Below are 71,193 nucleotides of genomic sequence, written 5' to 3' on the forward strand. Positions count from 1 at the left end.
GTCTCTTCTCGCAATGAGGGCAGGGGCCCCTGTAATGCGGCAGCTTTCCCCGCGGGGCCAGAGGCCAGGCTGGGCCGCCAGCCTGGGGTTTATTTCCTTGCTGAAGTTCCCAGAACTAACCCTGGTTCATGAGTACGAATATACCTGAGGGCTAGGGGGATGGAGGGGGGAAAAAAAAAAGGATCCTTCACTGCAAAGACCTGGCTATGATTTTTCCCAGAGCAGTTTGCAGAGGAAGAGCCAGGACTGTCTCGGCAGCTGGTTCCCCACTGCCCGTGCCACGGTTGTCCCCCCGTGGCCGGCATCCATGTCTGGAGAGCGTATTTTCTCCTAATCGGTTTTACAGCTCTTTTAAAGTAATATGTCAGATCATTTTCCCCATATACATAGTTAATGAAAGTAACCCTACAAATTCATTTTAAATAGATGGAAGTTGTTATAACCCTGATCCAGAATTTATTACATTCATTACAATCTTGCTGAAGTAGGTAATGTAATGGACTATTACTTTTATTATCTTTTTAATCCCTCAAAATTATTAGGAACTGACTAATATTTGGCATCACCCTGTTAATGTTTAAACAGAAATTGATACTTTAATTCGTTGAATAAATGATGGGGGCACTTTGAAGAAACAAAAGCCCAATGAGATTTCTCTTGATCGGGTTCTAAAGACTTTAAAAGTGGGACTTCGGGGTCTGAATGCAATGAGTTCCAGGCAGGGCGTCTTCATCAAGCACTAGGGAAGGACAGAGGAGGGCAGGTGGAGTTAATGACAGACCCAGACGGAGGGCCACAGACAGAGAAATGCCACACATCCAGGTTCTGACTTGGATTCACAACAAGCTCGGATGTGTTAAGCACCATGCATCTTTCCTTTCCTGCCCTTCATCTCCCCGCTCCCCCTCTTTCCAGATTAAAAAGATTTTTCTTTATAACTAGTCCTGTGTTAGCAATCAACAGTAAGGCGACGCCGGCTCAACTACTCTGGAATCTGTGCCTGGCTGAGACAAATGATTGGGCCACATTCAGGGAAGTGCGGACCCTGCTTGCTCCTGGGAAAATAATGGTGACTGCTCAATTTGCAAACGATCAGATCTCCCGGTGAAGCAGGAAGGGGCAGGAGGGGCATCTCCAAGTCTGTACCTGCTGCCAGGTGGGTGACAGGTGCGATTCAGGAGACATCGATCTCTTGCACTTTCTAGTTTTCACAAGGCAAAAAGCAGCCAGTGCTAGTGGCTTGAAGAAAAGAAACATGAAAATAAAAATCTAACGGGGTGAGAGGAACAAAGTGCCTCTTTTTTGTTTTGTTTTTTTGTTTTTGTTGTTGTTGTTTGTTTGTTTGTTTTCAGGTTTGTGAGAAAAGATGCAAGGAGGTACATTTAGGCCAGGAAAAGCTAGCGTTCTGCGTCAAGCTGAGGCTACGGTGTGTTTTCTAACAAAGAAGGCTCCCAGTTAGCAAAGTCGCTGATTAGCACAGAGCGGCTCATTAGAATTCATAGCGAGTGTGGCTTTACTCCCTTTAAATGCCACCAGTTTCCAAAGCAAGCAAAGTCCTGACGAAATGACTCAGCGTGGAATGTGCCTCAATTGGTGTTGGCTAGTCAAGAGAGGGGTCCTTTGTGGCTTTCCAAGGCGGGGGAGCCCCACTGGCTGCCCTGTGAGTAGGCTGTGGCTTAGCTGGTTGGGGCAGGGGCAGCATCCGGCCTCCTGTTTACCTTAGTGGAATCCAGGGACGGTCTGCCTGCCCATCACTGGACTGAAATGCATTTTGATCAATGGAGAGGAAGCCCGCCTTTAATGAAGTTTGTTCCCAATGCCTTACAAATCGTGCCAGATGCTTTCGTCAACGATGATTTGACAAGGGCTACACGTCATTTGGGCTTGATAAAGAGACTAAAAGACAGCTTCTCAGCATGTTTATTTTTAATAGACATAACAAATGAAAACAAAGGCAGAGGCTTCCTCACTGCTCCCTACTCTCATGGGCAGAAAGACCCCGAAGTGACCACAGATGCAGATCCCAGGCAGGCAGGTGTCCTCTTGGCTTTTCTCTTATAGCCAAAAGAGCCTCACCAACAGGGAGACAGCTGCAGCAATAAGGAGGAGGCTTCCCTAGCTCTTGCTACCCAAACAGGAGTGGCCAGGTGCCTGCTGTCAGAGCTGCCACAGTGTCCTCTGAGCCTGAACCCTTGGGTTTCATGATGTGGGCCCAGCACTCTGCATCTCCTTCTGCCTCCTCTTTGGAAAATGCAGTACTGCAAGGTGAACCCGCATATTCCGAGGGGCATCATTAAACAGAAAACCCCTTCTTCTTTCTGAATTTTTACTTCATTGACATAGTTCTTGCCCATGGCTCTGCTGCATGTGGGTGGCTGTCCATCAAAGCCAAAAGAATGCAGCTTGAAAAGCCAGCTTAAAAAATATTCCCAACCGATGTGATCAAGGACTGAATGTCCTTTGTATTAAGGTGTTCCTTTAAATGGTTAAGAAAGCTATTAAGACTCCACCAGAACAATGAGAAATGTGTATGAAAAAACATTAAAAGCAGAAATTCAAGCAGCTTTGGTTTGCTGAACACCTACTATATGCTTTGTCATACATGTGCTTTGTATGACATGTCACAATCATTCCTTACAAAGAGTCTGTGAGGAAGGAACTATTATTGTTAACTCTACTGAAACATGAGGAAAAGTAAAGCCTTGAGAAGTTAAATATGCTTTCCAAGATCACGTATATTGTTAAGTGGAGAGCCAGGATTCAAAACCAAGCAATTTGATGTAGCAGGGACTCTTTGCTGCTGTCACCCACACATTTACTGACAAAACCATGGAACGAGGTAGAAAATCAGTGTGTTCACCAGCACAGAAAGATCTGTGAATTTAAAATAAGAAAAACATCACTTATGAAATTAACAAAGACTTAGATCAAATATTGATAGTAAGTGTTGCCAAGGATGGGTCCAATTTGGCTTTCTTAAATAGAAGCTGAAATTTGACAGTGTCTTTCGAGAGTCTTAAAATGTGCAAGTCATTTGACTCAGTAATGCCGCTTTAAATAATTTATTTCAAAGAAATAAAAATACAAGCAAAGCTGTAGGCACAGACATCTCCACCAGGGCACTGGGCATGGGCTAAATGTGCCTGTTGGGGGAGTGGTGAAGTACTTTATGATCTGTTGTCCAAGAACTCTGGTTGCTATCACAATGATGTCGTCAGAGTTTCTGATAACAGGGGGATAACTACTTAGTCTAAGTAAGGGGGGGTGAACCTGGATATAAAACTGTACAAAAAGTGTAATGTGTGAAGTCAGCTATATAAAATATGGATTAAAAAAATGGAAGGAAACAAAACACGCGACCCAGACAGCATTCTCTGTGCAGTGGGTGATGGGCGGCTGTATCTTTTTGCTATAAATATTTTCCAAATTGTTCAGAGTGAGTGTGTTTTATTTAAAATTAGGTGGCAGAGAAAAGACATTCTTGATGACTTTAAAATTCAACTTGTTAACATAAATTTCAGCCCTGATGGGGGGTAATGAATCACTGTTTCCTAGAGCATCAGATTAACATAAAAGGCTGGGTGTATTTGTTCTCTGAGTGGGTGCAGGGTATCTAAAGGCAACCTCATGTGTCCTTCTACTCTCTGGGTCTCCTCTGGAACATTGTACCCACACGTGGGGCTGTCATGAGAATGAGACAGTCATATGGGCCTTTGGACAGGGTGGACCTGCCATGAGCACTCAGCAGCTGCCAGTAACAGCAGGTTGTTAGCCATGGTCACTGTGTTTTGTTAGCAAGAAGGAAGGCTGGGTGTCCCGCAGGGCCCGGAAATGTATGGGGACCAGCTGGTGCCGGGATGGAACTAGCAGCATCTTTCTTACATGCTCATATTCCCGGTCCTGGCTCTAGGCTCCTGATGCCACCCGAGACTTTTGCCAGCCACAGAGCAGGGATGCTATCTGGGTGTGCCAGCACACCTGGGGCACCTTCCTGGAGCCAGGCTCCTTGTACTGACCCTGTCTGTGGATACATTTGCTCACTCCCCCTAACTCTGAGAAGCAGTTGTATTTGGAGCTCAGAACTTAGAATTCCCTCTCTCAGGTTGCAAAGTCAGGAGGTAGCCAAGGCTGGAACCGGAACCCAGGTTGGGAGGACTGCAGGGGTGTCGGAAGGGAATGACAGCACACTGTGAGTATGATCTCTCGGATCAGAAAGACCTGGGTGACAGGCTTTTCCTTAGCAGCTCCAAGCCGTTCACCAAGGGACTTGCCACACTTGTATGTTACAGCACTGTTTCATAATCATTGCGAAGGAAACTCTGATAGAACATCTCCATATCACGTAGACTTTTAATTTTTTGAAGGAAAGAACTCTCGGTTTTATTTAAACCCAAATTTTTGTCATGATGTGTTTGTACTTACAAAGAAAATAAAATACAATAGTGATCATTTATTTCTAAAGCTCCTCTGTAGTCGGCGGCTGTCTGGGAGAGGTCCGTGTCCATGGTTTTCAACACCCCAGTGCCTGTCCACTGCCAGCATGATGCCATAGTTTCTTTATAAAAACCGGATTCTAAGTTGGAGAGTCCCCATTCTGCAGGCTTTGGTGTGTGGGCCCAGATGCGATAGTGATGTGGAGACTGCTGCTAACTGGCAGCGAGAGTAAAATGCAACTCAATTTCAGAGACTCTCCAATAGGAAAATGTCTTAGACTTGAGGAGACATAGGAGTGAGACTGTGCTTATAAGGGAAAGGCAGCCAGGCCTCAGTGTCATGAGCCTCACTGTAAGATGTCCTGCACCTGTATAAGTGGATGTGCCTCTGTGTCCTGGGACAGACCCTCACCTGTTTCCTGTCCTGCTTTGCTCTCTCTCTCTCTCTCTCTTGCTTTTACAAGCTTCTCTTTCTCCCCTGCCTCTTCCGCCTTTACCTATCTACCACCACCTCCTCCTCCTGCTTCTCTCTGTCTCCTTTCCCACCTCCTTTCCAACTCTTCTGCAAATAAATGGCCCTGTCACCCAGCTCTCTTGTAGGCTTAGAGTGAATGGAAGTGTCTTTTTGAAAAGCTTGTTCCGTCTGACATTCCTGAATGGTGACTGGGAGCAGGGTCCTTTGCGGTCCCCTCTCTTCTGCTCCAAGATCTGCTCGTTTGGTTAATGATTTACAGGACTGCCACTGGGTCAGGAGCCTGCAGCCCACAGCAGAGGCAGTGGGCCTGGGCCCTCTGTGGGAGGCCTGTGACAGGCTTGAAATGAAGCCTGGGTCTTGTCTCCGGTGGCTGATGGGCAGATTGGCTTAGGACCTGCCTAAAAAGAAATCATTTATTCCCACATCTGATTCTTTAAGAACTCTACTCACGGCTTTTATGATGAGCCTTATATATGCATTTAATGACATGAATGTATTTGATTATGTGCATTAAGAAGAGGTCTGGGAGCTCCCTGGTGTCCTTAGTTTTAAGTGTATTTTAACTGCCTACAATGAAAGGAACAAGACAAAAAAATGAGCCGTGGCAGTGCCCTCATAAATTCCAAGCCATAATCTGCACACCTTTGTTGGCACTGGGAATGGTGCAGGCAAGTGGGCACAGGGAAAAAGAACAAGACAGTTTCCATTTTCCCATGGGCCTGGGCTCCAGAGACAAAGCGAGGTACCACCTTCTCTTCGGGTGGAGAACTGCTTTGTACTCAGTGCTGGGCTGTACTGTCCTCAAGAAGGTACCCTCAGCCCCATTTTCCTGGTGAGCAAACTGAATTTCAGCAAAGCCAACTGACCCCTTCCAGGATGGCTGGAGTCGAGAGGCACCCTCTACAAATGAGCCTTTCTGATTTGCAGTCATTTGCTGAGGTGCTGAGCACTGAGCGCAGAATGACACCCATTTGGGAACAGCTGCCTGCGGCCAGGGAACATAAGCCTCAGACAGAAGCTTCCTCTTCCCACCCTCTGGGCTGTGGCCTGTTGGAAGCATGTGGTGGAAACAGAATCAGGACAGAAAAAGCCACTTGAAATGAACTGCTCCCAGACAGGCCGCCATGGTGGCGTGATTGATACTGGAGCATGTAGGTGTAATGAAACTGATGCCGGCTTCTCTGCACCTGTGATTTATTGAGGACAAATTTAAGATGAGAAAGGGCCCCATACCAGGAGCTGCATCTTCCCCTCCAAAGGAGGGTGGTCATCCATCACCAGCCATTGCAAGGGCCCATTGCAAGCGGCTCATCAGACGAGCCAATAGTCTCTTTGTTGGGGTTCCTAACAAGTGTTGGATCAGCAAAAGTCTATTTATGCTGGTGGACCTTTCAGGACCAATTTGTAGTGGGTCACTGATTCTGCTGGGGTATTATCTTCTTTACTACTCGGGCCAGTTGGGGAACGCGGCAAAGATTAATGATTTTGGCTGCCGACTTGCCGCCGCAATCTACTGCTTCTGGACCACAGATTAAGTTTTTTTGTGTTTTACCAGAAAGGGCCCACCTTGTGTATGAGCTGTTCTTTGATTTACTGACTTGCTATGGAGAGAGGAGTCATGGAAATGTACTTGATTGTGGTGAGGATTTGGCAGGCAGCTGTTAGGCCTGGCATCAAGGCTCCTCACTCTAAGGCCCTGGGCAGGGAACAGGCAGCTCCTTGTGCCAGGGCATGGATCCTGCAGGTTGCATGGTCTCTGAGACTAGAGGAGCTCTATTTGAAACCCCCAGAGCATCACCTGGCAGCTGGCTCTGGGTTCCAAGGTTGGCCTCAACTTTACTGTTTAAAATGAAGCTATTAAGAAAATGACTATAACATTTTCTTATTATTTGGAAAATGGCACATGCTCTTGTAATGCATTTCAGGGGGAAAAGCTTCAAAGAACAAATAAAACCACGTAGAAGCCAAGTGCACCATGATACAACTACTAGCATGTGGATTTACACTTGCATACAGAATTTGTCCTCTGTACAAATAAATGTGTGTTATTTCACACAATTAAATTCGTACTGGATTTATATGCAGGCGGGTTGCTATGTGGTTTTGTAGTCTGCTTTCCGTTATAAACATTATCCCATAAACATATCCTCATCTCTTCACCATCTTTGCTGAAGCTGAGTTTGTCACAACGTTTCCAGCACCTAAGGTCTTCTCTGTCATTCAGCAAACATGTACAGTTGTATGCCCCCACCCCCTGATACCTGTCACGAGGGCATCCAACACTGCTCATAGTTTAGAGGCAGGGGTCAGTCCAGGATTGTAATTCCAGAGGCAGAAGTAGACGCTCGGTTCTGCAGTTGCAGTGACAGCAGTTGGCTTTGGGTAGACTAGCTTGGCTTTTTAGGGTGAATTGAAAACTGGGCAATGGCAGCTCAATCTCGGAAAAAAAAAAAAAAGCTGGAACATTCCTAAGGGACCAGCTACCCTAGGCAGCTGCAGGAGCTGCCAGAGAGGCAGCAGCATATGAAAAAAAAAAAAGTATGACCTTGGGATTCAAACAGAGCTGAGTTTAAATCTCTGAACTGGTGACCATGAGCAATCCTTCTTTCAAGGAGCTTCGTTTTCCTCATCTGCACACTGGGGCTTACACTCCCAGCTCCTAGTCTTTCATGGAAAGTCCCGAGTGGAAGGCTGGTCCTCAGCCCATGTCAGCTCCATCCCGGGCCCATTTTCCGGATGCTCTGCTAACTCAAGGAGATGGATGGGCTCTGATTGTTCCGACAGCTCATCCGAGGTCTGCAGGCCCTTTCCTTGGGAGCCTTTGTCTTAGAGCTATAAATCACTGAGCCCCCCCCGAGGCTGGCCAGAACTTCCTTCCCGTTGCTGGGCTGGCTGTGGGAGGGAGTGCCGGAGCAGTGCACTGGCTGCTTTCCTGTTGGTTTTCAGAGCTCTAATTGGGAGGATGACTTACTCAGCGATTCCACTGGATCTCTCTGTAATGGCCTTTTTGTTTCCCCAGCCAGCCTACTGCCCTTCCACCTTGTTCCTAAGTTAGAATTCTCTACACAGAGCACTTTCTCTTCATGCCCTGCTCTGCACACAAGCTTCCCCTTTACCTGTCTTGATCATGTGTAGCAATATTCTCCAACTAGCCAAAGACCTGTGTCCTGTGCATGGCACAAGTTTCTCTTGGTTCCAGGGCAGTCGTTTGCAGCCCTTAATGTCTCCCAATCTGGGAGGTCTCCTCATGACTCCCTCGTTTTGCTCTAGCTGCTCTTCTGATATGAATATTTCAGAAAAACCCCTGGCTGCTTCTTGTCCCAGGACATTTGTTCTGATTATTCTCTTTGTACCTATGCCCTGGCTTGGGAACAAAGAGAACAGAGCCTGGGCTCTACAGGGGGTCATCCCCTTATACAAGCCTCAGCTTAAATGTTCTAGAAAAACTCTCCCAGACCCCAAGCCAGTCCTGCCACATCAAATTCCTCCATGGCTCTCAGTCCATGTCCTTACTCAGACTTTGGTTTATAAGGATACTTCGTGTGATGACAGATTGAACCTGCACGCCAGGATCCAGGACCATGGGGACAGGATGGTTACCTTGAGATCTTCTGTGCCTTTTTCAGGTTCTAAGATTTCAACAAACAGGAGAGTTAACTGAACAAGCAATGGATGGATGGTTGGAAGGATGGGTTGGAGAGAGTGAATGAATGAATTCCAAGGTAGCATGTAAAGTCTTGCTTTCCTTCTGATGATCTGAGAATGGGTGAGGGACATGCCACCTCCTAGATGGCTCAGGAGCCCTCCCAGACCCTTCCGTCGCGTCAGCACACTGTTTCTCACACCTGCAATTGTAGCTCTTCCTCCCTGTTGATCTTCTGTCATCCTCTGCCTTGCTTTTTTTTTTTTTTTTTGCTTTAAGCTTTTCTTATTGTGAAACTTTTCAGACATTCAGAAGAAGAGAATGACAAAAACTCACAGATGCTGTTGACCTCCTCCCCTTGTCGGAGTATTTGAAACAAAAAACAAATCCAAGACCTCAACTCCTTTCATACACAAATACTGTGGGGGGTAGTATTGATCAAGAAGGGCTTAAGAGTTTGTTAGCTTAAGCAAAATATCATCTTTACTTCTCACAAAATTTTCGAAGCCAGTTCCTTGAAGAGAAAATATCACTATCTGAATATCTCCAATGGTCTCAAAGATACCTGTGTACATTTTGTGAGTTGAAGCAGGCTACAAACATTGCGTTTGATTAATAAGTTTCTTAAGCATTTCTCCTCTCATTTTGAAATGCCATTTATGTCTCTGTTCACAATGCTATCCATTTATCTTTTTTAAAATCCCATTTCTCTCTCCATGAGACCGGGTCATTTATCCTGCAGGTATCTCTTGTTCTGGATTCACTGGGTGCCTCCTTGTGGTGGTGTTTAACATATTCCTCCATCCCCCGTGCTTCCCAGAAACAGAATCACCTTCGATTTTTGGCCAGGATGGTGCCATGTACTCCTTGTAGTATGGCATCCTAACGTCTGGTCGTCTCTCTTCTAATGATGTTAGCACCGATCCGTGGCTCATCCTGCCCTTAATCAACTCCCTACTGCGATGTGTTTCCATTGCTGTATGAACTTGGTTTGCAAACCAAGTGAGTGAGGAACATTGATCACATCGAGTAGACATCAGAGTAACAAGACCTTGGACCAGATGCCCTGACTGAGAGTCCCGGGCCCAGGTGAGCGGCTTCGTGTCTGCGCATCTCAGATCCTGAGTGTAAGACACAACGGGCAGTAACACAAAAGGGCATACACGAAGTGATGACTGAGTCTTCACTCAATAGGCTGCTGTGAGTCCCGTTTTGCGTATGAGTACAAGGTGACACAGAAAAGCTGGAAAACTTACCCCAGGACACACAGCTAATAGGCAGCTGATTTGAGCCCAGACAGTCTGACCTTTAAACACATGAAGTCAGGGGAAGCTCCCTGCTGTCCGCCATGCTGGATGCCTCTTGAGTCCTTTCAGGCCATGGGCACCTGTTAACCCCTGCCCTAGAATATGCGCAGAGATTAGGGGAGGCAACTCCCAGGGGCCTGAGGTCAGGGGGAGGGGTGTCTGCATTCTACTCTGAGTGCAGAGTCCTGATCTTTCCACCTACCATGATTAGATGGGCCCATCTGTGAGAGACCCACATGTTGGAGAGGGGTTTGGGCAGGGTGGGGTTAGATCTCCCAGGAACACTCTCCTGAAGCCCAGAGAGGTTAAGTGACTTGCCCAAGATCCCACAGGATGTTTGCCATTGAGCTAGGACTAGAGTTCCAGACTCTTGTTGAGCCGTGAGAGTGTGCATCTGAAACTCTAGGTCTCACCATACCCATGTATGGAGGTCTGTCCCTCTACCTCCCACCTCAGGACCCCTTCATCACTGTCACTACAGCCAGAACTCCTCTGAGGCACAGATGGACTGATGTGCTGCCTGAAGTTGCTGCAGCCATGTAGAGCCATGCTAGCATCTCATGGACATTTCCTTCTCAGTTCCTACTCTGCCACTCCACCCCCTGCCACCCAACCTAACTTCCAAAGGCATCCTGGGAACTGACCTGTTTTGTCTCCTGCTCTCCATTTCGAAGCAAAATCAATGTGCAGAGTTAGGATGTGAGCGTGGGTTCTAAAGGGCCACAGGTGAAGGGGGGCATGACTGTTGGTGCTGTGGCAACAGCCCTGTCTCCCAGGTGTGGGAAGCGAGGCTCAGCAGTGAGCTCCCATCACACACCTGCTGCGTGGGTTGCAGAAGAGGGTCGGGCTGTGCCTCTATGACCAGGGAGGTTCTGAGAGCAAGCTCTTGTTCTCTTGTTGAGGGTACAACCTACGCTGCAACCTGGAGGTACTTGGGAAGCTTAGGGAACCAGCACTGGTTGGGATTGGGGGTGTTCTGATCTACTGAAGCAGCCACGCAGCTGTGTGTCTGATTGCAAAGCACTAGACGATAATTGAAGGTGGCTTAGGGTTCCCGAGCAGGAGCTGGCGCCGACGCCTAGGGGCTCCGTTGGCGCCTCAAACCCTGGGCATTCGCTAATGGACTGTGGCCGATCCCAGGACTGATTGGCAGTCCGCCCCAAGGTCCTCGGGGGAAACCTGGAATCCGTGGTCTCCGGTCTGCAGACGGTCCTTTCTGGGAGCCACAGGAGAGTCTCCAGTTGGCTCAAGGTAGGAGTGCTTCTTCTGGTGAACCCCTGGGGTGAGACATGGAGGGGGAACATTGACCCCCCTCCCATCCCCCAGCCACCTGGGGGGAATGGGGCCAGGTTTCTCCCACTCAGTGAAATCCAGAAAGCTGTGAACAGGCCAGATCTGCATTGCTACTGCTGCCTCCCAGCCTTGCTCTCCTGGGCTGGTCATGCCCTGAAACCCTGACAGATGGGGCAGTGGGACCAGCAGGAGTCTCATAGACATCCTCAAATAGCACCTGAGAGGGGGTGAGCTCTCCACAAGCCAGGCCCCTGGGGCTCGCAGGACAGCAGAGAGGAAGAACCCTCTGCAGCCATCCAAGGACTCTCCAGACAGGGCTTCCCAGGTCTAAGGCACAGCACAAGCAAAGACACAGTGACACGGGGGAGCATGGAACAGAACAGTGGACTGGGAGCTCCCCATGCCATTAGGGAGCTGGAACTAGAGGGACAAGCCTTGCAAGCAACGCGACCCTTGCCCGGCCAGCAGTAGGGATCTTCTGAAGGTTCCAAAGGGAGGGCCAAAAGGCAGAACCTGGGGTCTGCCCCAAGTCACAGCTCTTCCTTAAGCAACGGAGGCAGAGCAAAAGGCAAATGCCAAGTGGATGCATCTGCCCCTTCTCTAGGATATGTAGTATTTATGTGCCTTGTGCGGCACCCAAATTTTATTCATTTGCCCAAAGAGTGAGAAAAAGACACTTTAGGAAAACTGCTATAAATCCAGTGCAAGTCACCATGGTAACCTGATTAGCAGCTAAATTAAGTTCATGATTAAGAAGAAATAAATAAAAATAACTCTCTTCCTTGGCTGGGGCTACCCACCAGGCCACAACAGCGAAGCAGATGCTGAGTCCTGGAAAGCAATGGTACAAACCTGGGCTTGGTGGTCCGCAGGGATCTGGGGCAGGGTGGGAGGTCCTGATCTCTGGCAGAGAGACCCTGGGCTTTACAGTGGCCTGAGGGCTAATGAGGCCCCTGGTGGCCAGGATGGGGAGTGCAGGCTGCATTTTTACAGCCAACACAATGTTTTTTTTCCCCAAGAATCCTGGGGTCTCCCTAAGGGTATCTCCTTGACACCCGGACTGGCTTTTCTTTTTTAGGCACTCTCTTTACAGACTGCCATCCTTACAGTGCCAGTCCCATGGGCTGGGAGCTAGGGTGCCATCCTTACAGTGCCAGTCTCATGGGCTGGGAGCTAGGGACCCTAATATGACCCATTTGGTCCTAGGATGACTTCAGTTTGGTCTTGCACACTGTCCATTGCAGGGATTAGTAACAGGAGAAAAACAAGTCTCCCGCATTCCCTTTCCCAGCCTCCTCCTCACCAAAGCAGGTGAGAACAGTGGTTAGTGCCCAATAGGCTTCTCCCTTTATCTTCAGGCAAGTGGTTCTCTGTTTCTGAGCTGGCGGCCTGTAACATGGGAGATCACAATGCTGGCCTGAAGGTGATGGTGGAGGGCCAAGGTGAGGCAGGCTAAGTGTAGTGGGTCTCCCACTGCACAGTGCTGGAAGATATTTACTGGCACGAACCCCACACCATGAGCAAGTCTGCCTAGACTAGGGGCTGGCAGGAGAGTGGGGCAGTCCTGGAAATAGGCTGTTTCCCCTGGGAGGAGTCACTCTGGGAAGCTCAGGAGACTGCCAGCCCGTTTGAGTTGTGCTTGTCTCAGTTGTTTCCAGACAACGTGTGGGGTTCCCAGCAGGAGCTGTTGGCCAAGGGATGCCCCAGGAGCCTGGGTACCACTTTTCTAGGGAGGGCTGCAGACAAAGGCTTTTCCTTGCAAATCCTCCTGCTTGCTCTCTGCCTTCACAGGGTAGGCATGTGGAAGTCTCTCCTTCCTCTCCCTGCTCCTAACCCTTATCCTTCATGGGTGTCTCCTGGTAAACTTCTCATATCCCTGAGCCTGTTTGGGCTTCAGCCTCTCATAAGATCCACAATGAACAGGGAGGTTTCTGAGGAAGCACCTGCAGGTGACCACAGAAACAGAAATGAGGCAGCAGCAGGGGACATGGGTTTACAGAGGCAGAGCTCTGGTCTTTGAGGACTCTGGGGGGAAGAAATGTCAGTCTCTCTCTACAGCTGCCCCAAGAACCCCAAAGCTTCCAGTGCTGCAGGGACCTCCATGTAAGGAAAAGCTCTGTTTCCACCGGAAGCAGGTGAGCACTTCCTTCAGTGTCTGTTCCCAGCCCTGCAGAGGGCCACAGGCATAACATAACAAAACCAAAGTGCCCCAGGCCCTTTGGATCAGCCTTGTTTGCTGCTGCTTTGTGCCGTGGCAGGATGCAGTCCTCAGAGACATGCATGCACCAACACAAGGGGACAACCTGGCACCCACACAGAGAGTGGCAGCAGCATTGCCTCAGAGGCCTCCCGCCAGCTGCCCCTTGTCTTTGTTGAGCCCTGCATAGAAATCCATGCAGCTGCACTGGTGGGATCTTTGCAGGATCTTCTCCTCGCCTTCCACCTCAGGCTCCAGGCTCCTTCCCCCAGCCTCTCCCTCCCTGTTCACCAAGATCAGGGAAGCTGCAAACCCAACTCTTACATCAAAAAGGAGCTTGAAAAATACTTGGAGCAAAAACTGCTAACTGTGCATCCTTGCTCTGTGCTGGCTCTGATATTAAATCAGGAAATGGCACTGAACAGCCGCTCCAAACACAGAAACTGGTGTTGTCAACACAGAAACCAAAAGTAATCTCTAACGGGCAGAGGTGAAAGAGACCTGGCACAGGGCTGGGGTGAGGGCTGAAACCCAGGAAAGGATGCCTAGGCTAGGCTTGTCTGTACCATCTCTCCAGGGTCCAGAATGGAACCTGGCCTCTCGTCCCTGGCATCGAGTGTTCCTCGTCTCTGTGTGCGATGAAGCAGAATGAAGCAGATCATTTAAATGTCTTTGGGACCCTCCCTTTCATTTGTACAAGTGCTTGCTGAGCATCTACAGTGTGCCCACTGGTGAACCAGAGAAAGATTCTTGCCTATGTGGATGGGATCATCCAGCCCTCACTATAGAACTCTGGCTCATTGGCATTCAAGGCTGTTCAGTTGTTGGTTCCAGCACAAGCCACTAGCTCTATCTGCCGCCTCTTGGAAATGGTGCCCCAAGTGCTCAAGGCAGTGCCATCCTTGCATGCCTTTGCTTGAACTGGTTCTTCCACTAGGTCTTCTGGCATCTGTGTTTAACACATCTCTGTTCAGCCTTCAAAGCCGTAGTCACTGTTACCTTCTCATCTGCCATCTGCTGCCCAAGACCACACCTGCGGCTCATCACCATGCCTTCCCAGCTGGAATGGAATGGTGTGCAGTTTCCTAGCATGGAAGAAAGAGGCCGAATCCTCACTTCCCAGCACTAGGAATATAATTTCACCAAAAATGTGAAACTTTCCTGAAAATCCCTTGTTGGGTATGACTGTGGGGATACAGGTTACCCCTTGATCTCTGCGATGGGAAGGTCCTAAGGACCATCTTGTTAGAGGCTAATGATAACATTAACATGGAAAGTAAACAAACCCTTCAGTCCAGCAATTTTCTGCACATAAGCCGAAAGGAGCACATGAAAAGGTGCCAACTTGCAAGCTTGTTACACAGAGTGAAAGATGAGCAATAGTTTGCACGTCCATCACTATGGGACTTGAAGAAAACCTATCAGGGTGACCACTGAAGGCAATGTGATGTGTTGGTTAAAAATAAAGCAGTAGATCTCCATGGATTGATAACACAAGTTTCTGAGAAGGAATAAAGAGCTCTAGACATAGATCAAGACTACATTGTTACACATTTGTTTAGCAATGAGAAAGTGACCTTGTACATCTTGCATAATTCATTTATAAAGAAGAAAGGGAGAATGAGTGACCAGTAGTTCAGCTGCTGGCTGAACTGCACCTAGGCTTAGCATAGTCCAGTAGTACTCTTCCTCTCCATCAGCTCCTGGCAGCAGGTCCCTGAATCATGGGAGGGAATTGCCCTCTCCCCCTGTCTTACAGTGCTGAGCATGGGGATAAGGGAGGAGGGAAGTGGGGAGGCCACCAGGGATCTTCCAGATAGGAGTTTCTGGTCCTGGTGGGTCCTTGGTCTTGGGAATGAGGAATAAGGAGTTCTTTCGTTGTTAACTAAGGGGGCATGGTGGTGCTCCAGGGCCTGCAGGAAGCACCACACTAGGATGCTTGCCTAGTCATTAACTTCATTCCTCATTTATTTATGCCACACCTGTAACTGAGTTGCTCCTGGTGTGGGCACTGAACTGGCTCTGGGAACATGGAGGAAGCCCAGCAACGAGATGTCTCCCCCAGGGGCTCCTGGTCACAATCCATCTGCTTTCTCAGAGTGTCTCTCTTGGACCCTGGGCATCTGAACTACTGAGGAAACTTACTGAAATGGAAGTCCTGAGCTCTACTCAGACTTGCAAAATCAGACTGTGGCTCAATATTCTGCATTCATAACAGTTTCTCCAGTGGAAAATGTTGGGACTAGCTGAACAACCACTATCATGTGTCTCCCTGAGGGCTTTCCAAATCAATCAGCAGTTTACCTGATCCAGCGCGAGGAAGTGAGTGCTGGAGGACCAAGCCCTGCCATCAGGCCACTGTGCAGGACATTGTTCTGAAATGATAGGACTCTGTCTTTGCTCATAGGCTCTTCCCTCTACCACACATCCAGATGCATCCATGTCCCTTGAAGGCTGTCAAAAATAAGATTAGCTCATTTCAGTGTTGGGGGCTGGGATGGCAGGTACAAAGAACATAGCTCAGGCTGAGCCTGGAGCCTTGTGAGCTGGGGGAATGCAGGGACACAGGTGGGCAAGTCTCTAGGGAAGACCATTCAAGCTTGTCCTTGAAAGCTGTGTGAAGGGAGTTGGATTCTTTCCCAAGTGTCAAAGGAATTGAAGCCAGTGGGTAGGAGGGTGAGGTGAGGATGATTAGATGTGTAGAATATGGAAAACCTGGATCCACTGCTCTGTGGAGAATTAGGGAGTCCAGAGCTCTGGAGTCACTAAGAAAAAGAAAAGGGTGGAAGCATGGATAGAGAAGCAGAGATCTTGAGATGGGGAGATATGATGGGGATGGTTGCGCTGGTGATCACCTGAGCCCTTGGGAACAAAAATGAGGTCTCAGGATTTTAATACTGGTCTGAGTGGGCATCATAATGGGAAGGCAAGGTCTGGGTGAGCCCTCACTGTAGGGTGACTCCTGTTGGCACTGAACCCCACTCTTGAACCCTGGCTTGATATTTAAGAGCTGGATGATTTGGGGCTGAGGTTCTCCCCAGGCCAGTGGCTGGATCTAGGACCAGAGGCCAGGCTGAGGCTGAGGACAGGAGCAGAGGACTTCTCCCTGTCTCTTTTTTGCCTCATACCCCTGCCTTTCCTTCTCCTGCCTCACACAGCCAGGGAAGAAGAAAGGAAGGAGAATCCGAAGCATGCTGGATCAACGAAGGCACAGGGAATGTCCCCGTATCTGCAGGGCAGGGACATTCCTGGTAGCTCAACACTGAGCTGCAGGGAGTCACTGCTTCTGCCAGGAACTGGAACTGTGGGCATACCTGGTACCCCTGCGACTCACTCAAGACAGAGACGGCATGTTTCCTACTCAGAGCTCTGGACTTGGAAGCTCTAATCCATCACTCCTACCTGCGGGGCTTGGGAGAAGTCTCTTGGTTTCTCTGAGCTTCGTTCTTTGTGTTAAGTAGGGATAAGTCTATCTACATGAGCAGGAGGACTACATGAGCAGATCTGCTTAACACTCTTGGTCCACTGCTAGAGGTCTCTTTCAGCTCAGCAGCCTTCCCACCCTCTGCCTACCATCTCTGTGAAACAGTCCTAAGAAGAACTGCTATCTCATGGGGTTGGTGAGAATTCAATGTGAAAGAGAATGCTACATGGCTTTACGTGCCTCTGCATGGTGGGCATGACTCTTATCATCAGATACCCCTGTAGTATGAAGGCAGTGCTGCCCAGCGGTTATCTAATGAGTGCTGGTCAACAGAGCACGTAGGCTACATATGCACATTTTCCAGCTGTACAGCAAAATAAAGCAGAAAGAAGCACACGTGGTCATCTTAATAATACATCTCCACCTCAGCTGTGTGTGTTGGGGATGGGGAGCGGTCCCCAGCCTACAGCAAGGGACTCTGGCTCCCTGTTGGGGGACACCTGAATCCTAGATTGAATAAAGGCTACCAGGACCCAAAAGCACTGGCTTTTGAAAGCACTGGCTTGCAGTTTGAGGGCCTTTGTGTGGGGCAGGAGAATAAGGGAGGCTGTTTGGGGAAGACAGAACAACCTTCTGCCTCTTCTTGGAAGTCACAGACCTCAGGGTGGGAGCCCCCAAGACAGCGAGGGAGTTCCCAGCTCATGCATCCAGCATGCTGTGACTCCCAAAACACACACACACACACACACACACACACACACACACACACACACACACACTCAACAACACATTCATGCATGCGCAGAGGTCCCTCCTGGTTCGCTAAACACCAACAAACCTCTGAGACAATGCGGCTGGATGTGAATGCCAGAAGCACCACTCCCCGGGGCTAGGGCGTGCTGCCCGGTCTTGCCCAGTTACCCCATAGGCTGATGTTGGCAGGTGGGGGCAGGGCAGCCAGCCTTGCACTGCTGCCTCCTCCTCCACCCTCCGGCCGGGCACCTGAAAGCTGTGTGGTTCAGCTGGCAGTCCTCCTTCATCTTTAGCTAAAGAATCCTTCCTGAAGTCTCACACCTGGGAAGGTATCCCAGCTTCCCAGTGGGTAGGGTGGGGCTTTCACTTCCCAGTGAAAACTTTACAAAGGAGCTTGGACAGCTAAAGGCAGGGCTAGAGGCAGCCTGCTGTTCCATAGAGCCGGGCACTTTCCTTCTACAAGGCCTGATTTTCTTAACTCCCTCCCCACTCCTGCCCCCAGCTCTGCTCCTTCAAGACTGTCTCTACCTTTCTTGCCGCGTCCCCAATCTTGCCTGCTTCATAAGCATGGGGAGCAGCCTCCAGATGCTGCTATGTGGCCAAGGATAGGCACACAGACCAGGAGCCCAGAGAGGCAGTGGAAGGGAGGAATCGTGGTGCCTGGGACTCCGTGCCAGGCTGGGGGTGAGGATGGGGATTCAACTACCCCGTGGGGTTGGATGCTGCTGTCTTCACTGGGGCAGTATGCGTGCCTGTGCCATCGGCTCTTTCCAACTTCTTTCTGGAGGGGGTAATGGGGAAGTGGGAAGGGGAGGGAGTAGCAGGCTGGGAGAGCTGCGAAGGAGCAAATTTTGTCGGAGGAGAACTTAGGGATGGACAGAGATATCTCAGTGTAAAGTGTGCCAGGAGGGAGTGACTACAGTGGAGGCAAAGGCTCAGGGACAAAGAGGAGGCAGGCTGCCCAGACAAAGCCTTGGGCTGTGGAGCCCCTGGGACCGCAGCTGAAGGTGACTAGCAGAAAGCAAGTTTTGGAACTGCCCAAGGGCCTCGATGGACAGCACTCTAGAAACTTGTGTCTCAGTTTCAGGATGAGGGCTCAGCCGGCCTTAAGGGACACGCCTGGGGGAGATGAGAAGAGGGGCACACAGCCGGCCTGCTAACTTTTATCTGGGCGCAGAGGAGCGCTGGCATGCCAGGTACCGTGACCGGCAGAGAAGGGGCTGCCAGCTCAGTGATACCCAAAAGGGAACAGTGTGTTCGTCCAGCCGCACCCCTGAGGCCTGAGCCAAAGCTTGCACAGATCCAAGGGGACAAGGTCAAGGTGACTTGGAAATGGTCCCCTACAGAGCCGCGGTCCAAACGTGCGAACCCCACAGGGGACTCTTACAGGGCCAACGTGAATTCCTACGCCTCCAGCCTCAGGCAGGCGCTGGCGGTGCAGCTGTCCGCGCCGCGGGTCTCTCCACTCCCGACCCACACTTCCGCTGCGGGCGACGCGCTTCTCGAAGAGGGTTGAAGACGGATTTTCCCCACATTACAATAGTCTATCGAGTGGTTGGAGTTTTGGTTAGAGCGCATTCATTTCATTAAATTTTTGCTTGCCGGGAGCGATGCGAACCCAAGCGTCTCCGAGGGCGCGAGAGAACAGAGGGTGTTCAGATTAACAGGAGGCAAATATTTTATCTTTTAACAGGGGAAAAAAATCTGGCGACCTCCCTATCGTTGTGGGCCAACTTGACCTCTTTGCGCCCGCGTGGGTTGTGCTGATCCGGTGCAGCGAGCAGTCGGGACACACTCACCCAGCGCACGCTTCGCTGGTCTTTCTCTGCTCCCCATCCGGAAAAGCAAAAGGCGACGCGGGAGGCGGGTCAGGGCTCCGGGTCCAGCGAATTCGCCACGTAGGCGGTTTCGGTGTCCCCGCAAGTACCTGGGAAAGAATCCGATGTTTCTGGTCATTTTGGCCTCGGCGCAAGGTGGGTGTACATCACGAGAGAGCTCCGTCTGGACGCCTCGCGCTCTGCGCTCCTGTCGCCCAGTCTGCGCTCCAGTGAGGCTTCATACCAGACAGTCCTGAGCCCTCTTGCCCCGCGGCGTTTCTACTTTCCGCCACCCGTCTTTCCCAGTTCAGCACCTGCTCACACTGGGAGCAGCCGACGGGCACCCGGGAAGGCTCTGGCAAGGAATTTCAGTGGTAGCGACCCGGCGGGATTCGTGGCTGAGTCCGAAGACGGGACCACAGCACTTGTGTGTGCCTCGAAGAAGAACCTGTTTTAGGCTCTGGTGCACTTACAATCTGTATTCTGGACTGGCTGGATTAGGCCTGATTTGAAGACCTGTCCGGGTCGTGGCGCGGTCCGAACCTCGGGCATTGGGCAGGGCGCTTCGCGTCGCTTTTGCGCACAGTAGCCACTTGGGGTCGCACTTTATGTCTGTATGAGCTGTAGGTGGCGGGCCGACGCGGTGAACTGCTTAATGGTTACAAAACGTTCAAACAAAAACAGGGCTCCGCTCCCCCAGAATCCGAGAGCTTCTGGAGTCCCGTCCCGGGCTGGCCTCAGCCCCAGTCTTGGATCGCTCGGGCTTGCGTGCATCTGGCTGGGAGGAAGGGATTCAGGGCCTTTGAGCCGATTCTTCACTCGGTGCTTTCTTAGCATTTGAGGGTGGGGTGCGCGCGGAGAGCGGCGGGACCAATGGAGTCGGGGCTCGACCACCGTGCAAAAAATGGACGGCCCCCTCTTAGTCTCAGAAAGATCCCAAGAGGCGAAGAGTTGGGTCTACACGCAACTCTCAGATCCTCAACCCTGTTCCCCAGCAGGCAAAATCGCGCAGACCTCCTGAAACCCAGGCGCGCACGTCACACATTCGCTCGGCCCAGCAGCTGCGAGGACACGGAGCGTCGCCCACTGGGCGGGGGCCGTTGGGGAACAAAGGGCCCGGGAGGCGTCATCCCGGCGCTCTTTGAGAGCCTCCTCGGGGATGACATGGGCTGGGGGGTGGGGGTAGGGGCAAAGGATACTTATGGAGGAGATCGCGCGAGAGAGTGGAAGAGCTGCTTTGGCCAGGAGCTTGGGTGCACGCTCGGAAGACTACCGTACGGGGGTGGCCGGATCTGGAGGGTGAGGGGGGTTTGGACCGGGCGAGTAGTCCCCACTCGGATCCAGCCCTCCGCCAGGCCTCGCGGGCTCCAGGGCTGCTCTGGCCGCCAGTCAGCTGACGCGGGGGGCGGGGGAGCTGTCAGGCGCGCCCCGCCCAGCGCGGGCCGCGGGGGCCGTGCAGCCATTGGCCGACGCGCCGGGCCGCCCGGGCCGCAGCGCCCCAGTGACTCAGGAAGGCGATAAAAGGCGGCGACGGCGGCGGATTCGGCACAGCTGCACAGCCAGGCTGCCAGCGGCTGCAAGCGAGAGGACCCCAGAGCCAGAGAGCTAGGGAACGAGTGGCGGGCGCTCGCCCCGCGCCTCCCTTCCGCCCCACTCGCGCGCTCCGTTTGTCTCTTCACCCTGAGCGAGTGGCTCGGCTTGGTCCCAGCGCAGCCACAGCCTCGATCTCTGGGGGCAGCACAGGCAGCTTCGGGACTCTCCGGCGCGCCGCCGCGTCCCCAGACAAAGGCTTGGCCAGCGGCCCCAGCCCGCTGCGCCCTCGGCTCCCGGCCTCTCCGGCTCACGGCTCCTCGCCCCCGCGCTTGGCTCGGCGCGCCCCGGCCGGTGGCAAAGTTTCCCGGGCGGCAGCGGCGACTGCGCCTCGCGTCGGCGATGGCCGCGGAGCTGAGCATGGGGCCAGAGCTGCCCACCAGCCCGCTGGCCATGGAGTACGTCAATGACTTCGACCTACTCAAGTTCGACGTGAAGAAGGAGCCGCTGGGGCGCGCAGAGCGTCCTGGCCGGCCCTGCACGCGCCTGCAGCCCGCCGGCTCGGTGTCGTCCACGCCACTCAGTACGCCGTGCAGCTCGGTGCCCTCGTCACCCAGTTTCAGCCCCACCGAGCAGAAAACCCACCTCGAGGACCTGTACTGGATGGCGAGCAACTACCAGCAGATGAACCCCGAGGCGCTCAACCTGACACCCGAGGACGCGGTGGAGGCGCTCATCGGCTCGCACCCTGTGCCACAGCCGCTGCAGAGCTTCGAGGGATTCCGCGGCGCGCACCACCACCACCATCACCACCACCCTCACCCGCACCATGCGTACCCCGGCGCCGGCGTGGCCCACGACGACCTAGGTCCGCACCCGCACCCGCACCACCACCACCATCATCAAGCGTCGCCACCGCCGTCCAGCTCCGCCAGCCCCGCGCAACAGCTGCCCACCAGCCACCCCGGGCCCGGGCCACACGCGACGACCGCAGCGACGGCGGCGGGAGGCAACGGCAGTGTGGAGGACCGCTTCTCCGACGACCAGCTCGTGTCCATGTCCGTGCGCGAGCTGAACCGCCACCTGCGGGGCTTCACCAAGGACGAGGTGATCCGCCTGAAGCAGAAGCGGCGGACCCTGAAGAACCGGGGCTACGCCCAGTCGTGCAGGTATAAACGCGTCCAGCAGAAACACCACCTGGAGAATGAGAAGACGCAGCTCATTCAGCAGGTGGAGCAGCTTAAGCAGGAGGTGTCCCGGCTGGCCCGCGAGAGAGACGCCTACAAGGTCAAGTGCGAGAAACTCGCCAACTCCGGCTTCAGGGAGGCGGGCTCCACCAGCGACAGCCCCTCCTCTCCCGAGTTCTTTCTGTGAGTCGTGGCCAGTCCCGGCCCCCTGCCCTTGCCCTGGCCCGGACTCCCCGTACCGTGTCCCTAGCCCTGGACTCCCCCGGACCCTGTCCCTGCCACGGCCCCAGCCTTGACCTGATTGACTTGTGCGAGAGGGCGGAAGGGCGCGCGGGCCGCGGGCCAAGGGCGGGAGCGCGGGCGGGCGGGCAGGGTACCTTGGTGAAGGCGGGAGTAGCACACGCCAGTGCCGTCTACTAGACTCAAACAGATCCAGAGAGAGACAAGGGGGTGGGAGATCCTGGAGAAACTTTCCTCCAGTCTGGAGGACCGCAAGACTTGCCGGGAGGAGTCGTCAAGGCCGCTCAGAGACTCCAGGCATTCTGAACTTTGCGGGTAAAGCCGGGGCCTCCGCTTGGCTGGCTGTCCGGAGCGCAGTCTGCCCCTGGAGATGAACCAGGAGGAGAGGAAAGGGCCCCGGACGTCCCAGCAGGCGCGGGACGAGACTGAGCGAAGGCAAGGAGGACGGATGGACCTGTCTGTCCAGAGAACTCTAGCTCTCAGCCCTCAGACGCCGGCTACGGTTAGGACATTCGGCGCGCCGATCTCATCAGTTTTATTGCCTGCTTGATTCTATAGAAAAAAAATACGAAAATCTGCATTAAAAATATTAATCCTGCATGCTGGACATGTATGGTAATAATTTCTATTTTGTACCATTTTTCTTGTTTAACTTTAGCATGTTGTTGATCATGGATCATGACCCGCTTGTTTTTTTGGGGTGAGAAGGGATGGCAGTTGGGAAACTCTGGGGCTGCGAGTCGGGTTCCAGTCCGGGCTGCCTGCTTGTAAATACCCACCAAATGGGGCACGCAGAGAACGGTGGCAGCAAGCTGGGTGTCTTTGTTTGGGTTTATGATAATAGCGTTTTATTATCTGTAAGAAAAAACAGAGAGAAGAAAGTTTCTGGCGTTTTGCATCACAGCTTTGTTTTGGGGCACCCTTGGAAGTTGCATGCTGTCTTCCCTTCCCCAGCGCCCTTTTGCTCCTTTTCCTCTTTCTGCTTCCGTTTTCAATGTTTTTGGTGTTGAGAGAAAAAGAAGAGAGGTCTGAGCTCCAGAGTGCCAAGGCAGCTGCGCACTTCCGGGCGGCTTCCGCACGCTCACTCCTCACCTGTCTGAAGGTCAAGTGGACAAGGTCCCTGATGAGAAAGGAAAGGACTGGACCATGGGTCTTCTCCACCTGTCTTTATGATAAGCAGAAGCATCCCCCAAAGTCCCTATGGTAACCTCCAGGCCTGCACTGTTCACAGAGCGGCTCCCTCCACATGGACCAATAATACCCAAAGCTTGTGATGAACCAACCGCCCCACTGTACCAGAAACCCAAACATTGCAAGTAAGTTTGCAGCTTTCAAGTGCGATCTTCAGACCAACAACCTTCCGTGTTTTTTCTCTGCCTTTGTGAGAGCAGGGAGGATTACTGGTGGTGCCCCTCCCCCCTTCGGTTGTATAGTAGCTATAGAGAAGATCTGGGTGTTTTTCTTTATTATTCCTTTTTTTCCCCCCTGCAGGTCAGTAAAAAGAGTTAAATTGCACTGACAAAAAATACCAAAATGAAAGTGTATTTTTAAGTTCCCATTTGAAATTGCTGGCGCCGCCGGCCAGATGCATTTTTGAGTTTGTATTAGTTGATAAATTAACAGTAATAACAAGATTGTATGACCCGCATGGTGCTTGCAGTTTTAAATATTGTGGATATTTGTCCTGCATCAGAAATGAGCTTTGGTTTTTACAGATTCAACTGTGTTGAAATCAAATTTACTGCAACAGAAATTGTTTTTATTTCATGTAAAATAAGGGATCAGTTTCAAACCCTGCTTATGATATGACAAATATTAAAACCTAGCCTATTGTAGTTTTATTCAGACTGGTTTCTGTTTTTTGGTTATTAAAATGTTTTCCTATTTTGCTTATTAAAACCATGGAAATGGTGTTTATTTAGAACACTCTGCGTTCGCCTGAGATGTTTCTTCAAGAGCTATGCCGACCTGGGAGACTCTCACGTCCCTGGCCAATGGAAAAGCCAACCTAGCACAGACAGATCTTTCCTTGGAGTGTGAGTGTATGTGTGCAAGTGTACAGGTGCCTCAAATGTGTTCTCTGCTTCCACCCTAGGTGCAGGTCCCGATCGAGAGCCTCCTGGTGAGCTGAAAGGCTGCGCCATCTGAGGTTGACACCACTTAGTGGGAATTTTCAGGCGTGGCTGCTGGGACTGGCCTGCAGTTCTGCCGCCTTGAGGGAGAAGCAGGGTCCTTGTGGTGCTCAGTCCCAGCTAGGTCGTTGCCCTTCTGCCTGGGACTTTCACCAGTCCAGGAGCATCTGTCTGGGAGCAGCCAAGATCATGTCTCTGAATGGAGATCCATCATCCTTCCTCCAGGGCTGATGCCAGCAGGGGTAGCCCAGCACCAGCTCATGGATGCAGTGTTCCCCAGACAGGAAGCTCCTGGTGCAGACTCTTAGGAGACTCTTATAGAGACAAAGAGAGGTATTGAGAGGCCTTCTTTCCATCTGTTGATTCACTCCCCAAATGGCCACGATGGCTAGGGCTGGGAGCTAAAGCCAGGAGCTTCATCTGGGTGGCAGGAACCCAAACATTTGAGCTGTCTTCAACTGCTTTCCCAGGCGCACCAACAGGACACTGATCTGTGCTGGAAGTGAAGCAGCTGGGACTTGAAGTGGTACCCATATGGATGCAGGTGTTGCAGGCGGTGGCTTAACCCACTTGGCAAAAATGCCTCCCTCACCCTACCTTGGGTGTGCACTGGTGTCTCAGGCTCGGAGCGCTCAGCCACAGAAAGGGACCTTGCATAGTCGGGGCTGGATTTCAGAAGCTCCTCAAATTCAAGCAAGGTCTAGGTCATTGTTCTGTGAAGCTGTTTGACTGCAGCCCGGGACTGTCCCTGACGGGGAGGTAGCCCTAGAGCCTTTCCTTTTCCTTGCTCTTGAAAGTGCTTCTTTGAAACCCCATCTATAACTGGGGGTTAGCCTTGCACGCCTCTGAGAGGTGACATAGGAACCCAGGACCCCAGACCCCTGCTTCGAGGGGCTTCCCGTCTCCGACTCCTCATTGCAATCCTGCAGGCTCAGGCTTACATCCTTGTGGTTCCCTGGTTCAGAGTTCCTAAGAGGCGGCTCGGCTCCAGAGCCAGAAGCCAGTAGGGTGGGGGGTGGGACTGGAGCCTGGAGTCCTGCAGGCTTGAGGTGTTGATGGGGATTTGGGGAGGGAAGAAGAGGAGGGACCTACAGAGTAAAGAGACTGCAGAACAGTAGCAGGAATTGGCACTTTCATAGAGCTTTGATGTTGTTCACTAGGGGAGAAATTTAGGATTGTAGTTGGAATTTTGTTCCCAAGCTCCCGTTCACTTCACTGACTGAACGGTGGGGCTGGCAGGGACTGGCTTTGGCTGAGAGCCAGGAGGAGGTGGCTGAGCTCAGCTGAGGGTAACTTTGTCCATGCCTGTGTGTGCTGATGAAGGAGCAAGTGGGATGTGATTGGCAGGTAGGTGCAGAGTACAGAGCCACATGAACCAACACGGCCCCTTCGAGGTGAAAGAGTCCTTGGGCAAGTGGGATGCTGGAAGAACTCCTGCCTGTGATGCGGATCCAAGCAGACTAGTACCGGCCAAGGACCTTCACCCCCAGCTGGGCTGGCTCCTATTGGAATCCTCCCAGGGTGACTGCCACTCTCCACCTGAGGAGTAAAGCCTTCCGAGGGTTGCCCCCTCATTGGCTCATCTTCCTTCCTTAGTGCACAAGACACTCATACCAATCATGGCCAGCCCTGTCCCGTCTGTGGAGTGACAAGGTGGCTCAGGACGGTCCCTAGAGACCAACTGCATCTTGCAGAGGAATGCTGATCCCAGGATATGGCCCTAGTGATGCCGACTCACAGATACATCCTCGCGCGATGCCCTCGCAGTCCCTGTACCAACCTTCCCGTCGGGTACTAACCCGCTCCGGGCGCAAGGGTGAGCGCAAGGGCTAGAGCCAGAAGCTCCTCAGGGGCGCCTTCCAGGTGGGGACGAACAGCGCGTACAGCGGGCAAGCTCCGGCCGTGTCCCTGCCTGCAGCCTGCGATTCTGATCCACCGACGCCCAGACGCAGCGCCTACAGTCCAGGAAAAGTGAGCAAGACGCCGGGACTCTCCGGCTGGTCCCACTCTCTGCTTCTCGGTGTTCATCTCTCCCGCGACTCGCGGGCTCCACGGACTCATCCACGTCCCCAAGGGGAAAATGCTTTCAGCGCCAGGAGTCTTCTGCGCCAGCACGGTTCCCACGTAGACAGGCTGGCGCCTGCACCCGGAGACACACGCGGAGACTGACACGCACAGACAGCGGGACGCACGCAGGGGGCGCAGACCGGCCCTGGGCATGTGGCTCCATTGCCCACGTCTCAGACTGGGGCGGCGACGACTTGTCCCGTGTGAAGCTTTCTTCTTGAGACCCCCAATATCTGGGGTGTGCCGGAGCTGGTTCTGCAGCTGCCGGAGAGGCAGGTTCAGGAATGCGCTCAGCGCGCCTTCCCGGGAGCCTGGGTGCTTTGGAGCACTGGACCAATGAAGGTGGTCTAGCTTTTTCTTCTTTCCCCTTTCTCTTTTCTTCCTTATTTTTCCTATTCTTCCTTTCTTTCCCTTTCTTCTTTTCTCTCCTTTCCCTGTTTACTTTCTTTCTTTCTTTTTTACCCATCTCTTCTGCCCCTCGCTCTCGCCCAAACCCTCTTGCGATTTCTCCCTCCATCTCTCCTCTCCTCTCCTCGACATTTCCCATTCCTTTATTCCTTTCTTGGTACCCTCTATCATTTCAGAAACTTTTTCCTTCTGTTTCACGGTCTCTTCTGCCTTTTATCCCGGCGTTGCCCGGGGGAAGGTGGGAAGGGTAGGGCTCCTGGAGCCTGCGGGAGGTGAGAGGAGTGGAGAGGTTACGGTCTGGGTGACTCTAGGGTCCTGGGGGCTCTGCTGCCGGGGCCAGGAGCTTGCGGCGCTCACCCCTGCAGCTCTGCTTGGCTGGGGACTGCCAAGGAACGGAGTCCAGCTGGTGGATGGTGGACAGTGAGCAGCAAACGGGGCGGTAGAACTCTGGAAAGGAAGCGCTGAGCAAAAGGAAGCTGGAACAGTCCCATTCTGGTTTCCCTCGGTCCCTGTCTCTGACATTCTTGCGGCAGACCAACACCTTCACCCTATCCAGGACTGTTAGAGGACCCTCCGCTCCCACCTAGGTCCCCAACTCCCCTCCCCCGCTCGCGCCTGCCCGGGGTGCCTCTCCTAACTGCCCTCCTGATGGCAGCTGCCGGGAACCCTTCGGAGCGCCAGTGGGGTCACTCAGGCCCCTTCGGTGACCCCAGTCGCAGCTCCAGCCACATCAGGCGAATCTCCAGCCCCCTCACACTCCGTCCCCGCTCCCCAGGCTCTTCCTTTCTCTGGCCCAGAAGAGCGGCCGCCGGGAGTTTCTAAAAGACTTGCTTGCCGGCTTTCAGAAGCAAAAACCCCCATTCCAAGTACTTCAGCTTAGTGTTGGGAAGGAAAACTCAGAACCGGCTGGACTTGCGCAACCCTTCCCCGACAGCCTGGCCGTCTGGGGGGGGGGGTGCGTCCCAAAGACAGAGTTGTGTTTGGATTTATTATGCAAGGGGAGGGGGCGGGGATGGGATGTGCTTTGCACTCCCCCCTCCCCCGCCACCAAAATAAAAGTCCTGGAAGGGCTTTTGTATTCTGTAAGCGGTGTAGTTTTGAATTATTCTGTTTGGAAAAGCTGCTGCATACGGGTCCCCAGCCACGGTACCCTGGGCAGAGGGTCCAGCGAGGGTGAAGGGAGAGTGTAGTGACCCGGGGGTCCCTGGGAGGCAGAAAGCACCGCCCGCCGTGGGGACTTCCCAGGCTGGGGCTCTGCTGGCGCGGAAGCCTCGCGGTAGCAGCAGCTGCGGCTGCGATAGCCTTCTTTCTGCGGTCCTATCCAGGAAGCGGACTAGGCATCAAGGAGAGCGGCTCCTTTAGCTGGGAGCTCGCTGCTTCCAAGCCTGCCCGGGCTTTCCGCTCGCTGTACCAGGGAACTTCGGAAAGTTCATGGAGAATGGAATTAAGAGATCAGTGTATTTCCATGAAGAAAAACGTCAAAATGCACGTATACAAACGACAGAGTCTTAAAAAAGATCACGAAAATGAGTGTTAGAGAAACTGTTGCATGGATTTAGCATTTTCTTGGCACCAAAATATAAAGTTTTTAAAAAATAATTCTTCTGCCTTGCAATGACCAAAGTCATGAGCAAAAAAAAATTTTTTTTTAAATCTGTTTATTTTCATTTCACTTGAAAGGCAGAGAGACTATAGAGATAAAGAATTTTCCATCCATCGGATCACTGTCCAGATGCCTGCAACAACCAGAGCTGGTCCAGGCAAAGCCAGGATTTTCATTTGGATCTTGCCAGCCCCGTGGGCAACAGGGACCCAAGTACTTCCAACCTGTGCATTAGCAGGAAGCTGGAGTTGGAAATACAGTCAAAACAAATGGGATCTGAGTGTTCAGGCTAAGGTTTTAATCATTACATCCCATCCAATAAACTTATTTTGGTAAATCTATTGTCCATGCACTTTGTGAAGTCCCCTCTTTGTTCAAACCCCTTTAGCATGTCCTCCATAGATTTTCCAGGCCTTACCCATCTTAGTCTTCTGAATACCCTTCTCCTCATCTTGCATATAGTATCTTTCAAGAGGCATTGAGTAAAGAAAGTCAGAGCTAATTGCTGTCCCTTGGAAGTGGTTAGATATGTAAGTTGCTGCTCCAATGTGGAAAAGCAAAGCTCGGGTTCAGTTTCCCCTCTGTATCCTTGGCATCTGAGGTTAATGACCATCCACGGAAACAGCAGTTGATCAGGATCGTGACACATTCTTGTTTATCTACACTTAGGGCCAAAGGGAAAGCCGTAGAGACCTTGGGAGGAGGCCTGGAGCTTTCTGGAAGAAGCTGATTTTAGCACAAGGGGAGAAATGAAGACCACAAGGCCCCTGCTTCCACAGTGCTCTTTGTTTAGCAGCTCCATGCACCTTAGCGGGTTTGGACATCTCCCAGTCAACAAGCAGGGGTGTTGGGCTGAGTGCTCTGGAACGAGAGGCCAGGGGCAATCATCCCATCAGATCACATGCTGAGGTTTCACTCTTCCTCTTTTCTGTGTGCTGGTTTCTTCAGCCCTATCAGGTTTACTACCGTGCACTCCACCTGCATTACAGGTCCCAGAGCCCTTCTCGGGAGAGGCCATGGTTGAGCCCTGCACTGGGAAATGCAGTACTTGTCTGCCCACTCAGCCTGGAAGCCAGTGCAAAAGTGTGGCCACAGGTGTAACTCTTACTGACCGGGGGAGGGTTAGCAAGGCCCACGGTGCTTATCCTTCACCCATGGGAGGAATCCCTGCCTCTGATGCTGAACTTCGCAAATTTGTAATTTTGCCTCCAGACTCCACGTCCTTGTGTCTGAAAGGGGCGGGAGCAGCATGATGGGGTAGGATCTGTTCCTTTGAGGACAGCTGCCTATCTTGTTCCCTTTGCAAAGTTTCTAGGGGATGCACTGGAGGCTCTCCAGCCACAAGGTTCCAGGTGAGGAAATGGGCGATGGGGGCTTGAAGGTACAGCAGGACAAATGGGGGAAATCCAGCTTGTTGTTCATTTTAGTCTCTGACAGAGGATGACAGTGTCTGTATGTGCATGTGCAGTGATGGGACAGTGGTGATGTTTGTAGTGGAAGAACAGACCTCTATCCCTTCAGGTGTTCTCAATCGAACTTTCCAACAACTTACCATACCCGTTAGAGCCAGTGTTTATCCAGGGAGCAGCCTCTGGGTGAGGGAGCTGCATAGAATCTCCACAGTTTAGTGAAAGTGATTCTAGGATGATTTGGATGCTTTGGACCTGCACACAGATATGCTTATGTTCTTGGATAAGCCACACGTATGAACACATATGCTCTCACTCATTCTTACACATAGAGGTGGGTAAGCATATCTACATGTGTTCAGCATAGAATCCATATATGCTCGTGTATTATCAACACATTCTCATGGTCATGTGAAAACAGACATTCCACTCATTCCCAAATGCAGGCATCCTTGTCTGTGTGCATGAATATCCATTTGCTTGCACATTGTGTTCACACAGTATGCATGCAATATTATGTACACAGTTTATGGATTTACATTCACACTGAAACTCAATTGATAACACAGATGTGTAGTACTCTCATAGGTATGTGGGGCTATGTATAGCTCGACATGTACATGTCAGGATAATTACACCCCGGTTTTCACATTCTTTCTCACACAGGCACCATGTGACTAGTGAAGTGTGGCACTGGTGGGGTTAATGGAGGTCCCAGACTCCCATAAATATTTATAGCAAGCACTCAAGCTCTCGGAGTAGGGAGGAAACCTCTTCCCACAAGCCCCTGTAAATCACACAGCTGCTGTGTGTTACCTGTCAGATCTGGGCTCGCACAGTACTAGGACATGCTTCATGAAGGTGTTCCCATATGTGCTGAAGCACAAGGGCCACTTGGGGTATATGGGGGAGAGGGTGTGGCTTCTCCAAGAAGAGGAATCATCCTGAACTCAAAGTGCACAGGGACCTTGGTGCGGAGCCAGGGAGGAGAAGGAGGTGGGCTTCCTGGACTGAGTCCAGGTTTGGTATCCTGGCACACCAGAGTTGTGGGGCCTAGGAGTCAGACTGAATTGCGAACATTCATGTCTGGCATAACCCAGTGTTGGGTGAAGACTCTGCTTCCAGTCTTGCCATCTAAAACTGTCCTGCCATCATAGAAAAGGGGTTTGTGTGTGTGATTTTCACGTGCCATGCACTGTGTCAGGCAGGATGTCACAGTGTGCACCATCAGAAACCATCTCAGCTCTCGTGGAGCTTGCTGCTTAATGGGGGACACACTCCAGGGAGCTGCACTACTTAATGACCATACAATTTAAAAATGATCTGTGCTGCAAAGGAAAGTAACCTGGCTGTTTGAGGAAGCCCTTGTGGAGCACTCCTTCTCTTTAAATGCCTGTGGAGTTGGGAACTAAATCCAGGATCACGGGCAGTGTCAAGAATCTAGCTTCTTGGTTACCAGTGCCACCTTTAGGGTGTGCACTAAACCAGAAACAGGAGTCAGGAACTAGAATGCAGAACTGACCTCAACCACTCTGGCATGGGACACGGGTGCCTTAACCAGTGTTAACTGCTCAGTTAAGCACATTTCCCTTCATTAATTTTCAAGTAAGTGACCAGGACTGCTGTCTCTTTGGTTTTTCTCTCCCTCAATTTTCTTACCTCCTTAACTCTATCGCAGCCAGCATGCTGGGGACCCAAGAGTGCCATCCTTGCTTAGGTTCTTGCTGCAACGACTCCACCTGCCCAAATTCTTCTTCCCCCAGATAAGCCTGCTGTGAACACGCTCACCTCCTTCCAATCCCTGCTCAGACTTCACCTCTTTGTGGGTCTTATCCTGACAGCCCTTTCAGCCTGGCATCCTGCCTCCTGTTCTCCAACACACCAGATCTACCTTGTGCTTCTCCACGATTTCTTCTCCTTTCTTTCCTTTCCTAATCCCACCCCTTAGGGCGTCACTTAGATTACTTAGATTGCTGAATTGCTCGTTCATTTATTGTGTACGTTCTGTATCTGCCACGAGCACAGGAGCTCTGTGAAGTCAGTGGCTGATGCCTGTTTTGTTCTCTGATGCTCCTCAGCCGGGGACTGAGTAGGACTTCAGAGACCTTAGTGTTGGTTGAATGAATATGTTGTTGAGCAAAATAGACCTAAAGAGGAAAAGGACAATATCTGTGAAAGCATAGGTTTGAGATCTTGGCTCCATGTTTCTATTGGTTTATTTCAATCTCTAGCTATTCAGAGTTATCTATCTATCTATCTATCTATCTATCTATCTATCTATCTATCTATTTATCATCACCTATCGATCCTCTGTCACCTAATATCTGTCTACCTATTTTTCTATCCATCATCTATCATGCACTTTCACCTTGCTTTTTAATCTAGCTGCCACCTGTCTGTCCTCTGTCTATAATCTATCCTTTTCTCTGTTTTTGGCACTCTTTAAAAAGCACATAGTAGTAAAATATTTAAAAGCTCATTGCTATATGCCATTCTCAAACTTATATATCCAATAGCAGTGTCTGGGGCCACATTGTGGTGTCTGTCGGGGGAGAAGGAAGAGGCAGACATCTGATAGCGAGAGACTGATGGGAAAGCACTATGAGGGGCAGTCAGAGCTCAGTCCTGTGATGGGCCTGAGGGCCCAGAGCTCATGAACCTCCCACCTGCTTTCTGAGCCCCTCTTTATCCGCCTCACTTCATGCAACACCCCCAAAAAACAAACTATTCCTCTTCCCTGTTGCTTTCTGCACAGAGAAGAAAGCCTCTTAAATACTTTTGTCTCTTTGACAAGTTATTTAAAAAAAAAAAAAACTGTCTCTAAATCCAGCATTTATGCTGATTTTTCTTAAAAAAGGAAACATTCCATAAATCAACAGCTCTCTTGTTTCAAGCAATTATTAAGGTTTGGAGCACAGGCAGCATGCAGAACACACTTTGTATACACCCAGAGAATACAGCATTTAATGTCTTCAAGTCAAAATCAACCTTCCCTCAGCTTCCACTTTGCCTTCATTGACACAGAAAGAGGCTCTGTAAAAGCGGAACTGGGATGGTGGGAGGTTCACCGGCTGTGCCAGAGCTATACTGTGACTGGCTGCTGCCGGGACATCAGCTCACATCCGTAAGCAGCCTCCTGAAGATTTTTGGTTCTTGTCCTCTCACTGCAAAGGACCAGGTAGGAATGTTTCTAGGCCCATTCCACAGCTTGGTAAACTGAGGCAAGGGAATCACCTCTAAGCAGAGCTGGAAGGCAATGTGCCTGCTACTGCCACTGGGCCGGTGTACCTCTCAAAGTTTTAGTCATTCCAGTTGTTGAGAAATGAGCTGATTTCTTGGGGACAAAGCTGCTTTTCTATCCCTGCTCAGATGTCCCCACTCTTGGTTGGTTCCTAGAGTCTTAGAACTCATCACTTAAACTCCACTCACCCCTCCAAGTTCATCGGCATCCTCTTTCAAAACCTTACCTCTGATCACGTCACTACCTTGTTTACAAGATCAGCAAGACTTTGGTCTGACTTTTCCCCAGTGGAGAACAAGGCTTTAAATGTTCAGTTCTGCTAGGCCTTGACTTTGGCAGATCAACATGCTGAGCTCAGATGGGGTGACTTGGGGAAGGTCAAAGGGCAGAGTATAAGTGTAGAGGATCCTGGCAAAAGTCTGTCCTGACCGTCAGATGATCTTCCGGAGGGGACTCAGATTTCTCTGCTGGCTAACCTGTCCAGACTCTGTCACCTTCAAGATCGACAAGAGTGACGCTGGGTTTATGCTTCTGTTTGCAAAGAAAGTTACCTTTTTGGATTAGAGGTATCACACACCTAAAAATTCCTTTGACTTGAGGTCTCTAGGAAGGAGTGCTCCTTTGTGTTCTGTGAAGGGGCCCCACCTCCCTTTTTGCCGTATGTAAGGCGGGATAGTGCTGCTAGCAGAAGGCCAAAAAGTCCAGCTCGCAAAATGCAAAACCATGGAGGTACCTCATTAACCTGTTGATATTTCATAGATTTGGCAGATTACGGACTAGTGAGCCCATGGTACTCCAGAGCACTTTATTAAAAGCAAGGTTTGGAGGGACCAAAGAAATTGATAATTATGGGACCTGACATCCCTCACCAAGAGCACGCTGTGTCAGACCCGAGCGGTTTCCAGCTTTGGTAGATGGATGTGGGGCTGTGAATATCAAAGTCTTTATGTGATGAACACTGTCTGGGCGCCTGAAACTTACCTGTGTTACAACTATTGGCTTATGTGACCTTCATAGGAACTCAGTGTGAGAGGGGGATATTAATACCTGGTTGAAGAAACAGAATCAGAGAGGTTGAGCAACTTGTCCAAGGATGTGTTGCTGTTAAAAGGCAGCTCCAGGATTGGAACCTGGGTTTGCACCTAACCCCTCCCCAAACTGGTTGTGGGGATTTGGGCAATTTACTTCATTTTTCTAAGCCTCAGTTACCTCTTGGTCAAACGGGGACCGTCTTGCCCACTTCTAGTTTCAGGAAGGATCTTTTGGGGTTGAACTGTCAGCAGTGTCTGGGAAAGGTGGAGCGAGATGAGCAGTGGCTGTCATGGTTGCCATGGGCATAGTTGGGGTTATTGCGATCTCCCCAGAAGACAGCGAGTTCCTGTGAGAGGATTGGGCCTGAGTTGGCCCTGGTCCCTTGCAGAGTCCAGGGCCAGGCTATATAGGAACAAACAGGGACTCTGGAAAACGTTTGCTCCAGGTTGCAAGCTGGAAGGAATGAAGCCCTAGACTTAGCCCAAAGTGCAGACTCAGAGCTGCAAAGGGCAGAGCCCATCAAGCAGGTCTAACAGGTTCCCTCCTGTAACCAGCCAGATCTCTGGCTTAAGTTTGCATTGAAGTCAGCAGGGAAGCCTTGGAAGGCAGTGTGGGATGGCAGACCCCAACAGGAGCTCCCAGGAAGTGGATTGGGTTCCAATGCAAACGTTTCACCCACAGGCTATTTCCTGATGCACAGGAGCCCCAAGGGACAGGGCTTGCTTGCATTTTTGGGGGAAGAAATGTTTGTGTGGTCACAGTGCAGAGCTGTCTCCCATCCAGGGATCGTCTGCAGAAACAACTGCAGTCCTTGGACTGGAGGGCTCGCATTCCTGGCTTGCTGACAACATGGCTGAGTTCTGTGTCTGTGTTTTTGGGAGTTCTAAGGAAAGGCGAGTGTACCGGTCTGCATGTGTGCATGTGCAAGTGGGCTCACGGAGAGCGTGTGTGCATGTATGTATGTACACAGCCACAAAAAAAGGTGTGCTGTATGGTTAGGATGGGGGACTGGGTTAGATGGTCACCTTGGGCAGCTGAATGTCCTCTGTGCAGAACTGCTAACAACTTCAGGTATGAACAGTTCTTGTGAAAAGTAACCGAGCTTATGCAAAAGACTCAGCATGGTTCTGGAGGCTCAGTGAAGTGCAACGATGGTTTTCTTTGCAATGTGCAGATGCATACACCTGAATGCCAGCTCCAGAATGTTCTATCTGTGTGATCTCAGGTGTTCGTGTCTTAGTTTCTTCATGTGTAAAATGGGGATAAGGCTTGTACCTGCTTTCCTAGGTTTACAAAGTGCTTCCCAGAGTGTCGGGTGGGTGCTGTGTGTTAGGTGCCATTATTATCGCCATCGTGGTCACCACCATCACATACGCCTTTACTACTATGGCTGCCGCTATGATTATCGTTGCTAGTGTCCACTTACTCCTCTAGAGAGACACTTGCTGGGGAGGGAACCTCTGAGGCACTTTGTGATCAGATCTTAGAGGAGATCCTGATGAAATCTTCAGGTGTCTTCCAGGGCAGCTCATGGCCTTGAGTTCAAGTCCTGTCCACCTGTCTCTTGCCTTGGTCTCTGTTCTCAAAGTGCCATCAGCTGTAGCCTGTCTCTCCCAAGGCTCTGTGGATAGTGCATAAGGAGCTGGCTCTCCACCTCACAATCTGCTTTATGGTAACCACATCTGGCTCCATGTCATGCCAGGGAGGATGCAAGAGCTTAGCTGGGCCAGCCTCCAGGGCCCTCTAAATGTCTTCCTTGACAAGGGTCAGAAGAACAGGAGTCAACCTACTTTGGACCCAGGCAGGGGTTCTCACTGAGGCTGCAGGTGGAGCCCCTACCCTAACACATTAGCAGGATTTCAGCTCTTGTAGATGGAAAAGCCTTTAGCCTGCAACTGGCTCCCTTGCCTCTGTGATCTGGAGACACCAGGTCACCTTCTCCATTTGTAACATGTGCATGATCACGTGTGGCAAGGCTGCAAATAAGAAACGTGAATGGAATAAGAAAACACACATGAAGTATTAGGCAGAGAACATGGCTGGGGGTGTGTGCACAGCAGCACATGTGGCCCCTCTCTCTATGTCTCCAGCACTTTCCTTAGCCTGGTTTAGTCTTCAGGGATGGGAGATGCTGGAAAGTGTACAAGGGACGTACTGGTGTTAATCTGCCCCTCTTAAAAGCAGTGGGAGTATGGATTCCTTTAGGCCAAGGCTTAGGATGAGTTGGACCTGAGCCTAGAGTGTTAAGGCCTGTTCATCTCTCTAGGATATGTACACTTGCTTACTGTATCCTTTCTGGTGTCTGGGGAACTGAGAGCATCATGGGAAGATATGCTAGCCATTCCATTCTCCATAGCCCAGAGTGGAGTGTATGTGAATTATTGCAGAGGTGCTCACAGTCTGGCCTGGGTCCATTCATTTACTCAATATTAACTCAGCACCTCCCTTCCACCCCTGCAACCTTGCAGAGTCTCCTGAAGTCACTAATGGAGTAGATTGAGGGGGTACTGCAGAAATGGAGAGGTTCTCAAAGTTCCCCTTTAAATAGCTGAGCGGAATTTGAATGTGAAGCTGGTCTTGGCTTCATGCTCCAGGGTCTCTGCCTTCATGCAGGCTGGGTGTTTTGAGAGGGAGGCTAGGGCCTTGTGCAGCCTCATGGTGCAGGACCAGGAAGGTGGGAGATGGTGTGGAACAGGGGCCAAGAGGAGCAGCGGAGGGGATGGAGCAGGCTTAGGACAGGAGGCAACATTGGACCACTCATGAAGGACGACAGATCGTGCTAGAGGAGAGGGAGAAATTAGTCTTGGAGAGAGCTCAGAGGTGGCCATGGACAGAGCGTTCAGATCAGTAAGGGGGCCAGCAGGATATCCCTTTTGGCTGTAGAGTGAGGTGTAGAGGGCTAGGTAGAATTAGGAAGCGAATTTACACACAGGTCTTACGGGCCTTGAATGCTGGGGTGTAGAGTTTCGGTGTTACCCTGCAGCAGTGGAATCTGTTGTCATATTTCTGCCCTGTGTCCCAGACCATAACCCAGCCCAGGGCTTGGGAGAAGCAGAGATAACCGCTTTTTGTCACCTGGGAAGTAAAGATTTGGGTTCTGGGATGCTGGTCAGAGTGTGGTAGGGTATGGAAGGTAAAAGGGACAGATGAACGAAAGGCTGGGGCAGCCTCACCTGGTCCTTCTGTGTCAGCAGCCAGAGGGAGGCTCTATACTGAGAGGGAAGGAAGGAGCAGACATACAGCACGCTGAAGGTGTTTAAGCTGGCTTAATGAAATTGGAGCAATAGAGCGAGACAACCCTTAATATGTTAGTAAAACAACGAAACCAAAACACAAACCCAAACAGGAAAGGATGCAGAAAATAACAGCAAAGTAGATGAGTAAGGTGGGACCAGAAGTAATATTATGACATTAAGTTGGTATTGACATGTGTCAAGAGTAATAGACTCTGGGCCTCCTAGTGGCCAGTGGGAGGAGGGAAAAGGGATCAACCTCATGGCTCATGGTGTTTCTCAAGGAAAAGCAAGCTCATTCCTTAGGAGTGGCACAAGTGTTGCTGGTTTTGGGGCTGTAGAGAAATTTATCTGGTGGATTATCAAAGACCCAGGCAGATCTCTGAGGTCAGAGAGGAGGTGTTTGGAGGCAAGAGTCTGTTCTGAGAGTTAGGAAGTATTGGTATGACCTTGGGAGTTGGTTAGCCTCCCTGCATCTTGGTTCCCTCCACTGCAGTCTGGGACACTGGTCTCACAGGTGCAGGGGATGTATTGGGCATCCAGTAGCTGGTCAGTAAGGCAAGCCAACTTCCCTCCTTCTGAAAGCTGTCTCCCTTTAATTAAACTTTTTATTGCTCTTTTGCCCTTTCCTGCCTTGTGCCAGCTCCTCCCTCTGTCTGTGGGACCAGGGCACAGCCAGGCAGCTGCTGGCAGAGTGCCTGTTGAAATCAGCAGGGCCTAGATGATATTCTGCCAGCTCTGCTTTCAGACCAGAGATGGTCTCCCCAAGAAACGGTTGAACTTTTCTGGACAATAAGATGCTGGACTCTATGCTTGCAATGAAAGAATCTTGACTGAACTTGAACTATAATACTGCGACAAGGTGGAGGAATCCACCATGGGGAGAGGGTATGGGGAGGGGTTGGGGGAATCTCAGAGCCTATGAGACAGTGTCACATAACACAATGTAATCTATCTATCTATCTATCTATCTATCTATCTATCTATCTATCTATCTAAAGAAATCAGCAGGGCCAATGAATCGCTCGCTGCTGGGCCTGTGTCCACAGCCGAGCTGCCTGCCACATTCTCCCAGGGCCTCTTCTGGCTTTGGGGTGGGGCTGAGAACCCCTGGTTTCCTGCCAGCCCAGCCTGGCCCCCATCACGGGCTCCCTTAGCACCACGTGTGTCTTTCTCCCCATGGACATTCCGGAACATGTAGATGATGGTCTGTGTGTCAGTTATGTCAACATGTATCTCTTGGCTACCATGTGTATCTCAGGCACACTGAATGCTCCATCCTTTTCTGTCATTTTATTTCTCCTGGGTTTTCCCAACACCTGCTTCAGATGGGACCTGGAGATACATTGGTGAAGTGAATGAGATTTTGGGATAATGGTCCTGTACAGCCAGTCACCACGTCCATTTTATTGACAGGGAAACTGAATTTTCATGTCTCCTTTCCCTTGTCTCCATATCAACTTGTACTTGTTAAACTGCTGATTCTGTTTATAGGCAGGAAGGTTGTCCCAAAGCACCTCCCTCTCCCTCATGGTTAATCCCACTTCTCCTAGGTTTGGAGATTCCTACTTCTCATATTTTCATCTGATGGGGACTGTGCTTTGAGGGCCCTCTCAACTCTGCACGTCCTTTGCAGGGTCCAATGTGAAGCAGAAACGAAGATTCTACTGTCGCAAAGTTATTGAGGCAATCAGCTAGCAAAGGCAGAGCACTGAACCGGGCACTGCCCCTCCTCCTCCTCATGGCAGGGTCATGACAGGCTTGGCTACTGCCTCCCTTTAATGGGGATATTATACTTCCCCTCCTAGGCAGGCAATGAAAACCCACCGGGCCTTGGGGCCAATGGCTCACGTGGCACATGTCCATGACTAGTCAGATCCAGGTGGTTAGAGGCCAGAGGCCAGAGGCCAGTCCTGCATGGAGGCAGAGCAGGGCTGGCCTGATAAGACCGGTGGACTCTGCTCTCTCTGGACAGACAGGATGCCTCTGATGACAGGCTCCTGCCTGGCTCGAGGCCAGGCACTGGGGACAGGCTGAGGCCTTCTCTTTATAAACTTGTTGGGCAGACATTCGGCATGTGCATGCATCATCTTTTTGATCTCAGCTTCATGTTGTGGGTGGGGAAATCAAGGTTCAGAAAGTAAAAGTGACCCTTCCCAGGGTAGTGAGCTGGTCAAGGGTAGAGTGGACAAGAGAAGCCAGATCTGTCAGTGCTGTGACAAGGGCCTGCTGGGCGTGAAAAGCATGCATCAAAGGTAGGGTAGGGTTGTTTGTGGAGCTTGTGCATGTGTGCGTGAGTATGTGTGTGCAGCTCTGTGTGTATAGATGTATTTGTTTGTATATGTGTGCATGTGTGTTTAGGTTTAAGATGCTACTGACTTTCTCTGTGGCTTAAGCAGTGACTGTCGAGCAGGCCTGTGCGGTCCCTGTCAGCCATAGGCTGACCACTGTCAGTTGAACTCAATGGTATTAAAACTATCAGGCAATTGTTGACTGCGTTCCTGGGGTGCCACTTTTACACAAACGTTTGGCTATGTCTTTTCTTCCTTGTCTTTATGTTTAGAAAAATGATGATTTCTAAGCTTATAACTGTACTAAGCCTTTTAGGACATCTATATAATCTAGTTTTTAAAAATTAAGGAAATGGCAATATAAATAGAAAAGCAAGATTCTCTCCCCCAATAAAACCATCATGATTTTTTTTTTATTTAAAAAAATAATATTTATTTAAAAGGCATAGTTGCAGAGAGGAAGTGAGACAAAGAGAAAGAGATCTTCCTCCCATTGGTTCATTATTTCTAAATGGCTGCAACAGCCAGGGCTGGGCCAGGTCACAGCCGGGAGCCTGGATCTGCATCTGGGTCTCCTATGTATGTGGCAGAAGCTCAAATATGTGGGCCATCTTCTGCTAGATGAATTAGGTGAATTAGCACGGGGTAGGATTAGAAGTGGAGAAGCTGGGACTTGAACTGGAACCTAGATGGGATGCCAGCATCACAGACGTTGGCTTTACCTATTATACCACAGCTATCATGATTTTATCCACATGCAGACCCTCCCTCCCAACATATTTCCCACACTGTGGTGCTTACACACCACACACATCTTTTTCACTCTCCACTTAAAGGCTGCAGAGGCCAAGGCCCCTGGCCTGCCTGGGGCAGTGGGATCTGAGAGTTTGTGCACACTGCTTACCTGGTCTGACACAGCCCTGATTTCCCTCAGGAGCCTTGTGGCTACTTGCTTCCTACCTTGTGCCTTGGAAATATTTGCAATCTGAACGTTGGCAGGATGACACTTTTCTCTTTTTAAATGGAGGTGGGGTCTAGCCTTGACCCAGCCCACCCTATGGTGTGGCTCAAACCTGGGTTGTGTGCTGTTTCTGGCCAGCTATGTGTTAGCAGCTGCACGCGTTCCAGAGCTGCTTTGCCATTACCAAGAATGTACTTTGTTGGACAGCCGCAGCACATACTTCCACAGAGGATGTGGACATCCAGAAACTTCAAAGGAACATTTTATTTGGGGTGGCCCCACTGCGGTCAGTTGCCAGCAGCACAGGGGCCTGTGGGTGCTGGCTTTGGCCTCAGGGGAACTTGGACAAGAAGCTCTGGGCTGTAGGAGACAGCCTGAGGCTGGGCTCCTCATCCTGGGAAGTCCTGTCTGGCACTCTGATTCTATTATCTGCTCATACATTTATGTTCCTTCTTGCACTCAGGTACACACACACACACACACACACACACACCTCCCAAAGTTCCTGGGGCCAGTAGCCTTCCCTGCCATGCCCACAGCTGTTTTCTGTGGTTTGAATCAGGCTGTCAGGTAGTGGGGTGGGCACGCTGGGCACCTGCAGAGCCCTCACTGCATGTCCATCTCTGTCATGAGAACCTTACTTGCTGCTGAGTGGGTCCTTGGAGCCTGTACTGATGAGGAAGTTTGGAGGTATGGATAGGGAGTGTCCTTTCCACAGAGGCACCCAGTGGGCCAGTGGCAAGGCCTGGCTGCTCTTTTAGACCCAGGAGATGTGGGACCTGGGGTCCTGAGCTGGGGTATTCTTGTCTGTGGGGACTGTGGTTGGTCCGTCATCAACCCAGTGACCTCCGACGTCTTCCAGTGAGTGCCCTGATGCCAGGACTGATGTTTCCCAGCGTGAATCAACATATCTGAACCATGCCTCCTCACTACAAGCCGGAGACAGCATAAAGTTCTCCCATGATATCCAAGACCTGATTTCCTGAACCTGTGAAGAGGCCGCCTTAGTGTGGCACAAAAGCATTTTGCAGATATGATTAATGTTAATGACCTTGAGATGAGCCAATTATGCAAATGATCTGGGAGAGGCAAATGACATCACAGTGGTCACTGGGTGGTGTGACCATGGAAGTTGAAAAAGAAATGCACATTGTGCTCCTTGGCTCATGCCCCTCCCTCCATATCCAAGGCTTGGCAGTCACTTCTGCCTCCTGGGAAATGGGCTCTGCCCTCAAGCCTTGGCACTGTAAGACCACAGCTTAGAGCTGCCACTCATCCTGGCAGGTGTACCTGCTTATGGTAGGGTCCTTGCCTGGTCACATAACACATCTGATGATGCCAGGGTGTGCACTCACAGGGCCAGTCGCAGCGCTAAGCCGTAACAGACATGACAATACTAGTCACAGGAATGCTAGCAAGACTAAAGAGAGCAGACACCTCAGTCACGCCGCTAAGTGCTTTAGGTTTACATGTTTGGTCCTCCTATCACCACCAGCAGGCAAGCGTCACTTCATTGATCCATTTACCAGTGAGAAAACTAGGACACAGAGAGGGTAACTAACTGGCCTGTGGCCACACAGTTAAGAAGAGGAGTGAGTGTTGGATCCGAGGCCATGGAGTATGGGTTAGATACGGAAACACTCCTATTCAGACTACAAACTCACTCATTCTACATTTCCAAACAGCCTCGCTCCTCAGACTGCCCACCCTCTCCATAAACGCCCTGTCACTCAGGAGCATAGGAAATCTGGGTTGGTTAATCGGAGTTGTGAGTTCCTGCCTCCAAGGTAGACTTTTGTGGATGGGCAAAGCTTCTTTCCATTAAGAAAGCAAGGCTTATTCCCTCTCAGTTCCCTTTTTTCCCCCTAAGAGTTATTTATTTTTATTGGACAGTCGGATTTACAGAGAGGAGAGACAGAAAGATCTTCTACCCGTTGGTTCACTCTCCAAGTGGCTGCAACAGCCCAGAGCTGAGCTGATCTGAAGCCAGGAGCCAGGAGCTTCCTCCTTAAGGCTTTGGGCCATCCTTTACTGCTTTCCAGGCCACAAGCAAGTAGCTGGAAGGGAAGTAGAGCAGCTGGAATATGAATGGGCACCAATAGGGGATCCTGGCACATTTAAGGCAAGGACTTTAGCCACTAGGCTACTACACTAGGCTCTCCCTCTCAGTTCTGCATCTCTTTTGAGACTTTTCTCCTTTCCACCAGAAGGTTGCTTCTATGTATACTCTGACTAGAGCCAAGGAGGTAGAATTGGCAGAATTCTTCAGACCTGTCAGCTGAAGGAGGGGGGAGGGGGCCTCCTGGACCACAGCAGGGTCTCTGTCCCCTGGGGCACCCTGTCCAGTGACCCCGCCCCTAGCCCTGAGGCCTAAGCTGGACCAGCCAGCAGCCTGTGGAGATAATTGGTGTTTTCAAGCAGCCCACAGCTGGGGTTGGCCCCACCTCCTTACCTGCCTCTGAGGCAGGGCTGGGCCAGGTCCCTGGACCTGTTTGGCAGGTTTGGAGGCTGTCATTACCAGGCTCCCAGGGACGGGACTCAGACCCAGAGGAGGAGGGGCGGGAGTGGAGGAGGGGTCTCTGGCTGAAAAAAAAAATGGAGCAGGGGAGGGTGTGAGGAGTTCCAGGGGCTGGGAGGAAGAAGTGGAATCACGGAGATAGGAGGCTTTGCTTTCTCTCACTCCTGGCTCGGCCTGTAGAGGGGCCTGTGGCTCCAGTTTCCAGTGTAATGGGCATAGAGACAACTTGTATAAGGGGACACAGATGACTTGAGATGGGATATTGTGTGTGTGTGTGTTTGTGTGTGTGTGTGTGATAGTTAGCATATATATTTGGGGGTATCTGTATGAATGTGTGTATGCTTGAATGTGTATGTATAAATGTGTGCATGTGTGTGAGTGAATCCATATGTGTGAGTCTATGAGTGTGTGCAAGCATATGCATGCGGTTATGTATAAGGGTGTGTGACTGTGTGTATGTGTGAGTGTGAGAATGTGTGTATATGGGAGTGTATATTGTATACATTTAGGAGGGTATGAGTACGAGTGTGGTGTGTGGTTGTGCAGGGCCAGGATGGGGTTTGGTAAAGGCCAGGTTAGGACAGTCCTGAAGAGTCAGGATTGGGGGTTTGGGCCTCATCCCAGAGCAATAGGGAGGCTTTGGGGGGGCACAAACAGGGGGCTGAGAGGCAGCAGGATTCGCTTTGTGTTTGCAGCTGGGGTTCTGCCGATAGGCAGGGATCGAATGCTGACACAGCCGCTCCTTTCTGGGTGACCTTGACCAAGCCTCTTGACCCCCTGTTGCTCCCTCGTGGGGCAGTCCGTGTACCTGCCTGCTGAGCTTGGCTCTCAGTGCAGCCTCACAGTGATCCACGCTTTCTTCCTGAGAACTGACAACAGGGGCTAACTTACAACAACTAGCAACAGTGTGTGTGTGTGGAGGGGTCGGGAACCAACAGGAAGAGTGGTTTTCTGGGTGGCCTGGGGAGGCTGAGGTGAGGGGGAGTCTCCCAGCTTGGCAGAAGCCCCTGTGTGATGGGGGCGGGAGGGCGAAGAGGCACTTTGAGGGTCTCCTGGGGGGCCCTTCTCCCGGGAAGCAGATGTGGATCGTGGGAGGGGTGCCGAGAACAGCCTTAGCTCCTGCACTGCCTGCCTCTGCTCAAATCAGGCCTGGGGAGGAGAGGCTCTCTTTGCCTGCTGTTTCTCTGTGTGCACAAACATGGCCTGCTCTGAGTCTTTTCCTGTCCGTCCTGCTGAAGAGGTGGAAATACCTCAAGAAGGGCACTGCCTGTGCCAGGACACACGGGTGGTCCTCGGGGGCTGCTCCTGTGCTAGGCACGAAGGGGACCGGCCTCCTCCTTAGGTCCAGCGATCATGTCCACCCTCCCTGGAAGTGTCTGTGTCAGGGCCCCCCTCACCATCGCACGTGGTGGGCCTCGTGCTCCTCTTAGGGTACCATGGGAATGTTTTCATTCTTCTAAAGTCACAAGAGAAGAACAACTCCATTCTGGACTGTAGTTGTCCTTATATCGACAAACCATACATTTGAATTTTAAATATGTTTCTGTAGAGGGAGGGGTAGGGCAAGCAGCAGTCTGTGTACTTACAAAATCCTGACACCAAGAACTCGTGTGTTAGGGTTTAAGCCCTGCTTCACCTCCCAGAGCCTTAGCCTCCCTACCCACATAGTGAGAAGATGAATGAGTAAAAACCTTTAGCAAAGCTGTTTTCTGCACACAGAAGCAGAATCCAACTTACAAAGTGACCAAAAAACTATTGGAGCACAAAGGCTATCAATCTGACTGCTTTCTTACTCGATATTTCCCCAGCAGCTGCTGTGAACTGGGATGTGCTGGGAACCCTCCTTGTCTGGCCTCTGCCTGCTCCACTGTCTCTGCAGACCCCGGTTCTCACCTTGCTCCCACCTATGTTTGCATCAGTCACCATGCCCAACCCCTTTTCCTTTCTTCACTTCCACTCCCTTCCTGTTGCTGCATCCTTGGAACCTCCTTGTACACCTGGCCAGGCGGACCCTGTTGGCCCAGTGGAGGTCAGCTTTCATTTCGTCTCTTGCTTACTGCAGAGGTCCTAGCAATCTGTGTGCCACCCACACTCCTAGGCCCCAGCTGGCTCCCTCTGGACTTAAGACCCCTGGCTCCCCTCCCCCACAGAGCTGCATCCAAATCCAGCTCTAGAGTGGTAGACTTAAACTTTTCCCCAGTCTTCTGCAGAAACCTGGGTCAGGCAACCTCCCATTTGAAATGTTGACAACATCAGCCTCCTAATAAAATAAAAGCCTGTTTTCTATCTTTTGCCTGCCAAATGCATCATGAGTGATTGATTGATTGATTTAAAGAAATTAAAGTGTGTCACATATTTTATAAATGACTTAAATACTTGTGCTAGAGCCTGGATATCTGACATAAAGATTCTGGCTTTAAATGTGGAAATAAATATTTTTCAATACCCAAACCAATATTAAGATATGAGAAGAAGAATAACGAGCTAAAGTAGTTTCTTTCCTCTTAAATGGTTCTGAAAAATTGTGCCTGGAACTCTGAATTTTATTTGATTGTGTATATGGCTTAAAAGAGGAGCAAAAAATCCAAATATAAGTAAATACATGAATGTAAACGTCTGATACAGTTGAATCCCCTAGGCTATGGAGTTGAACTTCGGCTCCTTTCTTCCTCCTTCCCCTCATATCCAAAACCAGAATCCTTCCCAGGTGCTTGACTCAGGCTCTCACCTCTCTGCATCTGGCCTGCTTCTCCAGGCTCTGGTTCCTAATTCACTGGTAACCCCTCCCCAACCTGCTATGCTCACACACCCAAGGAACCCCCATGCTCTTCATGTTCCTCCCTGGGCTCTTCCCATGCTTGGAATGCACCCTCCCCCAGGTTCTCTCACATGTTACTTCCCTGAGGGTGAAAATCTTGTGTCCTAAACTCCTACAACAGGGCCAGGCATACAATGGGTGTGTACTAAATATTTAGAAAATTGATCAACCAGCCTGGAGAACTCCTCAAGCATCAAAACCTCAGCCAAGCATTCTTTGCCCTTCAGGCCATGCCTGCTGCTGCTGCATTGCCTGGCACTGTAGCCTTGTCTTCTGCACCGGTTTTTATTGGCTTTCTCTTGTGCACTATTTACACATCTGCAAAGATGGGGGCGCTTCAGCCTTTGCAGCAGGTAGGTCTGACTCTGATCTGTCTGTACTGCTTCTGTTCATTCATTCATTCATTCATTCATGTGATTATTCACTGAGCAAAGATTTATTGGGGCCCTACCACTTCTGTGCCGATCATTGGGTTGGTGCCTGCATCTCATGGAACTTGGGGTAAGCATGCTTGAGGCCCTTTCTGTGGCCCAGCTCTGATAAGGGTGGTTCTTCCCTGGATGGGGGCTGATGGCAGGGACGTTAGGAGGCACACACGGTAACCAGCATGCAGCATGGTAGATGCTCAGGAGGTTTTGCCTGGATCTCAGCTCTCTCCGTGGGCTCAGAGCTCCTCCCTAGGACCTCTCCCTTGTCTTGGACACAGAGGAAGTGACAGAGAATGTCAGCTGGTATAGAAGATACCTGAGTTACTCTTTGTGTCTGTTTCTGGTGTGCATGCATGCACGTACACACACACACACACGCACTCACTCACTCACATTGTGCATGCTCACATATCCCTGTCGCCCGCCTGCAACGGTCAGATGTGACCAGACCACAAGGATCTTCCAAAGTCCAGAGCTATTCTTCCCTGGGCAGTAGGCCAGAGCCAGGGGCAATCAAGAGTGCCAGAATCCCAGGATTCTCAGGTCTGGCAGGGTGCAGGGTTGTCCCAGGGCACAATGTGCCCAGTCCGTGACCTGAGATGGCTGAGGCCCCGGAGGTGGCACACTTTCACCCGAGTTCTCAGAATCCCTGGAGCCAGTGACGCAGGGCAGATGAAAGAACCACCCCCATCCACCCCCAATCCTGTGTCTTTGTCTGGCCACTCACGCTCCAGTGCTCCACATGGGACCAGACAACCATAGGCCCTCCGTTGAGCAAACAGCACTGCATGTGAGCAGAGTTTGGCCTCGGGCCTAGACAGGGCCAGCTGGGCACTGTGGACTCTGTTCTGCAGCAGTGGTGGGGCAGATGCAGCACCTGGATGTCTGGGGCTCTAACCTTAGCTTCAACCTTAAGGCAAAAGCTGGTGTATATCCCTTGTGCGCTGATAGCCTCAGTTTTGTTGACTGTATTGGGATCTGACCAGTTGGTTGGAGAAGCAAGGCTTGAAGCCTTTTTTTTTTTTTTTTAGGTGAACTTATTTATTTGATGCATTAAATTAGGCAAAGAAAAATACACATGACTGCATAAAAAGAATCATATTCTCAGACTACTTGGGCATAGAGCAGTAGTCAGAAGTAATGAATTATTGCATGGACCCTAGTACTTAATGGAGAGAACACCCAGTCCAGGCCAGTGCTAGGCTTCCAGCTTCACCGAGTCCAGGACCACGCATGCTTCTTTATACTCTTCAGCTTCTTCTGAGTCTTTTTCACTTTCTAGCATCTGCTGCAGGTCGGTTTAGGTGGCCTCCAGCTTGCGCTGGCAGTCGGGGATCATCACACGTGGCTCCTGCAGGATCTCGTCCTGATTTTTAATGGCATAATTGTCACCAACTTCAGCTTTTATTTTTTTCAATCTTTTCTTCTTGCTATTTTGCTTCTTCCTCATATATTACTTTTTCTTTGACCAATCTTGACGTCAGTCTGCCTCACACGAGGTCAGCCATGGCTCCTTGCAGCCTTTTTTGCTTCTTTATTTTTCTATGAAATTCTTGACCTTGGGACCAAAGAACAGGCTTAGTTCCTACACATATATTTCTGGTGCACCTCCCCTCAAACTTCTTGCATTCTGAGTTGTCGCCTCCAAAATCTGCCATCCTCCTCGGGGATCTACTGGGTTATGTGAAAAAGTCTGAGGAGATGAGAGGGTGAGGACTCCAGGAAGCCAGTCTCAGGCCAGGAGGTGGGATACCAAGGATTCTAGAGGTGCACAGGGTGGAGTGCGCAGTGTAATAGATTTTCGTGGTGGTGATGATATAATTTCATACTTGGAAAATGATTTTGAAATAGCAAACCTCAGGAAATAAGACTTGCTTTGTGGATTGGAATATTACGGAAGACTTTCTGCAAGGGGTGATGCTTAAGCTTGGACCATCGCAGTTGCTGTTTGCTGAGATCAAGTGTTCCCCGTACTTCAGCCTAATGTTTTGGGGTTACTGCAAGAGCATGACTGAGAAAGACTGGTGTTTTATGAGGAGGGATGGGAAGGCTTGTGTCACAACTGTGATCAGAGAAAAAAGAAGCCAAATAAATGGTCAAGGTGGAGGACAAGGAGGGAGATGTGAACAGAGTGGTTAGTGGTCCTGTGGTCAGGCTGGGTCCTGCTGCCATTCAGCTGTTGCAGCCTGGCCTAGCCTGTCATCACGCTCAGTCTCAGGACCTTTGCACCTGCTGATCATGCCAACCACCAGCTATGCTCCTGAAAGCCCCATGTGCTCTCCCACTTGGGGTTTGTGACCCAGATCCTCAGTCCTCTGTCCCTGCCTCTCCCCTTTGATTGGATACTGCCTCACTGGTCACCTTCATAGGTCTGCCCTGTTCCTTTCACCAGTTGCAGTGAGATTCCCCTATGGCTATGTATCTCTGTGTGTCACTGAAAAGCACCTTTTCAATGTCTGTCACACCTCCTGGCCTGAGAGCCCCTGAGGGAAGGCCCTGAGTCTGCGTTGTTTGTCACTGTGTCTTGTCCTGGCACTGAGCCAGGCATCATGAAGCAATGCATTGATCTCAGAGGAATGAAGGGAAGGACTGTCAAAATCCTCAGGATGCTCAAGTCTAGGTGTCTAGCAAGTCTGTCCTCTTCGTTAACAACCTGGGCCACACAGGAGCCGTCACATCGTTCCCATGGTGCAGCGTGCATTTCCACCACCAAGTTCAGAGACTTGAGAAACGAGTTGTCATCAGACGGGACCTGATGATCTTCTCAGTGCTGCAGAACAAACCACACCCAATTTGCTGTGTCAAGCCACATCCCTCTTGGTGTGAGTTAGGAAGGGATACAGAGGGATGGGATCCACTTCCAAAATGCTTCTGAACTCCACACTTGATGCCTGGACTAGGCTGGGCGGCATGTGGCTTCTGATGCTGTTTGGTCTCAGGGTAAAGGGTGTAGGACAGTTGGATTTCTTTATGGCAACTCAGGATTTTAAGTTCAACTGTTCCATTAAATGAAGCAGAAGGCACATGGCAGGCTAGCTATAGCCTAAGAAGTCACGTGGCATCACTTCTGCATTTTCCTGGTCAAGGCTGTCCAAAGTCCATCTGGTTAAAGGGGAAGGAGCATCAGTTGCTATCTCAAGGGAGCATGAACAACTCTGCCTTGAAACTGTTGTAAATGGTTTCTGATATCGCAGCTGTCTGGGGTCAGGCAGGCCAGTGAACAGATACGAACTGGATGAGCGAGTATGTTTCTTGCTCATCTTTTAGCATTGGAAAAAACACTTCAACGTTTTCCAGGGAGAGGAGGAAAGAGGCATGATGCTTCAGAAACCTGGGTTCAAGTTCTGACTTTATTGCCGAGTGTCCATGGCATCTTGGGTAAGTCACACAATCCTGTGATTTCCGCTTACTTGATGCTGTTGAGAGGACCCTGTGAGCTTCTAGAGGAGGTTCCATTACAAGGTGTGTGTTCAATGGCGACTAAGCTTTGTGATTGTTACGGCTCTGCTAAGTGGAGAGTGAAGAACAGAGTCCTGCCGAACAAGCAACCTTCCAGGTGTTTGGGCAACCATGGATGGGAAATTTCAGCTTAGATTCTTGGGCCCGTTGCTCAGCATGAGTCTGGAGACAGAGAAGAACATGACAGAGCTGTCAACACATCTGTCAGCATCCACATCTGGGGCTGTGGGAGGGTGGCAGGAAGGAGCTAGGTGCAGAGCATTGCTGTGGAGTGTGATGGTGGTTACATGTACTCTCGATGGAGGTCTTGGGGATATTCCCAGGGGCTCTCCTTTGGTTTATCTTCGTGTTTATAACAGATTCAGTTGCTGCTTTTGTTCAGAAGGAATGAAGATGGAAAAAATTCAGTGGATCAGGCTGGCTCTTAATACTACCTAATAGGTATCCAGTATTTTGTTAGGTGCTTTTCATATATCATTCCATTTGATCCTCTTTGAGGCTTTTTTATAAGGCTTACTTTGCAGGCAGACAGGGATACTCAGAGAAGCCAAGTGGCTTACTTAGGGTCACCTGGTGTGCCCAGAGCTGCCAAAATGCTAATACAGCCCCAGACTGTAGACAGAAGCAAAGTGTCCCAGGCAGGGGAGGAAGACACACTGAGTTCTGTGCTAGTTAGGTCACTTCCTGGGAGCGGAGGTGGTAGTGGTGGCTCTCATTTAATTCCGACTCTTTGGAGTCCATCTAGGAGAGAGAATAAGACAGAAGACCTCTGAACCATGTTTATGGCGGAATCAGTAAGGAGGGAGATGTGTTGGCGGTAAAAAGCATTCTCTGACAGAGGAGAAAGCTGATGCAGCAAAGGTCACTCCCTGGTATCAGAGGGGTTGCTGTGAGGTGGTACCAGCCATTTAGAGGGGTCTGGAAATCTGTGGGGTTTGCTGTGATGCACTGAGTTTCCTGTCACTGAGGATGTTGAAGCTGCCATGGGTTTCAGTACTATGGAAGGCAGGCCTGCAGCAGGAGAGCTGGCAGACCTAACTACTCTCCTTAGTATGGTACGTGCTGTTGAGCAGGAGCTTGATCCATGCAACCCTCATGGTCTAGGGCAAGGGCTTTTCTGGCTTCTCTATAAAATCACTGTTGGATCCAGGCAGCTCTTTGTGTGCTAAGGAGGTAAGAATTATTTTAATGGTGACCAGGCGTCTTAACTTGCTTCACTTGAACTTTATAATAATGGTAATAACTGTGTGTACCTTACAAGCTTAGGGTGGCTGAGACAACTAAAGCATAGAGAGAGGTGGAGCAACCTGCCCAAGACCAGGAGAAGCCAGGAGTTGAATCCAGGCCTTTGGCTCTGCTTCCTGTTGTCCTTGTCTGTGGACCTCCCAGGGGACATGTGTGATCTGGGAGGCTCAGGCCCGCACTTCAAAGTATGGCATGCACTCCTGGTTTCTCTTTTCTCTGCCTCTTGGATCGTTGGGTTTAACATCTGGGAGATAGGACATCTGACATGGTGCTGAGCCTCAGCTGATGGGTTTGGGGATTTTCCTCCAGTGAAAGGATGCATTTTTGATTCACCAATACGCTTCTGTGTGAGGGACTGTGCTAGGCCCTGGAAAGCACAACTAGAAGCAACAGGAAGCTGGTGGGATGGTGGAGGCACCAGCAGGCAGGAGGGAACCCGAGAGCAGGTTAGTGGGCCCTGGCTCATGGTTGTATGCCCTGGAACTTCACCTTGCAGTGCTTGCCACCTGCCTCCCAACCACCTGGGGAACTTTGTCTTGCTGCCCAAGCCTGCTGTGCCTTTGCCCGGGACAGGTTCAGACATGGGCAGCCTTCAGGTGTAGCCATGAGCTAGCAACTGCTGGGCATGGTAGACCCAGACCCCAGCTCCTTCCCCAGGCTCAAATGACTCAGCACCAGAGCTCCCTGCAGTATGAGCTGCAGCTGTCCACAGTAGGGGGTGGGATGGAGCCGGATGTGTGCTGATGAACTGCTGTCTGCTGCCTTCCCTGATGCTGGCTCCTGGTACACCCTCCGAAATTAACTGCCTGCCCTTGATTCTTCATTGTAGAATCTGCTTCTAGAGAGACTCAAATGAGGTGCAGGGAAAACCTGTGGGCCTCTGTGGGCCAGGAGAGGGGTCTCCTCCTCCATTGAGGTCTGAGTTGAGACTTCAGGGAAGGAAGTGGATAGTCAGCCAGCTAAAGGAGAACAGAGGGAGGGGGACGGACAAGCGGACAAGCATTACAGCCAGGGGATTAGCATTCGAGGAGGCTCAGAGGCTAGTGAGGGTATAGCACATGTGTGAGCTGTCAGGGCAGGGTGGGGGCATAGTGTCTGGCTGGTGGGATGAAGTGGGTTGGGACGTTTTGAGAGGTGTGGCAGACCCTGGTTTGCAGGGAGCAGTGATTTTTTTATTCTAAGCCTCTCCAGGGAGCATGGTTGGCTTTGGGAGTGTGAGCCTGTGGGGCCTGTTTGGAGGAGCCCAAGTCTGGGAGGGAGGTTGAAGGGTGCAGGCCCCATGGGATTGCCTGAGGTCCCTTTCAAGGAACTTCCTCTTGCCGCCAGTCCCCTCTCTCTGGAGCCTATAAACTTGGGCACTGCGGGTAATTACAGGCCTGGAGAGGCCCAGGGCAGGGAGGCTGGGACGGGTGGGGGGTGGGCAGGGTGTCGGCCGACAGGAGCCATCATGTTGGCCTGGCTACAGCAAGGGAGCACACAGACACCGAGGCCCCCATAAAGTTACCTGGAGGAGGCCTTTTTTACAGGCATTCTGGGCTGGGCTGTGACATCACTGGGAGCCAATCCAGGGCTCCCCCAGCCCTTGTTTCTTCTCTGGAGCCTGTTTTTGTGGTCCTGGAGGTACCTTCTGGGGACAGAGGATGCTTTTTTTGGGCTGGGCCAGTCTTCCTTCAAAGGTCATCAGCCCCGAGTCCTGCCTTTTGCCTTCCAAGGCAGAAGGGCCTCCCAGGCGGCTGACCATCTACCTGGGATGCCCCAGGAGCACAGCTTCAGATGTACCCATTTGAGGAAAATAATTCCCCTGAGTTGAGAAATGCAACAATAACAACAGATCACAGACTGTGGGGTTGGAGAGATGTGATTTGAAACCTGGCTCCACTCCTTACCACCTGTGTTATTCTTGGACAAGTTTCTATCTTATTGGAGCCTCAGTTTTTCCATCCGGAAAACAGGCATGATAGTATCCACTCTATGGGGTTGTCGGGAGGACCAGACTTAATGGATAGGTATTAAGTGCTCAACAACCATTAGGTAGTATTTTGACAAGCCCACTCCTCCTTACAGCACTTGATTTAAAGGCTTAAAAAAAAATCCTTCCCAGGTCTGTCTATTTCCCACACTACGTTTATGGGGGAGATGATCTTAAGGAAGACGGAAATGTGGCCCAGACAGGCTGAGGGTTTGTGAAAGCTGTGCTGTCTAATTAAGTGCTGTTTGTAGTCCTTTTGTGAAGCCTGATCATTTGTTAGCTCCAGTTAAAAGAACCTGTAAAACCTATCTATAACCCAGCTGAAAGTTCAGAAAACTAGAGAAAAGACCTTCCCCATAAGACTGCCTGCCTGGCATTGCAAGTGCAGTGACTTTTATGTTAATGCATGGTTTGTACAAACTGCTGTGTACAATAAACTTGAAAGGTGAATGCAGTCTAAAGCGCCTTTGCCTGCTGGACCAGCCTTGCCAATGATCATGTTAATGGCAACTTGTTCTTTCATCAAATTGAAGCCAGGTATTGTTGAATTTTCCTTTCAGGTTTCCCTGGCTTAAAATAATGCATCCACAGACACTCTTCTTTTTCCACCAAGTGTTTCTTGGTCTTCGTCTCATTTCCTTTGCATACATTCCCAGAAGCAGAATCAGTGGGTCTCTGGGCAGGAACATTTTTGTGGTTTGTGATACATATTTTCCAATTTACTTTCCATAAAGGCTGTTCTAATTTACTTTGCCTCCAGCAAAGCGATTTCTGGGCAACTCTACCAGCATTAGGTATTAGTGTTGTTTTGTTTGCCGCTAGATAAATTGTTGCATCTTTTTATTTTAAACTTGTATTTCCTTTGATGACTTGTAAGCTCACGTGCATGTATTGTGTGAACTGATTGTTCGATATATATATGATGGTGGGGGATTCCTGCCCCAAAGTAGAAGAATGCCATTCCTGCATGCTTGTGGATTCTGTCCTCTGCCAGATTACAAAAAACCCCAAACAAACAAACAAACAAACAAACAAAAACCTTGGGCTGCCTCAAAGTTGAAATAAAGAATCACAGAGAATCACAGCAGACCATAGGTGCTCAAGCTGGATCCTGATGAAGGAGGCTGTGGATGCGGCTTCCTGGGCTACATGTCAGCCAAAGGTTCCCCCTGTGACTTCCATGCTGTGCTAGTGACAGCTGGGACCCAGGTGACTGCAGAGTTGAACAGTGGCTTGTTGGGCTGGGGAGGGGATATGGCTAGGAGTGAGTGGGCTAAGTTTGGATGCTACATTGAGTGAATAGGACCTATTTAGAAAAGGGCAGGGACAAGAGCTGGCAGGCAGGGGTGCCTGGGAGGTACTGCAGGTGAAAGGGGTCACATGGTGATTACCCATCTCTGACCCAGTCCAGAAGCCAGCCCCAAATGAGCATTCCTGGAGTGTCTGACAAGGGAGTGCTATGAGCGTCCAGTTGTGGCTCCCCAGCCGAGCCCGTGGAAGGTGTCATTGTGGGTTGAGGGGCAGCCAGGGAACCAAGCAGGAGCACCCGTGTTCTTTGTTCCTGGTCCCGGCAGGCTGTCCTGGCACAGCCCCGTCTCCTTGCTTGTTCTCACACAGCTTCTGCTCTTGCATGGCCTCTCCTCCTGTTCTCAGGCTGATCTTGACTCCAACCACCTCTGGGCTCCTCGGATTTCCATCTTCACAGCCATGAAAACACTTAAGTGTGCACGTGACAGGAACCAGCAAAACATGCCTGTGTCCACCCCTCTCTTGTCCCCTGAGGCAAGGAGTTTCTCTTACTAGACTCCAAGCTCCTTGCTCAGGCTATATTTTACATTTTATTCAAAATTTTTTTATTTATTTGAAAAGTAGAATTACAACATAAGATAAGTTAGACAGAAGGAGACAGAGATCTTCCATCTGTTGGGTCTCTCCCTATATGGCCACAATGGCCAGGACTAAGCTCAGCCAAAGCCAGGAGCCAGGGATTTCTGCTGCGTCTCCTCCATGGGTGACAAGGGCCCATGTATTTGGATCATCTTTTGTTGCTTTCCCAGGCACATTAGCTTGGAGCTGGATTGAAAATGAAGAGAACAGATTTGAACTGGTGTCCATACGGGATGTTGGCATCGCAGCTGGAGGCTTAACTCACTACAACGCAGTGCTGGCCCCTTGCTCAGACTATAAAGGGGATGTCTCTCTGTGTCTTCATCCTCGCAGCACCAGTGCCAGCTCTTCTTCCTCTAAGAAGCCTTCCCTGACCCCTCTGGTCAGTGTTCATGACCTGCTCTGTTATCCTCTGTGACAGCCTTTATAGTCCTTCCTATCACCCAGGCTTGTAACTGGTCTGTTTATAGGTTGGTCCTGCTTCCCCAAGGCTGAATTCTGTGGCCACATTTCCCTCATTTCTTCCTCCCTTGTCTTGAACACCGGCCTTGGCAGACTTTCAGGGCACGCTTGCTGAGTAAGTGGGTTGATACTATGAACCCTCTACCACTTGCAAAATGGCCTTACCCTATCACTTCTGTGCTACCACCTTGTGGTGAAGGTGGGTAGGCTGGGTGTTAGTACACCCATTTTCCAGAAGGTGATAGTGACAGCAGCTGATACTCAGAGTCTCAGTGTGCCAGGTCCACTGTGCCAAGTGCTTGCCTCTAGAACCAGCAGAGGCTGGTGCTGGGAGGGAAAGACTGAGGCTGCTGCGGACAGGTAACTGGCCAAGGCCATGCTGTTGGGAGGGGTCAGGGCTGGACTCTGACCATAGTTGTGTGTGTCGTCCAAGTTTCCACTCTCCCATGTCCCCTCTTTTAGTGTCCCCTTTCCAGCCTGTACTGCTGGACCTTGAATCCTGAAGAAAAGGGACCTCCTCTTATTTGCCTTGTAAGTCCAGTGCCCAGCACAGGGGTAGGCACAGACAGGTGTCTGTAAATGCTGGTGACATGGCCCTATGAATGGAGGAGCAGATGGATGGCTCATGTTAGGTCTGGCTGTGTTGCAATTGGGGGAGTTTCTGTTCTTGTGTAGTATAATCAGGATGTGGGGGTTGGGTTTAACTTGGGGCCGATCTTGGGCTTGAGTTGTTCTGGTCATAAAACACAAGGTGTGTCCAAGTGGGGATATGGTGAGCAACGTGCTCGGCTGCCCGTGCATCAGATATGTCTTGCCAAATACAGGGCAAAATGCAATGTCCTGGGAGAGCAAACAGCCACCTCCCTCCTGTGCTAGGCAATAGGATCGTTTTGCTCCATCTATACACACATTCCTCTCCTCTGCCTGCTGATGGCCTTGGGAGATAGCGTGTCCTGTGTCTGTCTCAGGGTGTGGGGAGCAGCAGCCATGAGCGGGGTGGATGCTGTGAGGGCCCATGCATGTGGGCGGAGTGTGTGCAGTGTCTTTTCAGACAGCAGACTCTGGACGCAAGCAGGAACTTGGCTCCCAGGGCTGCAATGTCAGACCGGGCCTGCCAGGGTCAGTGTTGGCTTCCCTGCTCGATTCTGTGCAGAGACTGAACGGCTGGCCAGCAGACTCCAGCTGCAGGAGACAGAGCTGGATGGACTCAATGCTGGTACCCTAGGCACTGCATGTGGGGCCCAGCTGGCTGGACATAGGGTGTGGTAGTTTGTTTGCACTCAGGGTCCAGACACAAAACGCAGGGTACTGGTTTTTTGTTACATCTTGTCTGTTTCCCCATAAGAGCGCTCAGCTTTGCCCATGTGGCCTTTTTCAGATGCTAAGAGACGCTAGGAGGAATGAGAAGAATTGACTGAGCATTTTGTTCTCTGTGAAGTACTTCATGCAGAGCATTTTCATTTGCCTGCTGACATCTCAGAGGTTAAATGTGTAGATCTTAGAACTAGGAAGACTTGATTGAAGTCCTGGCCCTTCTGCTTTAACAGCTATGACCCTGAGCAAGTCACTTCACCCAAGTCTGCCTCAGACAGCCCCAACAGCAGAGAGTCTGCGTGCATGTGGATTTTAAAAGATTCATTTGCTGGAAAGGCAGAGTGACGGAGAGGGAAGGAGAGCCAGGGTGAAATCTTCCATCTGCTGGTTTACTATCCCAAAGGCTACAACAACAGAGGCTGTGCCAGACCGAGGCCAGAAACCCAGAGCTTCTTTTCGGTCTCCCATGACGACGCAGGAGCCCAAGAACTCGTGCCGTTCTCTACCATATTCTCAGGTGCATTGACAGCAAGCCTGGATCAGAACTGGAGCATCTGGGATTTAAATTGGCACCCATGTGGGATGCTGGTGTTGCTAGTGGTGGCTTTACCTACTATCCCACAGCACAGATGCCCTGGTTTTATTTTTTAATTTGATAGGGCGGGAGAGAGGAGAAGGAGGAGGAGGAGAGAGAATCTCTCATCTTGTGCTTCACTCCCCAAGAGAGATTGAAACTGAAAGCCGGAAACTCAGGCTCGGTCTCACACACACTGGTGTCAGGACCCAGTTACTTCAGCCATCACTGCCACCTCCAGGATCTATAGGAAAGGAGCCTGGAGTGAGTGTGGAGCTGAGCCTGCTCCCAAGCACTTCACTTCATCACTAGGCCAAGTGCCCATATCTGCGTGCATGCGCAGGCCCTGCATGTTGCTGGTGTTTCCTTGGGGAGGAGCTTGTGGGGCTGTCCTCCGCACGTCCCCTGAGGCCTCGGGGCTCAGCTACGTGCTCCTGCCCAGCTGTTCATAGCCTCTGCTGCTGTGCTGCGGCCTTTTGCATCTCCAACCTCACTCAGTCTCCTGGAGTTTTCTACCTGGGTCCTGTCCATGGAAGGCATTTTACAACCACTTGTCTGGAGCAGGTCCCTTCAGTGGTCATTTATTTCCTTTCTGGGCCCTGTGCCAGGCCTGACGATTCTTTCTTCCCATGTTTTCTCTTCCTATGTGTGTTTGTGTGTGATACGGTATGTATGGCATTTATTATGCATGTAGCATGTGTGGTCAATGTGTGGTGTGCCATATGTGTGTGTAGTGTGATGTGTGTGATGCAATGTATGGGAGAACAAGTGTGGTAGAGAGGGTAGGAGGAGAGCAAATGAGTGTGTTGCTTGCATGCCGAGACTCCAGGTTTGTGGTGGGTGGGCACACATGAGTGTGAGGGCTGACTTCTGTGTGCCGCATGTGGGTGTGTGTGAGGAGGAACTCAAGTGTCTGGTGGTACATAGGCAGGTGCAACTGCATGTGCCCCCATGGGATGCTGGAGCATTTGTAATATTCAGCCCAACCTGTGCCAGTGTGATGTGGGAATGTGTGAGTTGGAACTGGTGAGGGCTGTGGGAGAGACACACACACAGGATCACCAAGCAGACTCTTGTATAGGTCTGTGATCCAGGGGATCAGCTGGTCAGGCCCTCCTCTCTGTGCTTCTGCAGGCTCATCCTTGGGTTCTGTTTAGGACTGCGGGGTTGGTACAGAACTGCATCACAGATAGTTCCAGAATTCTCTAATGAAGAGCTAGTTCCAGACCAGAAGTGGGGTGTAGGGGTAGCCAGAAGATCCAAGAGCCCCTAACCTGGCTTCCTGGAGCTGCTGGGGTACAGGGCCTGCCTGGCCAGGCTCAGACCTGCGTTCTTTCCTCCTGCTGTTCCTAGGAAGTCTCATTCCAAGCCTCAGTGCTAGGGGGCTAAGAGGCCACAAAGCAAGCACTCACGCTTCCTTCACTGCTGTGTTCAGAAAGTCCATGGGAGTCTCTCTTTTTGATCATTGGCACTTCGATGCATTTTCTTTTCAGGAAAAATGTTGAATGGATGATGATGTGTGAGGTTGCACTGGTTACCTGGGGAAGGAGGGATTCTGAAGCAGGCCTGTTTTGCAACCCATGGAGCAATGCATGGGTTCACACTGGGTGGAGTGTGTGTGTGTGTGTGTGTGTGTGTGTGTGTGTGTGTGCAAGCTCATGAGTGTGAAAGTGGAGGAGGGGGCAGGCAGCCCCTTCTCCCCAGGATGGCCTCAGAGTGGAGGCTCCTTGGGCCACAGTCCAATCTGCAGGTTTCACCATTCTGGCTCCCAGGGGGTTGGCCCTCTGAGTGTCAGTCCCAGGTCTCTGCTTTCCTGGGAGGGGCTCTGGTCCTCACAGGGATTTGTACCAGCAGCTAAGCAGATAATTGCTTGTCAGATTGATTGAAGGCTTTTCAAAATGTCTTTTCCTTGAAATGGTCTCCCATCCCCCATGAGCACATGATTTGAGTTGGAACTGTTTCTCCTCAGCTTTTATTCCACCACCCCTCCCTTCTCAAAGTAGTAATTACTGACCAAGGAGCCCTCCATGCGTTTCCTGTCATTGGAGGCTGAAACCAGAGGCTGCTTCCTCCGCTGGGTGAAGGACAAGCAGGCCAATTAGGGAAGTGCCCCACCCCCAGCCTGGCCTCAGCCCCAAGGGCTCCTGGTGGCCTGGACAGGGCTGATGGGTCTGCCTCCTGCTGTGGGATGGAGGATGGGAAGGAACTGGCCCACTGACCAACTGAGGGAGCTCCTGGCCCTCTTCCAAACTCTGGGACTTCCTCCTTTGTCCCTTGCTCCCTGTGTGTGTGTGTTTGTGTATATGTGTGTGTGCAGGAGTGTCACAGGCTCTCTGGGACACCTGCATTGGTTTTCCCAAGATAACTCACCTTTGACCCCTTCAAGATCTGCAAAACCTCTAAGATGTGCATCATTTTAAGTGGCTGAGGGGCTGGGAAGATTACAAGATGGGTGGTGATGCAAGGATGATGGAATACTAATCACCAGGTCTAGGTGATGGGCTTGTGGGAGCACATGGCACAATTTGTTGAATTTTTCCATGATTCCAAAATATGCATAATAAAATGGAGGCAAAGAGTTTGCTAGGCTGACCTACATCCCCACCACCCACCTCTCCCACATTCCAGATTCATTATTGCCAGTCGACTCCAAGTTTTGTTTTCATGCTGCTCCTCTTCCTCCCAAGCTTCTCCTTTTCCTCTTCCCGAGGCTCTCCTTTCAGTCACAGAAGCCCAAACTCAGCAGAACGCAGTCTAGGGGTTTCAGAGCTGAGTCAATTCCAAGCTCTGCCTCTTTGTGACCTTGAGCAAGTGACCTAACTGCTCTGTGCCTCAGTTTACTCATCTGTGAAACAAGGCCAATAACAACAAAACCTTGCTAAGGTTGCTGTGGGTGCTGAGTGAGAGAATGCACGTAAAATGCTTAGCACAAAACCTCAGGTCATAACCCATGCTTAACAAATGTTTGGTAAACATGCAATAAAACAGACCTCATAGGGAGATGTGTGCTGCACAGGGAGGGTGGGGGTGTGTGCCAGAGAGATCTGTGTGGCAAGGAGCCTTGTGTTTGTAGGCTTGGCATGGCTGGGGTAGAGGGTGAGTGGGTTACGGGTGGAAGCAGGCGGCAGGAAGGAGGCTGGACCCGCGGTGTGTGGTGACTAAGGGCATGGGCTTTGGGATCAGATGGCCTGGTGTGCATCCCAGCTCTGCCACTTACTAATTATGTGACTTTGAGTAAATGGCTCACATCTTCATGTCTTATCTGTGAAAGTAGGGGTTCTAACAGTTCCTTCCTAAGGGGGTTAAATTAACTGAATTAATAATTGCAGGTAACTTAGAAGTGTGCTCAGCTGCCTGGCCTATGGGAAAGTGCACTAACAACACGATCATCATTGTCAGATGTGCAGACATGGACTGCACATGATTCGTATTGGCTGAGATGTGTGCGAGGATTCTTTTGCAAGCGTATACTGCAACCTCAGCAGTTGCTTCTGAAATCCACTTATGCCCATGTGCATGTGTGTGGTGGACACTGGGAATGGAGGTCCATGGAGCAATGGAGGGTGAGAGAAGATCTGTCTGTGCAGGCCAAAGGAGCTGGAGGCCTGGGGTCCTCAGCAACCCATGGGAGATGTCATTTATAACGAATCTTGTGTCACTTTCCTTCCCAAAGGTCTCCAGAAGTCCCTGTTCACTCATTCAGCCAACAAACATTTTCGCTGCTCAGCTTTGGCCCCGTGTTCTTGCTGTTGGTTGTGTGCAGTTTGTTCTTCCAAACCTGTTTCTCTTTGGCCTTCTAGACCAAGTCTCATGACGTCTCCTGTGTGGAACTTTCTAAACAGAATCTCATGCACGTGGTTCCCTTGGTTTTTATGCCTACAGTGGAGGCGGTGACTCTTGTCTGTTCATACTGAATCCCTGGCACCAGGCTCGACACCAGTGTTTTGAATGAATGAGTTGTTCAGTATGAGAACACCCATAGAGGGTCTGGTTTTGCCCACCAGCCCAATGGAGAGGCTGGAAGTTGGGGTTCCGCGTTTTACAATCCCTGTTCCTGTCACTTCTGTTAGTACCATTGACTCCTCAGCCAGGAAGGCAGTATGGTTTGGGACCAGATGGCTCAGCAAGGGTTAAAGCAGTGGTGGGCATTGGCTGCTGCTGCTGAGGGTGGGGCAGTGGATCTTTCAAGGCTGCTAGAAGTGTTGAAAGTGCTGGAGGCAGAGGAAAGCATGGCAGGAAAGTTGTCAGTGTCCTTTAGATAAGAGGACATTCGACCTCGAACCCAGCCTCAAGGCCCTTCACTGGAGGTCCCTGGTGTGCTAGGTGTTGACACCCCATCCCTCCACCACACCTGATCCCTCTGCCAGGGGAGGCCAAGGAAGCTGCCTTGACTGTAGAATGGCTGAATACCAAGCCTTATTTATCTCTGCATACCACACACCCCTGTGGCATGCGGGGCTTGGCTGGTTGCAGGAAGCTGCAGGAGTTTCTGTCTTGCTAGGGTCAGAGGTGACTGAAATTTGGCAGCCATGGAGATTGGGACTTCCTGTGTCCCTCCTCAGAGCTGGGCCTGGCAGGAGAAACACAGACAGAGCTGGTAGTCCAGAAATGCCAAAGATGTGATTTTCACAGTATGTGGTAGAAGCTGGATCCATAGGGTAATTGTATACATCTGTAAGGTGGGTACATTCATTCATTATGTGCACATACATGTGCAAGGCATGAGGTTTTATGCATATATACCTCATGTGTAGTATGTAAGTGCATAAATCTAGTATATAATGTATATGTGTGCACAGATGGCAACGAAGCATGACTTAACCTTACAATTGATCATAGCACTCAGCAGGATAAAGTTACTCAAAGTGGGGATCAAGCCCACAGTACTGGAGACAGATAGCTCATCGTATGGGTCACTAGAGGGTTTTGTGCTTCCTCCATGCCAAAAAAAAAAAAAAGAAAAAAATGATTCTTCTCCCATAGATTTGTGAGGACAGGCATGCTCCATCAAACAGACTCCCACTCCGGCTCAGCCTGCCTTATTCACCAAAGGGGCTATGGGAAGCAATGACAACAGGATTTTCATCATGGATGAGGGGCAAGTGGGGCTTGTCCTCTACTGATGAGGGGACCTAGGCCTTTGCAGCCCAGCTGCGTCTGGTTTCACTGGGCGGGGGCCGCCTCAGGCAGGATCAGGTGCGGCATTTCCAGTGAGGCTTGAGGGCTCTGGTGAGAAAGCTGGTCGCTGCTTTGGATGAACTCAGAGGGGTCCAGAGAAAGGGGCAGGATGGAAGGCAGCTTGGGGGAAGAGCAGTTTGAGTAGAATCTTCCCTTCCTAGCATTTAGGGATGTTTGTGATTTGTAGTTATTTGGCATTTGTGTGATACTTACTTAACGTCTAATTCTAACATTATTCCAGAAATTGACAAATAATGGCCTATGGTCCACATGGGGCCTGCTGCCTATTTTTGTAAATAAAGCTTTATTGGAATAGCCAGGCCCATTTGTTTATATATTTTCAATGACACGCTACAAGGACAGAGTTAAATAGTTATGAGATAGACTCAGTGGTTTCCAAGGCCTAAAAATTTACTGTCTGTCTTTATAGAAAAACACGGGCTGATCCCTGTGCTAGGCTGCTAGCTTCCTAAGGGCAGACATGATAAGCTTAGCACATAGCAGGTACTTAGTACTTGTTAGAGGAATGAATGAATGACTAGGCAAGTTTTGGAGGATGATTTTGTTGGAATTCCAGGAAGAGGGAATAAATCATTTCCAGACTTGGGGCCACTACCACCACTAGCTATGCTGGTGATAAAGGACGAAGCCAGAGAACACAACCCCCCCAATATTCTCCCAAATGTACTCCACATGGCACAGACAGACACCATTCCACACACACCACACGACATCAGATACACCACACACACCTCACATGTACACACACCATACCACACTCACATGACATCATATAAACCATACACGCATGACATGCACACACACCACACACAGACATCACACAACCAAACACATATCACACACATACACACACCACACATATCATACAAGCACTACATATATCATACACACTGTACATATATCACATACATGATATATACATGCATACACATCATACCACATTCACATTAGACATCATACACACCATAAACATACACCATTCCACATACACACAACAAATGTATGCATTGCACGTACATCATGCCACACATACATACCACATTTGCATCACACACAACACACATAGCACACCACACCACACCACACATATATTACACATATCACACACACCATACCATGCCACACCACACCTGCAAACACACACATATCACACTATACACATACCACAACACATACACACTACACTAAACACATACCACACAATCACGACACTTACACACACCGAACATCACAACACATCTCACCACACCAAACCACACCTTATCACATGTGCAAATATACACATACTGGCGGCTGTGGTGGCCCAGATGCTAACACAGCAGAGAGAGTGCTTGGATAGATAAGGCTTCCATAAAGAGGTGAAATTGGACTGAGTGCTGTAGAGGTGCAGCCTGTTCTAGCACAAGATGGAGAAATAGCGTTCTAGTGGGGGGACTCCTGGAGGTAGGGGCCTGGAAGCCTGCGGAAGGATGATTAGGCTCTGGGCGCTACAAATGACACTGAAGCTCCATGTGCCTGTGACGGCATTCCGAGAGGTTTTGGGGTCAGATTTGCAGGGCCCACAGTGATGCTATTGAGGAGCTTGGCCTTTGTTCTCTGGGAAGTCACAGAGGAATCAGCAGAGGCTCTGGAGAGGCCCAAGCCGTTGAAGCATGTGGGGTCCTGGGCTGGCACTGCCCTTGGAGACTTCATTCTAAAACGGGAAGCTCAGTGCCTGTCTCTCAGGGCTAGGCTGGGGACTACATGAGGTCAGGGCCATGACTACATCCAGTGCGTGCCAGAGTCACTAGTAAGCAGGGTTTCCCAATAAAGTGCAGGACAGCTGGTTAAATTTGAATTTCAGTCAAATAAATTTGGTTTCAGTACAAACATGTTCCTAGGACTGCCTGGAACATACTTAGACTTAAAAATGATTGGTCATTTTTTCCAACATTCATTTCTAACTAGGTGAGTTGCATTTTTATTGCTAGATCTGACAACCCAGCTGCCGAGGGATATTGTCTGAACCTGGATCTTTGTTGTTGGTTTTGTGACCCCCAAACTTGCCAGTGAAGCTAGAAACAGGATGACAAGCTGTGGGGCTGGGTGCTGGCATGGGAGACATCACAGAGTCCACGCCTCTTGGCTTATGGGGAAGAAAATGAAGACCCAGTGAAGGGAGGGGAGAGGCTATAGGGCACCCAGCCAAGTCTGGGCCAACTTCTGATTTGTTCTCTTGCTGGTAAAGGGTGAGTATGACTCTTTGGCAAGTTCCCTGAGATGATCCAGAGGCAGGCACTAGAAAGATCCAAGCAGGGATCTGAGTTGGCTTCTGGTATCTTCAGAACCATCTTGGCAGTAGAGGCAGTGTGTGATCTGCACGGCATCCCTTCCTCCATCGGTGCCTCAATTCATCCAGCCATAAAATGGGGCTAATTACACCCACCTGGCAGGTGAGTTGTGAGGATTAATTAATGTTTGTAAAGGCTTTGTGATCCTTGGATGAAAGACGCTCCTTACATATAAAGGGTCATTATTTTTATTATTATTATACAAGTGCCAAGTATTATTACCTTAATTAGCCTTTCTAGATATCAAAAGCAATTAGACAGATCACTTGCTGAATGCCACTCGGGAAACTCAAGTCACAGAAACTCCTGCATTCACTGTCAGCTTGCATTTCTGACCAGGGGCCCGTGTGTGTGAAAGGGAGGGAGATTTGCAGAACAAATCGTTTCTTGCTCTAGCTGATTTTATCCTATTGCAAAATTTCCCAGGCATTTACAATTCCCTGACAACAGAGATCTTTCAGTAGAAGTGTTGAGAGAAGAGCTTTGGAAGCGAGTATTCTTAGCGTTGTGGCCTGGTCAGCTTGGGCTAGGGATGGATGGATGTGTGTTCTGTTTTGCCTAGTCTCCCTTGACCATGCATTATCCACCAATACCAGCCCAAATAAGAAGGGCATCTCTTTATGGGACCCTCCTGTGGGTTAGGCCCTACCCTAATGAGTGCATATGTTAGTCCCGTTCAGTGCTAGGACATAAGGACACCACAGTTCAGAGATGTTAAACGACCCAAAATAGGAAATACAACAAAAGAGTTAATGTTATAACCTGTATCTGGGCTTCTAATTTCTCTCTGTTACCTGCATTGTGTCTGGTCTAAGCTTTCCAAAAGTAGTCAGGAGATTTGTTGGTGTTTAAGGGAATGGGAAAATATAGAACTGAATTGGTCACTCTAGTTTTGGAGCCTAATACAAGCCCAGCCTGAGAAATCTTCCCAGGCCTTGGTCCGGCATGGTTTTGCCTATTCAGGGTCTTTGGAGTCAGTTCACAATCTCAGGGTTCAGGTAGAGGAGGAGACTGTGCCCATTAGGGCAAGCATGACAGGCCAGGGCAGAAATCAGCGGGGTGAGGCCTCCTCTGGACTGTCCAGTTAGTTAGCTGGGAGCATGCAGAGCTGGTTGTAATTTACTTTACTAGCGTCCTTAACAGAGGTGAGAAGACCTTTCCCCTACTTCCCTTTCTACTCTATCCAGCTTCCTTAATGGACTGGAGAACCCTCCCAAAGCTGTGAGTAGGGCTGGCGAGCCCTAGACTGAGCTGCTTTATCAATGTGTTCCAAACTAAGATTATACTCCAAGTTCCAGTTATGCAAATCCATCTCCTTTTTACTGAACTCCCTGAGGGCTGGGCTGGGGCTCTTGTGAAATCAATGGCTACATCAAGAGGTAGTTGCAGTGTTGAGGACTTGGTAGATGCGGAGATGGTGGGAGGGATTAGCAGTGTAAGAAGAGGTTCATTGGAAATGTTGCTGAATGGCAGGATGAGATGGTGGCTTGGAGGAGGTAGTGATGAATTAGACACGGAATTGCCGTTAAGGGGGCATGAATGGCCCATTGAATGGAAAGTTGGTCTGTGAGTTTAGGGATTGATGGGAGGGAGAATATACAGAGTTGTTGGAGATTTTAGTGGGTGGATAGATGGATTTAGAAAAGGAGAGAAGGCTGGTAGGAGATAAATTGGAGAAAATGGGAGAGACTAACAAGCATATGGAGATGTTGGCAGATAGCTGGAGGGATTGGTGGATGGGTAGAAGAGTCTGAAAGATAAGTGGAAAGTGGTACATGGACAGAGACCACCAGAAGAAAACACGGTGACCTAATCAGAAACTCATTCATGGGTGGAGGGGTTGGCAGATGAATAGAGGAAATTGTGACTGAAGGTTTCATGGAGGTTCATGACATTGGTAGGGTGAAAAATTTGGCCTATTCAGGAAGGTAGGTGAATGGAAGAAGGATTGGGAGCTGAGCAGAATATCTGAATGGATGAGGAGTGGGATGGTTCATGGAATTTCACATGATAGGTTTGATGAGTGAGTGGAAGAGGGTAAATATGAGATGGTGGATGAATGAAGGAGATAGCAGATAGGAGGAGGTATTGGCAGATTGGGAAAGCAGTTGGCAGAGGAATAGAAGACATAGTAGATGAGTAAAATATCTGTAGAAAGATGAAGGGGTTGGGAGAAGAACAGAGAGGCTGTGTGAATAAAAGAGGAGTTTGCTTTGTGGCCTGGTCATGAAGCCCTGACAAGCTTTACCTTTGTGGCCTCAGCTGTCCTTGACATGGCCTTGGTGGCCTCTCCCAGATGATGTAAACTTCCAGTGCCCACCTATCCCTCATTCCTGCCTCTTTCTCCAGGCTCAGGCTCTCTCCAGACTCATAAATCCCCAGTTCGGCAGGCTTTCTGTAATTATCACTGCAACATCAACTGGGAGGTGCGACAGGTGGGGCTGCAGAGAAAGGAGCCGACTCAGGCTACCAGTCATCTTGGTGGTGTGTCCAATGTGGCCAGTGGCCAGCTTGCCAGGGCCAGTGCCCAAGTCACTCCCTTCTCATTGCTGTTTGGCATCCTACTCTTGCTGCCCCTAAAGAATTGGGGACCAGGAGGAAAATGTCAAGTAGAAATCTCATGGACACCTCTCCCTCTCACTCTCTCTCTCTTTCTCCTACCCCTCTCCCATCCTCACCTCTTTCATTTCTATGTCTTTTGTTTCTTTGTACCAATTCTCCCCATCCATTTTATCTTTTTATTTTTCCCTCCCTCTTCTGTGGGAACCTGTCTTTTTGTTCCTATCAATATGTGTCTTACCACATAAGCAGGGCATCACAGAGGGAGTTTTTCCTGGGCTTTGAATTAAGTTTAGAATCTGCCCAATGAAGTATTTTTCCTTCTATTGATTCCTTATATAAAAAAAATAGGGTTATTAACTCACTAGGAAACTCTGGCCAGTCCTGAAGAGGGCAAAAGGGAAGGGGAGGGAAGATGGCGGGTACTGTGTCTCAGCCAAGTTTCAACCAGTGACATCAGTTCAGGGCTTTGCAGGGTGGGTTTGATGGTATGAAATGTGGGAGCTGGTTGAGCAGTCCTGGGACACTGATTGGTTAGGAAGGACAGTGGAGTGCAAGCACAAACCAGAGCTGAACTGGAATACTGCATCAGCCTCTCATCCCCTCCCAGTCCCACACATCTAAGATGAGTGACTTTTGTCACACAGCTCATCAGATCCTACAGCTAGGGTAGCTGGAGGAGGAGGCAGTTACAGGAAGTGGATGAATTGTAGCCCAGACAGCATTGCTATAAGACTAACATACATTCCTTGAGGAGGCACCAAATACAGTTTGGACCCAATATTCTCTAGGTGGGCATTTTTGTCCCCATGGATTTGAGGCACGCATTGTGTGGATGAAGGGGGACCAGGATTTAAGCTGGTTTTTTTTTTTTCCCTATGCTTGCATTCTCCAGACTTTCTTTCTGCATGAGTGTCATACCTATGCTTATGTGTCCAGGTGGTTGATTGGTCTTCTGTAGACAGAACTTACCAATTGTAACAAATTTATTTGCACTTGAGGAAGAATCCCATCCAACATCCAGGCTGTTCAGGGAAAATTTGCCTGTCCTTTTTCTGAATGTTAGGCAAGGACATGCTTTTGCTGGCTGACAGTGATTGTGAACTCAATACATCCTGAAAGAGTGAAAAAGAGTGATTCAATGGAGAAATTAACTAGTAGATTGCTAACATACTCGCTAATATACTTTGCCTACCCGGAAATTTCTTTGAGTTCTCATGGACTGAGAAAATACTTTCTACAAAGAAGCTGGCACCCAGTTGCAAATGCTGTAATTGTTTGTGAAGGGCAAACCCGTACACATGAACTTGTGGGCTGTGAATGTCACAGGGCAGTGGTTCTCAACCTTGAACGTGCGTCAGAATTACAGGTAGGGTTTGCTAACACAGAGGTGACCCACTTTTGGATTCTGATTTAGTAATCTAGAACTGAGCCTCAAATGAGTATTTCTAAAAGTTTCCTACGTGAGGCTGATGCTGCTGGTCTGGGAAGCACACTTCGAGAACCAGTGACTAGATCGGTTTGCTCTGGAGAAGCAGGGACAAGTGGGGGAAGATGGGAATTCTGAGAGAACATGTTTTGAGGAGAGCATTCAGTGTGCAAAGTTGGAAATGGAAATCCCAACTCAGGAGCAACTTAAGTCCCTCAGATGAATGAAGGGGGCATTTACTTCTCAGTTCTGCTAACTTTTAGATGTGTGACCCTGTGTCAGGCTTTCTGCTTAGTTGAGATAATTAGCAATACTGGCTGATTTCATCTTTGCAGCAGTTCTAGGCCATAGGGATTGCCACCATATACAGTTACCCGTGGGGAAATTGTCTCACAGGTACCAAGTGGGCCTGGCACGGTAGCCTAGCAGCTAACTTCCTCACCTTGCACACACTGGGATCCCATATGGGTGCTGGTTCATATCCCAGCGTCCTGCTTCCCACCCAGCTCCCTGCTTGTGGCCTGAGAAAATAGTTGAGGATGGGCCAAAGCCTTGGGACCCTGTACCTACATGGGAGACCCAGAAAAATCTCCTGGCTCCTGGCTTTGGATCGGCTCATCTCTGGCTGTTGTGGTGACTTGGGGAATGAATCAGCAGATGAAAGATCTTCCTTTCTGTCTTTCCTCCTCTGTATATATTTGCCTTTACAATAAAAATAAAATAAATCTTTGAAAAAAAAAGTATTAGAGTTAGAACTAGGGCTCTGTGGGGGTGTTCTGCATTGGTGTTTCTGCACCTTTTTCTTTCACTTTGCAATGCTTTGTTTCAGGGTCTCGCTATACAATTTTATGTTTGTCAATTTCTAATTATGAAACAGGAATTTCTCCAGGTCTCTCAAGTGGAGGAAATTTAATACAGGCAATTAGTTGTACAAATGAAGAGAGACCAAAAGGGAATCAAACGTACGAAGAGCAAGGTGCTGCACTAACCCTTAGGGATGGGAAACAGTGGGAGCAGGAATTGTTGCCAGATCCCAGAATTTCATACAGAAGTCCCCAGAAGCCAAATCACAGTGGCTTCTCCCCAGCAGGAGAAAGGCCCCACGGAAGAGATTTAATCATTGCCAGAGATACCATGGAAATCAGGAGGGAAAGGGGAGAACTACCTGGCTTTCCCTCTCCAATATTCCTTTAGTGCTTCCCATTGGTTCAAACTATTGAACAAAGGTTTGTCCAAGGGACAACTGGTTGAGACTAGAGGACAAGAGGCTTTGGGGAGTACAGACTCTAGATAGATCAGGGGAAGGGTGAAGGATGGACCTGAGACCAAGCAGCAGGTTGGCCACTTTTGAGTTATGTTTTGTTGGGAGCATCAAGGATCACATGGGACAGAAGAGGGCATAAGGTGAGGCCTGTTGAGTGTGGCCAGACTGATTAATTATTGGCCATTCTATTGCTAGGAAATGGAAGCTGAGGGAAGTTGTGTTTGGTTGAATATCTGATGAGGCTTCTTAGAGTATGAGCAAGCTGATGGAAACAGGTAAGGATGGAAGGAAGCGCCTTCTGAAGACAGCAGGGATTTGTCCGCCTGAGCTGCAGTCATCTTCCCAACTCTGCCCAATCATTAAGGTTATTCCTCCACACTGAGTTACTCCAAGGGAGTGCCCAGGGAGCTGTCTGCGGGTTCTGATTGCCTGTCTGCTTCAGCTAGAGTGGGTAGCTGGCTGGCAGATATGAAGGAGGAGCCACAGAGGAAACAAGATAGTTCCAGAAGTTTTCTGAGATGTCCAGGATTGGGACTGGGGACGTGGGCTAGCCCTCCGCCCACCCCCTGACCATCTTCACATTTTTCCTGGAAGCAGAACTTTTCTTGTTAAATTTTGGCTCAAACCAAATTAGGGTCTCCCTAGTGACCTCCATCACTCCTGTCCTTTCTCTTTTGGCTTTACCTTCCAAGAATCTTTGCTTACTCTGAGTCAAGGTTTCTGTTACACAACAGTGGGAACATAAAGATGGACAAAATAGCTTTAAGAAATATACAGTGTTGAAATTTACAATCCTACTTCTAGATCACTCATGGTTCAAATGAAAAAATCATCAAGTGTATTTTACAGGAGGGATTTATATCTGAGTAGTAATGAAAATTCTGCATAACAAAACTTACAGAATATAAAAAACCCCAAATGCTACTTGGGGTGATATTTATAGCCTTAAATGTTTATAATGAGCTTAAGAAGATAGGAAAAGAATAACAAATTTAACCTTTAAAAGGTTTAGTAACATGGGAATGGAGTATTAAAATGAGAGCCAAAATTAATAATATAAAC

The 71,193-nt window shown here is 50.1% G+C and overlaps 1 protein-coding gene across 1 annotated transcript; it reads left to right on the plus strand.

Moving 5' to 3' along the window:
- The first annotated feature begins 20,904 nt into the window (after positions 1 to 20,904).
- MAFB (MAF bZIP transcription factor B) lies at positions 20,905 to 24,198 on the plus strand. The gene has a single exon (XM_040981469.1). It carries the CDS (start codon positions 21,275 to 21,277, stop codon positions 22,244 to 22,246), a length of 972 nt encoding a protein of 323 aa, XP_040837403.1. The 5' UTR covers positions 20,905 to 21,274; the 3' UTR covers positions 22,247 to 24,198.
- The last annotated feature ends 46,995 nt before the right edge of the window (positions 24,199 to 71,193 follow it).

The sequence above is a fragment of the Ochotona curzoniae genome, unplaced genomic scaffold (assembly GCF_017591425.1).
Source record: "Ochotona curzoniae isolate NIBS_2020 unplaced genomic scaffold, NIBS_Ocur_1.0 contig_3520, whole genome shotgun sequence".
Lineage (NCBI taxonomy): Eukaryota > Metazoa > Chordata > Mammalia > Lagomorpha > Ochotonidae > Ochotona > Ochotona curzoniae.

Bases quoted from the DNA above. Each gene is read 5' to 3' on its own strand.
- MAFB (XM_040981469.1), top strand. From the start codon at position 21,275: ATGGCCGCGGAGCTGAGCATGGGGCCAGAGCTGCCCACCAGCCCGCTG.